Raw genomic sequence first — 72,089 nt, 5'->3', positions numbered from 1 at the left:
ATCTGGCTTTTAAGATTGGAGACGCTAAGTATGATCTGCTTCAAGATCTGGAGTATTAGTTCTATCAGCTGAATTTTGACTTTTAAGCCAACCAAATAATTCAAACATTGACATACAAATGTGCATGTTAGGCAACAGAAGAGGCTTTGCTATTACTTGGCTATAGGAAGAATCTGTGCTATAAGCAAAGTCAACAATTCCTAAGAACATCAATTTCTGTTCAGTACCAGGTAAGTGTCATTAATTGTCATTTCATTTATTGGAATTCTACTCCATCTAATAGAATGGTGATTGGTGATTAGCAGCAACACTAACCATGTGCAGTGTTTTGGCTTTACCAGGAGCACTTGCCACACTATTCTTTCTACTTGGTTATGTCCTGCCTTCTCCTTTTCTGTGCATGTTGCCTTGTCATTTCTTCATGAATTGGGTCACAACCTCCTTCAGAAATTCTATCCAGTATAAGTTCACCCAACTCTTGTGCAGAGAATGTCACTGGTCTTTCCATATGACTCTGAAGGTTTGCTTCCCTGAAGTGCTTTCTGTTTATGTATTTATTCATTTCCCTTAACTTCTTATGCACCAGCCTATATAATAAGTCTTTTAGAGTTATGGATACTAGGGCAGATACAATCGCAGGTAGAGTATTAATTTTGGATAGAATATTAAACATAAATCCCTATCTCCCCTCTATCTTGAAGGAGTATTCTCATACCAGTAAGAGTTAGACTAAGAGCCTGTTTGGTCTGCTCAGTTAATGTTCTGTTTCCTCCTGGCTTCAGAAGCACTTGTCAAAGGGCTTTACACCCTTTGAGATAAAGAGCCTTCTATGCCCCAACTCCTCCAAAAAAATGGCTCAACACTTCCAACCTCTCTCAAAATTTCCAAATCTAGAGACACAAATGTTTTAAAACCTAACCACCCCAAATGCTTAAAAAGTTTTCATCATTTGTACCAAGGTGAAAGATATAGGATGAAGAAGAAACACACAGTGTTTTTCTTCATGCCAAGGCAGTGTATTTTTGTCTCTTCATATTGTATTCCTTTCTATAATGAATATATTTCTTTTTTAAAATTACATTTCAGAGGCACCTGGGTGGCTTAGTGGGTTAAAGCCTCTGCCTTCAGCTCAGGTCATGATTCCAGGATCCTGGGATCGAGCTCCACATTGGGCTCTTTGCTCAGCAGGGAGCCTGCTTCCCCCTTCTCTCTCTGCCTGCCTCTCTGCCTGCTTGTCATCTCTGTCAAATAAATAAATAAAAATTTAAAAAAATAAAATTAAAATTACATTTCAAAAAAAAATAAAATTACATTTCAATTGGTGTTCTTATTTTTTAAAATATTTATTTATTTATTTGAGAGAGAATGTGTGCATGAAGGGGAGGAGTAGTGGGAGAAGGAGAGAGAGCATCTGAATCAGACTCCACACTGAGCATAGAGCTCAACATAGGGCTCAGTCTCACAACCCTGAGATTATGACCTAAACGAAAACCAAGAGTTGTTTGCCCAATCAACTGCACCATACAGGTACCCCTAGTGTTTTTAGATAATGAAACTTTCAATTCATTAATTTAGTTATCACAAGATTTCTTTGAAGAGTTATTATCAATCGCACTTCTGAGATTGTAACTCTGAAATTTATGTTAAATTTATGTTAAATGACTTGCAAAGTCACTTATGTTGCAAAGCTGTTGCAGTGAGGTCAGCCCTTGAAATAAGCCTCCTTTGATATGAAAGCTTTTTCATTGTCTTACTGAGCAGGCTCTAAGTTCTCTCCCCTTAAGCTCTTTTAAAATTTTTGTTATCAAATAAATATAAGAAGTACTGAGTTCACAAAGGTGAACAGGTTTCTTTCTACTTCCAAGAGAGTCATATGGACGTACCTGGAAATGGAAGCACAGCTATTGGGTTTTTGTTGTTGCTGTACTTGTTCTTTTCCTTCACAGATCATTGTGAGCATTGTCTGAGAAATGCTACCCTAGGCTATGAACACACAGTACCTCACTGTGCGCCTTTAAGGGTGCTATGGAAAATCTTCTTTAAGTAATTTGGAGTACTTTCTTTTTTTACATTTTGCTTTTTTCCTTTTTTTAGATTAGATTTATTTGACAGGGAGAGAGATCACAAGTAGGCAGAAAGGCAGGCAGAGAGAGAGGGAGAAGCAGGCTCCCCGCAGAGAAAACAGAGCCTGATGCAGGGCTCAATCCCAGGACCCTGAGACTGTGACCCTAGCTGAAGGCAGAGTCTTAACCACTGAGCCACCCAGGAACCCCTTGAGTACTTTCAATATTCCATAAGGTAAAGTTTCCTCAAGTGCCAAAAATATTTTTTTTTTCCTTTCCATATTTCCTCCAAGCCACAGTTAGTGGTTAGGTAAAATTCTGAGATCGAGAAGCTTGCACTGGATCTCTATTAGGCCTGTTTTAAACAACTTCAGGGTGTGTGGAATCCCCCTGTTGTTCACAACTCACGAACTCTATGCCCCTCTTCTTGCCCATCATCAAGATTTATCATTTCCTTGAAACATTCTGAAATCTGAACCATCTATAACATCTCATAAAGTCCAAATCTTCTTCCAGTTTGTCTCTTAGGGCTTTGTAATGAGTTAGAAGACAAGAGATGTTAATAATAGATTTAATCCATCCTTTAAGGAAAAACAGAAGAGCTTGGTGGAAAAGAACATGGACCCTGGCACAAGACATCCTAGATTTAAATTCTGACGTGACTTCTAAAATCTCTGTGCCACAGTTTCTTCATCTGTAAAATAGGGATAAAAATAGAATTGACTATGCCAAGGGCTTTTGAGGACTTAAGTAAGATAATAGATGTAAGGCACTTAGAAACAACATGCAATCAAGAAAGAAGAGAAGAAGAATCATTATCATCCCTGATCTCCTTGTCTATAGGTAGACTATCTCATCTAGGTATTATAAACGTCTTAACATAATTCAAACATGTATCCTAAGTAATTGTCAGTAGGAAGTCTATTTCATTCCCCTTGAAGAAGTGACAGCAGAGCATTTCAGGAGAGTCATTTTCTGTCTTGCCTTCTAAGTGAGTTGCAGTGTTTTGCTGCTCAGGAATGACTATTGAATATCAGCCTGGGCCCTTTCCCTACTTTTGTTATTGAAACATTCACATTCTTTGACTCTTAGATGACTATGGCTTATTCTCATGTAACCCAAGACTCTACTCCTTTTTTGACCCCCCCAAAAAGAATTTGTGGCCCTCATGTTGGGGAGGGAAGTCAATAGAGTAATATTTTGAACAGATTATTTTGGGAAAAACAATTGCATTTAGTGAAGTGCCTACTATGTTCCAGGGACAATATTAGCATAGTAATATTCCTTACTTAAGTTCATAGATTTGTTTTTCGTGTTCCTCAAAAAATGATTTAGCACTGTGATATTATTGATAGTTTCACCAGAGGATTAAAAGATACTTTCTCAACGGCATGGAGGTTCCTTAAAAAGTTGAAAATAGAACTATCCTATGACCCAGCAATTGCACTACTGGGTATTTACCCTAAAGATACAAATGTAGTGATCCAAAGGGGCACGTGCACCTGAATGTCTATAGCAGCAATGTCCACAATAGCCAAACTATGGAAAGAACCTAGATGTCCATCAACAGATGAATGGATAAAGAAGAGGTGGTATATATACACAATGGAATACTATGCAGCCATCAAAAGAAATGAAATCTTGCCATTTGCAATGATGTGGATGGAACTAGAGGGTATCATGCTTAGTGAAATAAGTCAATCAGAGAAAGACAACTATCATATGATCTCCGTGATATGAGGAAGTGGAGATGCAACATGGGGGGTTTGGGAGGTAGTAAAAGAATAAATGAAACAAGATGGGATAGGGAGAGAGACAAACCATAAATGACTCTTAATCTTACAAAACAAACTAAGGGTTGCTGGGAGGAAAGGGGTCGGGAGAGGGGGGTGGGGTTATGGACATTGGGAAGGGTATGTGCTATGGTGAGTGCTGTGAAGTGTGTAAACCTGGCAATTCACAGACCTCTACCCCGGGGATAAAAATACATTATATGTTCATTAAAAAAAAAAAAAAAGATACTTTCTGATTTTGTGCATGTAACCAGACTCTGACCGTCCTATACCTCATGTAAATCTCTTACACATCTGCAGATTCTCAAGTTACCCTTAGAACTTCACTTTCTCTTAAGGTTCTCTAAATTTCACTTCTCTAAATTTCATTTTTACTCAAGACTGTGAATCTAGAATCTATAAATTAAAAACACCAAATATATGTGGCTATTTAAAGATTTTAAAATGTATACAGCAATGATACCACAAATAAAATCAATTCATAAGAATTTATTTTTTAAAGTACTAGAATTCAGAGGACAGACAGATTAATTTAAGAAGAAAATAGTAACACAATAAGCAATTTACAGAACAAGTTCAAAGGGCCAGTATCCTATGAAAATGTGCTTACATCCATTAGAAGATAAAAAAGGACAAATGCAATAATGACTCATCATGTAACTTTCAGCACATTGGCAGAAACAGGTAATACATATTGCTAGTGGGAATGCAGGAAAAAGGGTACTCCTGTATTGCTACTGAAAATGTGTATTATTATAGTTTCCTGGAAATCAATGTTGTACCATTTATATAAAGTAAAGATTTATAAACTCTTTGATCCATAAAGATCTCTCCTGGGAAATTATGTCATGGAAATAAAACACTGGTGTGTATATGTGTATGTACATTTTTAAATGACAATGTATTTGAGAGTAGCAGGTTTTTTTAATTTTTAAATTTTTTAAATTAACATATAATGTATTATTAGCCCCAAGGGTACAGGTCTGTGAATCACCAGGTTTACACACTTCACAGCACTCACCATAGCACATACCCTCCCCAGTGTCCATAACCCCACCACCCTTTCCCTACCCCCCGCCCCCTGGCAACCCTCAGTTGGTTTTGTGAGATTAAGAGTCTCTTATGGTTTGTCTCCCTCCTGATCCCATCTTCTTTCATTTATTCTTTTCCTACCCTCCAAACCCCCCACATTCCACCTCTACTTCCTAATATCAAGGAGAACATATGATAGTTGTCTTTCTCTGATTGACTTATTTCAGTAGCAATTTTTTTTTTAATCCAGAAAAAAGCTAACAGTTGTCAAAAAGATGATGTAATATTTAGTGATATATCTTCATCACTGAATATTGTATCACTGTTCATATTCATCAGTTGTCTTGGAGGAATATTCTAAAAGTTTTTTTAAGTAAGAAGGGAAGATGCAAAAATAAATTGTGTGTAATATTATCCTATATTCTGGACAAATGACAAAATGTGTGTGTGTGTGTGTGTGTGTGTAATATTATGTAACCACATAGAAAGTTAACTGGGGAGAAGTTAATTAAAGGCTCTATGAATGGAAGAGGGAAACAAAGGAAAAGAGAAAGTGTATACTAATATAAAAATAGTACATGGTGCTTTAGGGAGACAGTACCAGGGATAATGAGAGCTATGATTCAGTCCTTGTCCCTGTTGACTTTCCTCTTGCAAGTCTGGTTTTGTTTAGACAGAGAATAAAGATCCATTTTAATATATACTTCTTTTCCATTTCCACAGAGATCTCTCAAGAAAAATGGTTGCAGGAAATCATTCCACAGCAACAAGTTTTGTGTTAGTGGGTTTAACACAGAAACCAGAGCTCCAGCTGCCTCTCTTCGTCCTGTTCCTGGGAATCTATATAGTGACAGTGGTGGGGAACCTGGGCTTGATTCTCCTGATTGCGGTAATCCCTTTGCTTCACACTCCCATGTACTACTTCCTCAGCAGCTTGTCTTTCATTGATCTCTGCTACTCCTCTGTCATTACCCCCAAAATGCTGGTGAACTTCTTAGGGAAGAAGAATATGATCCTTTATTCTGAATGCATGGCACAGCTCTTTTTCTTTGTGGTTTTTGTAGTGGCTGAGGGTAACCTCCTGACCGTGATGGCATATGATCGCTACGTGGCTATCTGCAGCCCACTGCTTTACAGTGTCACCATGTCCTCTTGGGTCTGCTCACTACTCGTGCTGGTTGCCTTCATCCTGGGCTTTCTCTCTGCCTTGGCCCATACAAGTGCCATGATGAAACTGTCTTTCTGCAGATCCCACATCATCAGCCATTACTTCTGTGATGTGCTTCCTCTCCTCCATCTTTCCTGCTCCAATACACACCTCAATGAGCTTCTGCTTTTTATCATTGCAGGATTTAACACTTTGGTGCCCACCCTAGCTGTCTTCATTTCCTACGCCTTCATCTTCTACAGCATCCTTCGCATCCAATCCTCAGAGGGCTGGTCCAAAGCATTTGGTACTTGCAGCTCTCATCTCATGGCTGTGGGGATCTTCTTTGGCTCTATCACCTTCATGTATTTCAAAACCCCATCTAGTAACTCCCTGGAACAGGAGAAGGTGTCCTCAGTGTTTTACACCGCAGTGATCCCCATGCTGAATCCTTTAATATACAGTCTGAGAAACAAGGATGTAAAGAAAGCATTGAGGAAGGTTTTGGTGAGGAAATGAGCCTCGCTTTTGGAGGCAGGAGAAATGAAGGTTCAACAAACCTTCATTTTTCCTTGTTATTCTCTTGTAATATGCATACTACCTGGACTTTTAAAATATTTCCCTATCACATGGAAGGGATGTCCATTATCACCACTGCTATTCAACATAGTACTAGAAGTCCTAGCCTCAGCAATCAGCAACAAAAAGAAATTAAAGGCATCCAAATCAAAGAAAAAGTCAAACTATCACTCTTTGCAGATGATATGGTACTATATGTGGAAAACCCAAAAGACTCCACTCCAAATATGCTAGAACTTGTACAGGAATTCAGTAAGGTGTCAGGATATAAAATCAATGCACAGAAATCAGTTGCATTTCTCTACACCAACAATAAGACAGAAGAAAGAGAAATTAAGGAGTCAATCCAATTTATAGTTGCACTCAAAACCAGAAGATACCTAGGAATAAACCTAACAAGAGAAGCAAAGAATCCATGCTCAGAAAACTATAAAGTACTCATGAAAGAAATTGAGGAAAACACAAAGAAATGGAAAAATGTTCCATGAACATGGATTGGAAGAACAAATATTGTGAAAATGTCTATACTACCTAAAGCAATCTACACATTTAATGCAATCCCTATCAAAATTTCATCCATTTTTTCTTTTTTTTTTTTCTTAAAGATTTTGTTTATTCATTTGACAGACAGAGATCACAAGTAGGCAGAGAGGCAGAGGAGGAAGCAGGCTCCCTGCCAAGTAGAGAGCCCCATGCAGGGCTCGATCCCAGGATCCTGGGATCATGACCTGAGCTGAAGGCAGAGGCTTTAACCCACTGAGCCACCCAGGCACCCCACCATCCATTTTTTTTTTTTTCAAAGAAATGGAACAAAAAATCCTAAAATTAGTATGGAACCAGAAAAGACCTCAAATAGCCAGAGGAATATTGAAAAAGAAAGCCAAAGCTGGTGGCATCACAATTCCAGACTTAAAGCTCTATTACAAAGCTGTCATCATCAAGAAAATATGGTACTGGCACAAAAACAGACACATAGATCAATGGAATAGAATAGAGAACCCAGAAATAGAACCTCAACTCTATGGTCAACTAATTTTCAACAAAGCAGGAAAGAATGTCCAATGGAATAAAGACAGTCTCTTCAACAAATTGTGTTGGGAAAATTGGACAGACATATGCAGAAAATTGAAACTGGACCATTTCTTTATACCACACATAAAAATAGACTCAAAATGGATGAAGGACCTCAATGTGAGAAAGGAATCCATCAAAATCCTTGAGGAGAACACAGGCAGCAACCTCTTTGACCTCAGTCACAGCAACTTCTTCCTAGGCACATTGCCAAGGCAAGGGAAGCAAAGGCAAAAATAAACTATTGAGATTTCATCAAGATCAAAAGCTTATGCACAGCAAAGGAAACAGTTAACAAAACCAAAAGACAACTGAAAGAATGGGAGAAGATATTTGCTAATGACATATCAGATAAAGGGCTAGTAACCAAAATCTATAAAGAACTTATCAAACTCAACACCCAAAGAACAAATAGTCCAATCAAGAAATGGGCAGAGGACATGAACAGACATTTCTGCAAAGACATCCAAATGGCCAACAGACACATGAAAAAGTGCTCCACATCACTCGGCATCAGGGAAATACAAACCAAAACCACAATGAGATACCACCTCACACCAGTCAGAATGTCTAAAATCAATAAATCTGGAAATGACAGATCTAGCAAGGATACAGAGAAAGGGGAACCCTCCTACACTGTTGGTGGGATTGCAAGCTGGTGCAACCACTCTGGAAAACAGCATCAAGGTTCCTTAAAAAGTTGAAAATAGAGCTACCTTATGACCCAGCAATTGCACTACTGGGCATTTACCCTAAAGATACAAATGTAGAGATCTGAAGGGGCACATGCACTCAAATGTTTATAGCAGCAATGTCCACAATAGCCAAACTATGGAAAGAACCTAAATGTCCATCAACAGATGAATGGATAAAGAAGAGGTGGTATATATATACAACAGAATACTATGCAGCCATCAAAAGAAATGAAATCTTGCCATTTGTGACGACATGGATGGAACTAGAGTGTATTATGTTTACCGAAATAAGTCAATTGGAGAAAGACAACTATCATATGATCTCCCTGATATGAGGAAGTCAAGAAGCAACATCGGGGGTTTGGGGGGTAGGAAAAGAATAAATGAAAGAAGATGGGATCGGGAGGGAGACAAACCATAAGAGACTCTTAATCTCACAAAACCAACTGAGGGTTGCCAGGGGGTGGGGAGTAGGGAAAGGGTGGTGGGGTTATGGACACTGGGGAGGGTATGTGCTATGGTGAGTGCTGTGAAGTGTGTAAACCTGGCGATTCACAGACCTGTACCCCAGGGGCTAATAATACACTACATGTTAATAAAAAATAAAAAAATAACAACAACAACAAAAATACTTCCCTATCTAGGGGCCCCTGGGTGGCTTAGTCATTGGGTGTCTGCCTTCGGCTCAGGTCATGATTCCAGAGTCCTGGGATCAAGCCCCGCATCTGGCTCTCTGCTTAGAAGGAAGCCGTCTTCTTCCTCTCCCACTCCCCCTGTTTGTGTTCCTTCTCTCGCTGTGTCTCTCTCTGTTAAATAAATAAATAAAATCCTTTTAAAAAATAAAAAATAAATAAAATACTTCCCCATCTATAATTGATTCCATTTTTCTCAATGAAATAAATAGATGTTTAGTATAGCAGGTTTTAGTGTTCTTGTTTTCTGGGAAGGAAAACTAAGGTTTAGATGGTTTTTTATTTATTTATTTATTTATTTATTTATTTATTTATTTATTTATTACTGTGATTAGAGTAGTAAGCCATTAACGAACTTCACATTCAGATTAGATTAGAATGGCACGTTTCTTTTAATAAACAGAAGGGGAAGTTAGTTAAAGAGAAAGAAGCACACTATGACCACGACCTTTATTGCTTCTGACTGCTACCCTGTGGCTCTCCATACCTCTTCCCCATGACTTTTCTCAGCACATTCTTTCCATCCTTATCTCTCAAGCTCTAGCTCAAGGGATGCCCCCATAGGTCAGTAAGGACCATGGTGGTGTAGAATATGGGGGCAAACTTCTCCTGAGCCATGTTGCTTCTACTAGAGATTGCTTCAAATGCATAAGTATGATGGAATCATAAAAGTTTCCAGCAGCTGTAAATGAGAAATGTAAGTACTAAAATCTTTGGACCTGCCTGCCCCTGAGGGATTTCAAAGCATGTTGGAGAGGGGCACCTGGTGGCTCAGACAGTTGAGCGCCCAGCTCCTGATTTTAGCTCAGGTCATGAGCTCAGGGTGATGGGATTGAGCCCCTCTTGGGGCTCTGTGCTCAGTGTGGAGTCTTTTTGCCCCTCTCCCTCTGCTCGTGCTCTCTTTTTCTCCCTCTCAAATAAATAAATAATAAAAATCTAAACAAAAATTAAATCTTCTAAAAAAAATTTAAAAAGAATGTTGGAGAGCATGAAGTTGTAAGAGATGATGATGGTAGCTGTTGCCAACAGATTGAATTCACCTAGAGGTATCATGAAGAGCTCGTTTAGGTAGGTTCTGGAGGAGGAGAGCTTCAGGAGAGAAAATATGTCGTAGAGTAATGCTGGATGATAATACCCCACAAGAGGAAAGCCTGATCATGGAGATCATGTGGGTACAGCTCCTAATGCTGCCACCATATAGACACCAGTCATCAACACATTGCATATCTTTTGGGACATGATGGCATTGCAGTAACTATTCTCTCCTTCAGTTTATCTACTGATTGTTTTAATACCATCAGATCTGTTTTAATGCTGCACTTCCTCTTCAGTGTAGTGAAAGTTAAAGAGACGATATATAGTGGTATCCTCTCGCATTTTTCAGTACAACCCATTTCCTGGCTCAACAATCTAGAAAAACACAACAAACAACAGAAACACTTACTGAAAAACAAAACAAAATTTCCTGGCACATTATACAAGGAACAGATGACAGCATTTTATTTTTTCCAGACAAATCCATTGATACCTTTTTTAGAATTGCTTCATTTTTATAAAAGTAATTCATACTTATTTTAATTATTTTTAAGTTAATTATTATTTTAATTTTTTTGTTATATTCAGTTAGCTACTGTATAGTACCTTATTAGTTTCTTCTGTAGTGTTCAATGATTCATTAGTTGCATATAACACCCAATGCTCATCACAACACGTACCCTCCTTATTACCCATCATTCTGCTACCCCATTCCTGACCACACCTTCCCCTTTGAAATCCTCAATTTGTTTCACAGTGTCCATAGTCTCTCATGGTTCATCTCCCTCTCTGATTTCTCCCCCTTCATATTTTTTAAAAGACATTCAAATAAGATAAAAGTAAAATAGAAGGGCAGTAAAAGTTATCTCACATTTTATTACACACACAAGTAAAATATCAGTAAGTAATCATATATACAGGGATAAATAGCTACATAGATATACAGAAGAACAGACCAAAATCATTTTATTGAAATGGTTTTGTGCTTCACAAACTTTTATAAACAAAATATTACATAACTTTTCTTTTTTTAACTTTATTTTATTTTTTCAGTGCTCCAAGATTCATTGTTTATGCATCATAATCATAAAAGAAGCAAAATAAGCAATTTTAAATGGAAGAAATTGCTTAGTCTCTGATCATTATAACCTATATGATATTCCCATGATGTTATGGGAGTTTCATGTCTCTGCTGAACAAGATACCTACTGTCTCCTTAGAAAGAGAAGAGGTGTTCCTGGGTATGTGCAGTAGTCCTTGACAAAAAATGGTCATTTCATCTGTGTTGTTCACTTTTCTTACTTTCCTTCCTTCCTTTATTTTCTCTGGAATGGTTGAAGTTGCCATGTGGTATCTTTTCATTTGCTCATTCCCAATTGTAGATAGTTCTGTATCTCTCCCATATACATAATGTATGAATTCACATGGATTCCTCTTCCAGATCATGTGAGAACTTATTCATTTTCCCCTTTGAGATGTAATTTAAGTAATTTGTTATGTTTTATCCACTTTTCTTTAACATGGGAGCAGGGGGCAGAATGGAGAGAGAATTTTGTGTGTGCTTCATATTTGATAAGCAGAATTTTGTGCTTTTTCCTGAGATTTTGTTTCATGTGTTGAGTCAGAATTTACTCCACCTACTCAGAGGAGGAGGTTATGCCCATTGGGATAGTCTTAGAATTTAGCTTATTGTTAAGTTTGAGTATGGAGCTCTGGAGAATTTGCTTCCATTAGAAAGGCACTTCTTAAATTGGAGCTTATGGGTCTGAACACTTGGATAGGAATTTTATTTGAACTAATCTCTAATTTAAAATTTAACATTACCTTCAAGTCAAAATCTTAGTAACCGATCATGTTAAAATATATAATTATATATGACTTTGTTATCAACAGAATCACACTTACTTTCCCATCGCATCAAGTTGTACATATGTCTAAGGGGTTCTTAGGATGAAATGGAGTACTGATCATGAACATTTACAACCATCACTGCTTCAAATTATAGTAATTATTAGATCTGCTACCAGATCCTGTGATTTAATTGTCTAATAAAGAAAACACAAATTTATTTTAAATATTTTGATGTCAGTAGTTTAGTTTATTATAATGTTTAATCATATGTATGTTATATAGTTAGAAATGCTATTCTAAGAATCTAATTCTTCATCTGGCCACCTAAATTATCTCTGATCCAAAAAAGGATTAGGAAACTCTACATTCAAGAGACTCTGGATGGGTTGTATGTTGCATCTCTTCTTAATCTCTTCCACATATGTAATATCTCTTACTAATGGTGATTTGTAGTCTCAGTCATAAGAGGAGGAGGAATATAGATTTGTCCTCAGAATCAGTCTATTCATCTGTAAAATGATGACATTAGTAAAAGTTTTGTGAAAACAGCAATTTCTGTTACTACCATATTTTGATGTTCATTTCATAGATTTTTTTTAAAAGGAAGCTTTTCTATATTTTACTTATATTTTTATTTCATTTTATTTATATTTATATTTAGATCAGTAATTCTGTAATTTGTGTTTACCGTCCTTACTGGCAAGTGAAGTTCACTTTTTGTTTCTTTCTTTCAATATTAGGTAAATGGACACTGGGGAATTTAAATTGTCCTCATTCTTACATGTGGGGTTGGAAGGGATGTGGAGACCTATGAGAGAGTGAGTATACAGAGTCGGAGAAACATAAACTGAGAAGAAGGGAAGATGGAGGGGACAGAAGAACCTTTCTGAGTCTCAGGTTTTATCACTAAGAAAATGATAAGTTGAATTAGATATGCTTCACTACCACTAGATATCTGCATTATTTTTCTGGAATTTTCTGCATATCAAGCTTATTTAATAAGCTAAGTAGGAAATTCTGAAGCGTCTAGTTAGGCATAGAGTAGGAACCTAGAAAACATCATCTCCTTTATCTTCATATAATCTAAATGAGGAAAATAACTTTATAAGAATTCCTTCAGTTCTTGGGGAGCCTGGGTGGCTCAGTGGGTTAAGCCTCTGCCTTCGGCTCAGGTCATGATCCCAGGCCCCTGGGATCAAGCCCCACATTGGTCTCTCTGCTCAGCGGGGAGCCTGCTTCCTCCTCTCTCTCTGCCTGCCTCTCTGCTTACTTGTGATCTCTGTCAAATAAATAAATAAAATCTTTTTAAAAATGTACATACATGCATATATATACACATATATACATGCAAGTGACATTATAAAAAGAAAAAACAACTCCTTCAGTTCTTTACTAATACAGAAATGACCAAGACTACATAGAATTACTGTTGGTGATTCTTATATAATTCAATTATTAGTATGGTCATTGCAATATTATAAGTTCCTAATTATATAATTTCTTATAAATTTACTCATTGATATTGCTTTGTGAAGAGCTTTCCCTTTTCTACTATGTTCTATTTTATAGTCATTATTATTTTTATATCAGTAAGGACCTATAGATTTTCATAAGCCATTTTGATGTTCAAATTGTCCTAAATTTGTCCAGAAGAAGCTCTTTCCTTTTAACACATTTCCCTAAATTGGGGCACTTATTTATCCTATGGAATACTAATATATTCTAGGCTCATCTTCAATTTTAGGCCCCACCTTGGAATTTACCATTTCTTCATGAAGTCCTGGTTTCTCTCAGTGGAGTGTGATAGTTAGAAATTGAATAATAGGCATAAAGTTTGTTACTTGAATTTCATTGTTTCTAGGCCCATCCAGTTAAAAGTATAAGAATAATCTATTATTATCTAATTATCTAATAATTATCTACTAATCAGATCAGGTCATTCTTCTGTTCAAACCCTATTCAACGGGAGAAAATGTTCCCATCGAAAGATAGAAATTTTGTTTGTCTGGCTCATAGCTGCCCAGCAAATATTATTGATTGATGGACTAAATGAATAAATTTTAATGATGTATTGAGGTTCAGGGATTATTTTGAATGGTGGGAGAATTATAGTGGATAATTAAGAGAGTCATCCATAGGGAAGTCATCTTGAGATTCAACAGAAAGGAGTCAAAGTATGCAGTAAATTGGAAAGAAAACATGTAAATTAAAATCATAGTGAAAACTAAAAATGAGAAATCATTTTGTCCCATTCTGCCATCCCCCCACCCAGCCTTCACCCCATTTGACACCTCCACAAAACAGATCTTATTTTCAGTGGTTCTAACAACAGCTAGAAGTCTTATGAAAATATTATTTCTTCTTGTTTACTAGCAACTGGATTCCCTTCAAATTCTACTAAGAAATATCTGTTGCTTCTGTACCCTCTTGTGTGTTAATATACAAACTCCTGAGGGCATTTACACATTCAGCCATTATTAGACATTACAACTTTAAAATACAACGAACTGAACATAATAATAATAAAAATAATAAATAAATAATAATAAAATGGATTTGATTAGGAAATTTCAGTTTAACAAGGACAAATTATAGAAAGAGGGTTTCTGATATATATGTATTTAAACTGGGTAAGAGTGTAGGCGAGGAAGTCTGTTTCCTGAGTGTCTGGGCTAGACATAGTAAAAGGATACTGGGTGTTGGGAGTAAGGGAACTAAAGAGGAAGGGATGATCATCCCCCCCCCCAAAAAAAATCATTCAGACCTTTTAATTTAAGATGGTCCTTGATTTGAAACTAATTTATTACTCTTAAAAATAAGAAGAAATCTTTAGATAAGATCTATGTTCAAAGCTGCTGGGTCTTTTAAAAAGTGCTATTTTCTATGTTGACCAAGAAAGTAACCCACCATTTAGAACTTTTTTAAGGGATTCTTTGACATCCTTATTCCTAAGGCTGTAGATAAGGGGGTTAAGCATGGGAATCACTGTCGTATAAAACACAGAAGCCACCTTCTCCTGTGTTATGTCATTGGTAGATGGTTTAAAATACATGAAGATGATTGAGCCGTAGAAGACCCCAACAGCTGCAAGGTGGGAGCTGCAGGTACTGAAAGCTTTGGACCTGCCTTCAGCTGAGTGGATGCGTAAGATGCTGGAAAGAATGAAGGCATATGAGATAAAGATGGCTAAAGCACATGCAAATACATTGAATCCAACCAAAATCATCACTAAGAGTTCCTTGGTGTAGTCTCTTGAGCAAGATATATTCAGAAGGGGAAGGATGTCACAGAAGTAATGGTGGATGATATTAGTTCCACAGAAGGATCGACTGGATATGTAGCTGGTGTGGACCAAGGCTCCAAAGGCGCCCACTGTATACACACTAGTGACTAGTAGAAAACAGATTCTGTGGGACATGGTGACATTATAGAGCAAGGGGTTGCAGATGGCAACATAACGATCATACGCCATTGCTGTCAGCATGTAGGAGTCATCAATGCCAAAGAAGCAGAAGAAAAAGAGCTGAGTCATGCACTCAGAGAAGGAGATGAGATTCTTCTCTGAGACAAAGTTCACCAAGAGCTTGGGAATTATGACAGTGGAGTAGCAGAGATCTATGAAGGACAAATTACTGAGAAAATAATACATGGGTGTGTGAAGCTGAGAACTAATTCTGATTAAAAAGATCAAGCCCAAATTTCCCACCATGCAAACCGTATATATCAATAGAAACAGGAAGAAGAGGGGAAGCTGGAGTCCTGGCTGGTCTGTTAACCCCTCAAGGATAAACTCAGTTACCAAAGAATGATTTTCTGGGTCCATCCTTCCACTTGTCAAAGGCTGAGGGGTTCAGGGAAGAGGTTCTTATTAGAGACACGTCATCTGACAGCATTTGGTGATCCAAGATCTGATGAATGATGTGATTTCTAACTGACACAGAATTTCCAGAAACTGAGAGACTAAAACCGACTTTCAGTTGAAGCTTTTATCAAGAGGTTGATGGTTCATTTGGCTTCAGTGTTTATTACTCCTATGTGACATTTGGAAGTAAAACTCATTTTGTCTCCACAAATTGAATTTCAGACTCTGTTAGCAATGAAAAATAACCCTTGTGTTATTCAGTCACCTTTAGAGAAACTATACAGAGCTGCTGCCAGGTTTTGCTGGTTTTCAATGCACAGTAACCTGTGTTCTCCTCTGATGTCTCAGAACTTAACCTCTCCCTCACTGGCATCCCATGATTTTCTCCTTGTGGCTTTGGTGTCTTCAACTTGCTCATTCAGTCCCAGACCCAGTCTCACAGAGCATTGGTTTCTTCAAACATTTCCATCTCTGCTCTGAGTTGCTGGTTTTGACTTTGTTTCTTCTACCCATGTTATTACCCAGATAGGAGAGGAATGAAGGCATTCTGGAGATGGCGGGAACAGGGCAGTGCTAGAAGGGAAGCTGTTGTCATGGGCTGCAGGAAGAGGAGAACAAGGAACAGTTAAGAGTAAATGCAACTTGCATTGCATTTACTGAGCTTGCATTTACTGAGCTCCTATCATGTGGTAGCCACAATATTAAGAACTTTTTATTTACAATCTCATTTATGCTATATAACAACCCCATGAAATAGATACTGTTATTTTTTTTAAGGTTTTATTTATTTATTTGTCAAAAAGAGAAAGAGAGGTATTGAGAGCAAGTACAAGCAAGGGAAGTGACGGAGGGATGGGGAGAAGGCTCCCCATTCAGCAGGGAGCCCAATGCAGGCTTGATCCCAGGACACTGGGATCATGACCTAAGCCAAAGACAGACAAATAACTGACTCAGCTATCCAGGCATCCCTAGATGCTGTTATTATATCCATTTTGTAGATCAGTTGAGAGGCAAAGAGATTAAGTAAACCCATGCCCTAAGTCACCAAACATGAAAACAGAGCTTTTCTGTATTTTACAAATGAGTTTATGTAAATATTCCAAGCTTACACAACTAGTAAGTGTTGGAGTCAGAACTCATATATTTGCCTGTTTTATTACAAATAAAACAATGTCCCCTGTGAACCAACTTTTTTTTTTTCTGAACTGAGTACATTATTATAACCTCTGTAGAGCTTTAATTATTATGCTACTTTTATTATTATTACTGTTCAATCCCTTTCTCTGATGATTTCTTCCTGTTGTTAATAAGAGAATATTAGAGTAGTGTAGCTTTTGTATTAGTATATTGTAGCGCTCGGTAAGCACTTAAAGTAGTCCATCCTCCTGCGTAAGTGAGATGGTTATGTTCTTTCAATAGCTTTAAGGTAGAAAACAGCAAAGATTTGTATGTGCAAACTTATACACACATACACACACACACATACACGTTATTCTGTACTAAAGTGATTCCCAATATCCAATTCCAAAAAGTATAAACTTCTTAGATAACAACTACAACAAACCATGTGACCATGCAAATTCTTCCATTTAGCTTTTTAATTTTGAGATATTGAAATAGGAATATTACCTTTTTGAAGAGAATATGAAAAATAGTAAGAAAATAAGCCTCCAGTCACAAAGACTGGAATGAACCAGGGTCAAGGATACCAAGACCAAAACAAAAAGCAAAGGGGAAAAAAACCAGAGAGGTAGATAAATCGAGAAATGGAGAGAACAAACTGACAGTTACCAGTGGGGAGGTGGATAGGGATTTGGATGAAATTGGTGATGGGGATTAAGGAGGGCCTTGTCATGATGAGCACTTGGTGTTACATGGAATTGTTTGATTACTATATTCTACACCCAAAACTAATATAACACTGTAGGTTAATATACTGGAATCAAAATTAAATTAAATTAAAAATAAAATAAAGATATATTTGGTCTTATCAACTGATGGATTTTAAAATTTTATTGTCATATGATTCATTGAACCTCATTTTTAGAAACACCTGAGTGGCTCAGTCGGTTAAGTATCTACCTTTGGCTCAGGTCATGACCCCAGGGTCCTGGGATCAAGTTCCCACATCAGGCTCCCTGCTTGACTGGGAGCTTGCTTCTCTCTCCCCCTCTGCCTGCCTTTTCCCCTGCTTGTGCTCTCTTTCTCTCTCTCAAAATAAATAAGTACAAATTTTTAAAAAATAAAATAAATAAATAAAAATAAAACTGATTTTAAAAAATAAGCCTCTTTTTATTGGTTAAAAAAGTATCATCCTCCACGAAACGTTTTCTGATTCCCTGTTACTACTATTACTCTGACATTTTCTTTCTCCCCAAAGGCACCCTGTGACTCAGAGAATATAATGTAATTTATTTTTTAATTTATTTTATTTTATTTATTTGACAGAGAGACCAACGAGCAGGGAGCCCAATGCAGGACTTGATCCCAAGACCCTGGGATCATGACCTGAGCTGAAGGCAGATGCTTAACAACTAAGCCAGGACCCCATATAATGTAATTTCTTATAATATAGTTGTGTTTTAGTCATTGGGAGGTGATGAAGGGCTGGGTTTATTACAACGTATTAAATTTGATTCATTTTTAGGCATGATCATATCCTAGCTTTGTGACCCCAAGTTATTTCTCCCGCATAAACTCCAGTTTCTTCATCCATAAAACAGAGATAATAATTCCTACTACATATATTTTTTTCAAACAGTTTATACTTCTCTCACCCAACAGTGATCCATTGAGAGTCTTCTGTGTTCTGAAGATACTTATTGAATGAACAAAATTCCTGCTGTCATAAAGCTTACATTGTAATGGGGGAGGTCAATAAGCCCATAAAGAAATAGTTGCAGTGAAGTGTTGAGAAATACCATGAAAAAAATAAAGCAATGTTAGAGCAAAGGCTGGTAATTAGAGAGGTATTCAAGGGAGGAATCTCTGAAGCAGTGACGTTTTTTAAGCTGAGTCCTGAATGAACTGAGAGTCTGTTAGAGGAGGTCTTTGAGAGGATGGGACTGCTGGCTGACATACAAGCTGACCCATGTAATCAGTGGCTCCTGACCCCCTTCCCTGTCCTCAGAATGTATGCTGTGCCCACCACCCCCACAGTGGAAGCCATTTTTAAGGATGTAGCCTTTAGAATAACACGTTGTGACCATCTGGACAGTAAATGTGACTGAACCCAGTTAAGGTTTCTATATAACTTATGATTCTGGCAAGTGAGTGCAGAGATCTAGTGTCCTGGGGCTGCCTAAAACAAGGCTCATAAGTAAGCTCCTTTGTTTATTAAATGGCCATCTACCTATTTGGAGTCATTTACCTCTTTCTACAATCTCTCCATGCCCTCTGTGTATGGGGCCAGTCTGCGAACCAACTGACAAGCAGTCCTGTCAGTGTCTGCATAGAAGCTTCTTTCTAGGCAAAATGGGTGAAGATAGTCAAAAGGTACAAACTTCCAGTTTTAACACACGTAAATTCTGAGCATGTAATGTACAGCACATTGGACCCTAGCTAAAAATAGTGTATCACAGATTTGAGAGTTGTTAAGAATAGGTAAAATTTCTTACCACACACAATTTTGTAACTATGTGATTTGATGTGTACTACTTCAAATTTACACTTCAGATAAATACTAAAATTTTTTACATTTTTTGTAATTTTAAAATTAAAATTATACTTGTGTGGAGTGTGCCTGGGCTACTTGGTTGGTTAAGTGGCTGACTCTTGATTTCTGCTCGGGTCATATCTCAGGGTTGTGAGATCAAGCCCTGAGTTGGGCTCTGTGCTGAGCATGGGGTCTGCTTGGATTCTCTCTCTCCCTCTGCCCCTCCCCCCTTGCACACGCACTCTCTCTATATACATACAAACAAACAACAAAAATCCAAACATATACTTTTGAGGACTGTGACATTAAGGGAGATAATTTGATCTCTCTTTCTGTGACAAAATGTTATACACACACACACACACCAGAAATACTGAGTACAAACTGGTGGTTACCAGAAGGGAGAGGGTAGAGGAATGGGCAAAATAGGTGAAGGGGATTAAGAAGCCAATACAAAGATTCTTCAAACGCCTAACACAATAGGAACTCTGAGTGATGGAGTCTCTAAGGAGTATGGGCACTTGAATAAGTTTGAGGATTGGCAGGTTTAAGCCTCAAAAAAAATGTTAATATTTTTTATTTGAAACATGTAATTTAAGTAAAGTTCTAGGATAGATTTCTTATCCTAGGATTGTAACAAGGGGAGAAAAAAATAGGCAGAATGAATAAATAAAAGTGTCAGAGACAATGCCAGGAGTCTCTTCCTTTCATTTTTAAGGTTAGCTTTGGGGACTCTGTGATCCACTGTTAGAAAAGCATAAAGTGGGAAAGGACACAATTTTTGACCCAGAGTATAGTACTTTATGAGGTGGGCTAGGAGTCAGAAACTAGGGGTTTTATTCATAGGTTAACCAAGTGCTAGCTCTTAGATATGGGATAGTAAGTAAGTTAATATGTCAGTGTCCTTTTAGTACAGGAGAAATTCCTCATTGAGCCTTGTAAAATTACATTATTAATGCATGTGCAAATGCTCTGTAAACCTCAAAATTCAATATAAATGAGAGATATCAAAACGACTGGGCTTGTCTTGGGGAAGAAAAGCAAGAGTTTGCAGTCAGAAGAGCAGGCAAACAACCAGCAGAAGGAGAAAGAGTCTCCAGGCATTACACTCTTCATGCCCAGCTGTCATGAAGAAGACACTGCCTACCTGTGCAGTCTTGTCCAAAGACCATGGGTCATGAGAATTTTTAACTGCCTTCCAAAATTCAATTTCAACTACCATATCTTATCAAAGGTAGATGGAGCTTTATGACTTACCTGACTATTGCCACCAGGTTAAGTGATGCTGGCATTTGCTACTTCTTCTGTTTGGTCTCATGTAATGCATGCATGTGCACATACACATTGATGAGACAACTGTATCATCAAATGTTAGTGGCTCAGAATCTCTCTGATTCTGGCAAAATCATAGAGTTGATTCCACATAAGAATTTAAGGAGTATTGATGAAGAGTAACAGTTTAAGTCCGACTAAGCACAGCAAGAAAAGTAATTCTACTGACTCTCAGTTCTCTATTATTGAAGGAAACTTTTATTTGGATCTATTTGGATCTGAAGGAGATGATTTGAAATGAAAGTTCCCATTGGGGTTTATCATCCCTGTGGTTGGACTCTATAGGGAAGAAACAATTACAAAGGACATATTTCATATCTGTTGGAAATATAGTAGGCATTCCTATTGATCCCTGGGGTGTTTAAAATAAACAGCAAACTTTTCCCCTAAATGTTAAGATTAATAATGATTCTATGGTTCATTTTTTCAAAGAAATGGAACAAATAATTCTAAAATTTATATGGAACCAGAAAAGACCTCGAATAGCCAAAGGGATATTGAAAAAGAAAGTCAAAGTTGGTGGCATCACAATTCCGGACTTCAAGCTCTATTACAAAGCTGTCATAATTATGACAGCATGGTACTGGCACAAAAACAGACACATAGATCAATGGAACAGAATAGAGAGCCCAGAAATAGACCCTCAACTCTATGGTCAACTAATCTTCAACAAAGCAGGAAAGAATGTCCAATGGAAAAAAGACAGCCTCTTCAATAAATGGTGTTGAGAAAATTGGACAGCCACATGCAGAAAAATGAAATTGGACCATTTCCTTACACCACACACAAAAATAGACTCAAAATGGATGAAGGACCTCAATGTGCGAAAGGAATCCATCAAAATCCTTGAGGAGAACACAGGCAGCAACCTCTTCGACCTCAGCCACAGCAACATCTTCCTAGGAACATCACCAAAGTCAAGGGAAGCAAGGGCAAAAATGAACTATTGGGATTTCATCAAGATCAAAAGCTTTTGCACAGCAAAGGAAACAGTTAACAAAATCAAAAGACAACTGACAGAATGGGAGAAGATATTTGCAAACGACATATCAGATAAAGGACTAGTGTCTAAAATCTATAAAGAACTTAGCAAACTCAACACCCAAAGAACAAATAATCCAATCAAGAAATGGGCAGAGGACATGAACAGACATTTCTGCAAAGAAGACATCCAGATGGCCAACAGACACATGAAAAAGTGCTCCATATCACTCGGCATCAGGGAAATACAAATCAAAACCACAATGAGATATCACCTCACACCAGTCAGAATGGCTAAAATCAACAAGTCAGGAAATGACAGATGCTGGCGAGGATGCGGAGAAAGGGGAACCCTCCTACACTGTTGGTGGGAATGCAAGCTGGTGCAGCCACTCTGGAAAACAGCATGGAGGTTCCTCAAATTGTTGAAAATAGAACTGCCCTATGACCCAGCAATTGCACTATTGGGTATTTACCCTAAAGATACAAACGTAGTGATCCAAAGGGGCACGTGCACCTGAATGTTTATAGCAGCAATGTCCACAATAGCCAAACTATGGAAAGAACCTAGATGTCCATCAACAGATGAATGGATCAAGAAGAGGTGGTATATATACACAATGGAATACTATGCAGTCATCAAAAGAAATGAAATCTTGCCATTTGCGACAACATGGATGGAACTAGAGCTATCATGCTTAGCGAAATAAGTCAAGCAGAGAAAGACAACTATCATATGATCTCCCTGATATGAGGAAGTGGTGATGCAACATGGGGGCTTAAGTGGGTAGGAGAAGAATCAATGAAACAAGATGGGATTGGGGGGGGGAGACAAACCATAAGTGACTCTTAATCACACAAAACAAACTGAGGGTTGCTGGGGGGAGGGGGGCTGGGAGAAGGGGGGTGGGATTATGGACATTGGGGAGGGTATGTGCTTTGGTGAGTGCTGTGAAGTGTGTAAACCTGGCAATTCACAGACCTGTACCCCTGGGGATAAAAATATATGTTTATAAAAAATTAAAATAAAATAAAATAAATAAAAATGAATTTCCAAAAATATAATGATTCTATGGCAAATATCAAACTTTTGACACTGTGTTGAAAATTAAATTGCCTTGTCAAACCACAAAATTTTATTAAATTTTTTCTTAGCATTTTTTTTATTAGCATAGAATGTATTATTTGTTTCAGGGGTACAGGTCTGTGATTCAGCAGTATTACACAATTCATAGCACTTGCCTTAGCGTTTTTGATATTCTATAATCCAGCCAAACCCATTTCATCATCCACCAACATAGAAGAACTTTTTATTTGTAATTCATCTAACCATTTTAGAGAACTATACAAGGAGAAAACGAATAAGCAACCTGTTTCCATTCTGTGATTTCCAAAAGGTGTGGAAAGCACATACCCACGCAGTTTTCCAGGTCAGTCTTAATTTCAAATATGTGATATTTTTGCCAATCTAAATGGTCATGAATTGACTTTTCATTTCTTTATCAAAAATTTCACAGCTTTATTGAGGTATGACTGACATACAATCAATTGCACATCTTTAAAGTGTACAACTAGGTAAATTTGGCATATTTAACCATGAAACCATCACCAAAATTAAGGAAATGAACATATTCACCCCTTAGTAATCCTTCCCTCTCAACCTTCCTCCACCCATCCCCAAGGCAACCAGGAATCTATTTTCTGTTTCTCTAGCTTGCCCTTTCAAGACTATTATACTTACAGAACCATACTATATAAACTCCTTGCTTGACTTCGTTTGTTCAGCATAATTATTTTGAGATTCACTCATGGTCTTATGTGGATCAATGGTTTCTTTATTTTTCTTTTCCTTTTCTTTCTTTCTTTCTTTTTTTTTTTTTTTTTGGCATGAGAATGTCTAATTTTTTGAGCACTGTCAGATTGCCTTGGCAAATGGTTTTCTTGAGATCAATTGACCATCTATGTGTAGATATAATTTTTTTATTCTACTCCATTTATCTGTCATCTATCTTGATGCCTATATCACACTGTCTTGTTAGTTGTAGCATCAGAATACGATTTGAAGATTATAATGTAGACCTTGCAGCATTGTTCTTCTTTATAAAGGGTTTTGTTTTGTTTTCCATTCTAGACTTTTTGTACTTCCTTATGAATTTTAGAAACTGTTCATCAATCTTTGCAAAATGGCTACTGGGCTTTTGAATAGGATTATATTCATATTAAATCTATGAATAAATTTGAGGAAAACTAGCATCATGATAATGCGTCTGCTGATGCAGGAATACGGTATATTCAGGTTTTCTTTAATTTCTCTCAACAAGGTTTTCCTTCTAAAGATTTATATAAAAGTAAGTCAGATTTATCACTAAGGATTTCATTTGTTTGGTACTTTTTGAAAATGGTATCTTAAATTTTAGTTTCCTTTTGTTCATTGGTAATTATTGAAAAGGATGGATTTTTATATAATTGTTTTGTATTTTAAAATTTTATTTAAAATCAATTAATATATGGTATACTGTTGGTTTCAAAGACAGAATTTAGTGATTCTCAGCTGCATATACACCCAGTGCTCATTACCTCATGTGCCCTCCTTAATGCCCATCACCTATTTACCTAATCCCCCCCACCCTACCTTCAGCAACCCTCACTTTGTTTCCTATAGTTAAGAGTCTTGTATGGTTAGCCTCCCTCTCTGATTTCAACAGATGAATGGATAAAGAAGATATGGTATACATATACAATGGAATACTATGCAGCCATCAAACCCACGAAATCTTGCCATTTGCAATGATGTGGATGGAACTAGAGGGTATTATGCTAAGCGAAATAAGTCAATCAGGCAAAGACAAATATCATATAATCTCTCTGATATAAGTAATTTGAGAGGAAGGGCAGGGGTATCATGGGGGAAAGGGAGGGAAAACTGAAACAAGATGGAACTGGGGAGGGAGACAAACAATTAGGAGATTCTTAATCTCAGGAAAATGCACATACATTTCTGCATGCAACTTTACAATCTATTTAGGAATAGTAATATTATCCACATCCATGGATCACTCACTAATGGACCCACAAAGGGCATCTTTCTTTTTAAATGGTCAGAGAAAAGGAATACATATTTCTCACGTTGAGGATAGTGAGCTATTTGAGGCAGGCTTGGGGAAGCTTCACGTTAAAAAAAAAAAAAAAAATTAACAGGGCTCATTTTCTTGAAGACCTAACTGCTTAAAAATGTGATGGTGAAGTCAGAATGGCTAAAATCAACAAGTCAGGAAATGACAGATGCTGGCGAGGATGCGGAGAAAGGGGAACCCTCCTACACTGTTGGTGGGAATGCAAGCTGGTGCAGCCACTCTGGAAAACAGCATGGAGGTTCCTCAAATTGTTGAATATAGAACTGCCCTATGACCCAGCAATTGCACTATTGGGTATTTACCCTAAAGATACAAATGTAGTGATCCAAAGGGGCACATGCACCCGAATGTTTATAGCAGCAATGTCCACAATAGCCAAACTATGGAAAGAACCTAGATGTCCATCAACAGATGAATGGATCAAGAAGATGTGGTATATATACACAATGGAATACTATGCAGCCATCAAAAGAAATGAAATCTTGCCATTTGCAACAACATGGATGGAACTAGAGCGTATCATGCTTAGCGAAATAAGTCAAGCAGAGAAAGACAACTATCATATGATCTCCCTGATATGAGGAAGTGGTGATACAACATGGAGGCTTAAGTGGGTAGAAGAAGAATAAATGAAACAAGATGGGATTGGGAGGGAGACAAACCATAAGTGACTCTTAATCTCACAAAACAAACTGAGGGTTGCCGGGGGGAGGGGGTTTGGGAGAAGGGGGTGGGATTATGGACATTGGGGAGGGTATGTGATTTGGTGAGTGCTGTGAAGTGTGTAAACCTAGTGATTCACAGACCTGTACCCCTGGGGATAAAAATATATGTTTATAAAAAATAAAAAATTAAAAAAAAAAAAAAAAGAAGAAGCTACGTAAAAAAAAAAAAAAAAAAAAAAAATGTGATGGTGAAAAAGACCTAAAATTTTTATATTAAAAATTGCAGATCTAGTAAGAAATTGAATATGAGTTTTTAAAAATGGCAGCACACTTAAACTACCTCCCTCTCTCCTCGTGCCCTGTCCCTAGTATTCTCTTATCTGCCAACAGAGTTACTTAGTGGAAGCTTTTAAGGATTATCTTAAGAGCACAGAACCCAGACTTAGGAAACTTGAAATCTGCCTCCACCAGAAAATGCCTTAGCCTTTGTCTGCCACAGTTCTAGCAGTAGAATTGTGTAGACATTCAGTTACATAGATAAAGTGCGTCACTAGGAGAAGTCTGACAGGCTGTCCCAAGAGGCTGTGCAGAAAGATAGTCATGATCCTGGCGTGTTCCTCATGGTCTAAAATCCGCCTTCAACTCTGCAAGCTCAGAAACCTGATTTTGTCTGCAGGCAGACAGGAAATCGTTCTTTTGAGAATGGATGTCACAGTAACCAAACTCAGCAATGCGATGGGAACGAGCAGACTGCTTCCTTTGTTTTTTAGCTGCAATGGACTCAGGACACCTGGAGATATTATCAGTCTTCTGACACAGTCCTGCTACCTGGGAGATCAATCCATTACCTGAAGGCCAGTGTATTAATTTAGATGGAGAATTCTGTTACAGGAACTTGCATAATGCAATATGTGTGACTCATTCTTTCTCCATGGAGAGATCTGAGCGTGAAGCCAAATTAGTACAAAGGCTTAGGGGTTACATCACTGGTTCACTTAACATTTAAGAGAAACTAACGGTAAAAAGTAGAACACATAAATATTCAGGTAAGGAGAAAGGATTTGTCACATTGCATAAAATAAGTTACAACTCTGCATTGTCTGCAGGAGACATGTTCTAGAACCAAGACACAAATGACTTGAAAGTAAAGCATTGTACACATGGAAGAGATGTCATGGCTCATTAATATCTAATGAAATCCACTTCAGAATCAGGAAGAAAGAGGGCATTGTTTAGGAATAAAGGGGTCAATCCTCCAAGATCTAAAAATGTAAATGTGTGTGCACCTGATAGAACATCAAAATATAGGGGCACCTAGTTGGCTCAGTTGGTTAAGCAGCTGCCTTCTGCTCAGGTCATGATCCCAGCATCCTGGAATCGAGTCCCACATCCGGCTCCTTGCTCCAAGGGATGCCTGCTTCTCCCTCTGCCACTCTGCCTGCCTGTACTCTCTCTATCTCTCTGACAAATAAATAAATAAAATCTTTTTTTTTTTTTTTTAAAGAATATCAAAATATAAATCTGGTAGAGATAAAAAGAGAAATATACAAATCCACAGTTAAAATTGGCACATGACCCTCTCCTCAGGGCACTTTCAAACTATGAGTCAAATAAGAAATACAAAGTAAACATTATACATCCTTTTCTTAAAACAGACAAGATCACTACAATTTTTACTCTAAAGTTAGATATTAATTTTTGTGAGGAACAACACTGGATGGCTGAAAGAGGACCTCATTTTTATTTTTGCACTTTTTCTGGCTTTGCATGTTATTTTATAAAGACCATTTAGCCTCCCTGTGTCTCAAACAATTCCTTTGAGAGGCAGGGGGGCTGTTTTACCTGATAGTTACGTTCTATCCACCTCTTATTTTCTAGGAGGATATGAAAAATCATTTCTATTTTCATGCAGATGACGTATTTCCCACTGATTTTATAGGATTTTACAATATTTTATTTAAGTGGATATTTCATATGCCTATTATTAAAACATGGCTCTCTTTCCCACAGTTCTGTGCGAGCGTGTATATATGTGTGCTTGAGTTCGTGTGTGGTTTTGTCATTGCTGTTGTTCCAGATAATAGTTATAAGGGTAGAACATTTTTTTTAAATATCCCTTAGACTTTTTAAATCATTAAACACATAATATGTACCTTTTGGAAATATGGAATGTAATTTAAAATAACTGTAATGTTTTTGTCTACTAATTCTACTTTTCTAGGTCTTTGAATATTGACCTTTTAAATCCTAATTATGGGCCTTGTGTTTCTGTTTCTCTATATGTCTGGAAAATTTTTTTAATTTTAATTTTAATTTTTAAATTCCAGTATGGTTAGCATACAATGTTGTATTTCTTTCAGGTGTACAATATAGTGATTCAACAATTTTATACATTACTCAGTGCTCAACATGATAAGTGTTTTATGTCTGGTAATTTTTGATTCTATAATGTGTTTAAGTTATGTGGAAAAATAACCACACACCTAAACTGTGACCTTTTTGGATCTCCACTAACTGTCCCATATCTTCTTTACTTGTGATGTGGGAAACAGACAGAAGAAAAATTATTAAATTTCCTTACCCACTAACAAGCCCTTAAAACAGGCAGAGTGACATTCCTCTAGGGACTCAACTTCTCCCACCTTAAGGCTTTGCTAAGTCAAAGGGCAACTCCTACCCCCAACCAGGAGCCTGTAAGTCTACTTTAACAATTCTTTTGGAAACTTTATCTCTAAACCCTCCAAGATAATGTTGACAATCATTCCCAAGCATATGGCCCACTGATATACATCTAAAGGGTCTCACTGAAAAGGTTTTATTAATGGTAATGAATAGCCTTTTCCCCAACAATAGCTAGACCCTCAAGGTCCTGGAAACCTTGCTTAGAAAATTCCTTAGAGATTTAAGCCATCCCTGACCCTATCCCAACTTGCAAGTATATAATGGAACACTCCTCACAACTCCGGGGCAGCAGTTCTTTCTGCCCACGGGTCCTGTCCCTGTGCTTTAACAAACCACCATTTTACACCAAAGACGTCTCAAGAATTCTTTCTTGTCCATTGGCTCCAAACTCTACATCATTGAACCTTATCTATATTCTAAGACTTCATCACTTGGGAAGGTCAGAACTTGAATGATTTCTAGCTCTAAGCAAGTACTTGAAATATTTTTACTTATAGCCCCTACTTGTTATAATTGTTTCAGAACTTTTCTTTGCCTAGCTTTGTGGAATCCTACCCTACACATTTACAAATTAGGTTTAGCCATTCACTCAAGAGGATCCCATGTTGGGGCACCTGGGTGGCTCAGTCGGTTGAGCATCTGACTTGGACTCAGATCATGATTTCGGGTTCTGGGATGAGCCCCGAATAGAGTCCCTTGCTGCCACACACACACACACACACACACACACACACACACCCCATAGGATCCTGGCAAGAGAACCAAACTTCATCTGTTCAGCAATTTTGTACTGTCAGTCCCTAACTGACTCTTTGTCCTTAACCTCACTGAACCTACTTTACTTTTACTCTTGGAAAATGCTTTGCCAAAACTTATTCTAGCATAATGAATTGATGAGTTTGTAAAGTCTGATTCAAAACATAGAGAAGTGGGAGCCTGATGTGCCTAGGGTGAAGAAAGTTTCACATAAAAAACTGTATTTCAACTAGCTGTTTGATGATAAGAATGAATTTGTCTGGCTGAAGACTCTGGAGGGAGCATGTGTGGTAGAAAAAATAAAGGCACAGAAAAAAACAGAGAAGCAACAAGAAAAATGTTCTCCCTTTCAAAAACATACATCATCTCATCACCCTTACATGAGGCCCCAGTGTTGTGGCTGGTTCAGTCTAGCAGAATCCCTGAATGAACTCTGATTCTGGAAAGAAAGAGGAAAGAAGACTTGCCTTTGCTTCTGCCCCTACTTCCTTCCCATCATCCTCTTCCATTTCCCTCACCCCCTTCTTTTTCCCATCACCCCTTCCTTTCCATTACCCCCTTTCTTCCCATCATCCTCTTCCATTTCCCTCACCCCCTTCTTTTTCCCATCACCCCTTCCTTTCCATTACCCCCTTTCTTCCCATCAACCTCTTCCATTGCTATCATCCCTTTTCCTTCCCATCACCCCCTCCCAACCCATCACCCTCTTGCGTTGCCATTACCCTTTTACCTTCTCATCTTGCCCTCTTCCCTTGTCCCACTTCCCTTCTCTTCCCATAACCTCCTTCTCATTTCCTTTCTTTTCTTCAAATTATTGTTTGTATTGGAAGGCACATCCCTCATACTAAGCTCATTAGGCAAAAGAACAAAGAAATGTTAAGGAAGAGCACTCAAGTCACAGCCTTTCGCTAAGCCGAGAATCCAACGCCATAGAGCGTAGAGCAGTAGTAGTAGACTTTGTATTGCCCCCCTGGCTGTGCTGAGGAGCTCAAAGGCAAACTCAGATTTGTAGTACTGAAAAAGAATAGAATCAATCACCCTTAAGCAGTTTATGCCTGTTTAGTCTCCACATTCTCTTTTATCCACTGCCTTAACTCCCAGGCATGGACTGTTGCTAGGTCCAAGACCAACAGACAGACTTTGTGGTTGATCTCTAATTCACCCATTAGAAGCCTGCCTCAGGTCTCATCCAGAAGCTCTTTTCTTTGATACAGCTTCTTTACATTCCACTAGTCACAGAACACCACCTGGGGCCCTGTGGTGCAAACCCATATTTTTCAACAACTCCTAGACCACGAAATGGTGACTTATCTGATGCAAGCATTCAAGAGTGTAATTAGATAATAATGCCAGCCAAAATGAAGAAGGGCTAGAGTAAGGGGAAAGAAGCAGAGAATGTGGTAGGAGGAAAATAGGAGAAGAAAACAGAGTGAGGAAAAGAAGGACTAGTCTCTCTTGCGAACTGGGAAGATATCATCCTTCCTGGGCAGGATAATTTATTAGTTATGTGAACTTAATTCACTTTATGACTTCAAATCTTAGCTTCTTTATCTGCAAAAGGGGCATTGACAATATCTGTGCTCTACATCACACAAAAGGAAGTATCTTTGCAAGCAGTGTGATGCTGGTAAAGTATAGCTACCAATCTCTATCAGTTCCCAGGAAGGAAGGCTACTTGCTGTAGCACATTCCTCAGAGATGATTTGACCTCCTTGTTCCTGAGGCTGTAGATCAAGGGGTTCAGCATGGGGGTGACCAGGTTATTCAGGATCTGGACAGTTGCATTGAGCCAAGGATTGGGGGTGGGCTGCAGGTAGATGAGGACAACTGGCATAAAGGAGAGGAGGATGGCAGTAAGGTGGGCACTGCAGGTGGAAAATGCCCGGCGTCTGCCTTCAGTAGATCGAATCTGCAGGATGGAGCAGACAATGCAGCTGTAGGATGTGAGGATAAGAAGGAAGCAGCTGAGGGGCATGAGGCCCACACTGATGAACCCCACCATCTCCAGGGCTGAGGTATCAGCACAAGCCAGCTTCAGCATCACCGGGATATCACAGAAGAAATAGTCCACCTCATTGGCGCCACAGTAGGGCAACTGGAAGGTGAGAGCGGTTAGAAAGGTGGCCTGAATGCAGCCAAAAAAGGAGGTCCCCACGGCCAGGCTGGCGCACGCTCTGTGGCTCATGATCACCGTGTAGCGCAGAGGGTAGCAGATGGCGACAAAGCGGTCATAGGCCATCACCGTGTACAGGAAGCACTCGGTACAGCCCAGGAAGTGGTAGAAGAAGAGCTGGGGTGCGCAGCCTGCATAGGAGATGACCCGGCTGTTCCCTGAGAGGTAGAAGAGCATCTTGGGGGAGCTCACAGAAGGGAAAAATATGTCACACACAGACAGTTGACACAAGAAGAAGTACATGGGGGTGTGGAGCCGAGTGGAGGAGATAATGGCGAGGAGGATGAGCAGGTTCCCCAGAAGAGTGAAGATGTAGAAGCCCAAAAACAGCACAAAGAGCATGCTCTCCAGGTCCTCCGTGTGGGGGATGCCCAGCAGGATAAATTCAGTCACTATTGAGAGATTCCTCATCTCTGTCAGATGTTGGACTTCACAAAAGAACAAAGGTATCCAATGTGTGAACACTGATGTAAAACTGAGTCCTCTGATGGATGGGATGGTTTCATGTTTAACAAACAATAATCAACCTTATGTAAAGGAATTTCTACATAAAAAGATAAAGAATAAAAATTCTTGACTATATTCTGAAAACTTTGGCTTTGATCAAGTTAGGTTAAGTTCACTATATTTTCTTACCCACAGATTATAATTAAAAACTCTGGAAGTGGGGCACCTGGGTGGCTCAGCTGGTTAAGCAGCTGTCTCTTGATTTCAGTTCATGTCATGATCTCAGGGTCCTGGGATTGAGCTCTGCATCAGGCTCTGTGCTTAGTGGGGAGTCTGCTTGAGAATTCTCTCTTCCCCTCCTCATGTCCCTACCCCTGCTTGTTCTCTCTCTCCCTCTCTTTCTCAAATAAATAATTAATCTTTAAAAAATTAAAATCAAAATAAAAACTCTGGCAGGGCACCTGTCTGGCTCCGTTGGAAGGCCATGCAACTCTTGATCTCAGGGTTGTGAGTTCAAGCCTCATGTTGGGTATAGAGATTACTTAAATAAATAAAACTTCGGGGAAAAAAATCGCCCTGGATAAAATACAAAATGCATTTACTTAAAAACCCTGGAAAGTAAACAGAAGGATTGTGAAAGGGAGACAAATCCTGGAGAAGCCCACACAGATATGTTTCTACTTTTTCCTCTTTTCTCTTGTGCTTTTGAGCTGAGAGAGGGGGTGGGTGGTTACAATTACAGAATTGTATGGTGGCTGCTCCAGATGCAGAAATTCCAATAGATAACCAAGTATATCCAATTGATAATTCCATCTTTTTGACCTGAGAACCTGATAAAAGGTGTTTCCATGATCAAAGAGTGTGAGGGAATCCCTGGTTCCCCCACTTCTCTTTTTTCTTCTAGTTCTGCCCCAAGGCAATTCTATAATTTATGCGGAAGCAGTATGAACAATAAGAATCTGGAGACGAATTCCAACTTCTGGACAGAGGAGTCTCACATTGAAGAACGAGAGGAAGAGAATATTTGTGTAAAAATAAACATACTGGACTATATATTTATGATGTATTTTGAATGTTTGTTATACTTTAATAAAGCTGTTAAGTTAAGGAAGGGAAGAGATAGAAAGAAAATAACCCCAAACCAACATGTAGTTGCAATGCTAGATGCAGAGAAAAATGAAGACTCCAAAGAAAGGGTCAGTGACATACTTGGGGGGAAAAAAAAAGTCATCTGTGTTTACCAGCAGCTTGTTTCTTGTTACTCACTTTAGACATACTAGAAGAGTCTCTGTATGAACTTCTGACTTAACCGGACTCTGTCCTTGAAGAACTTTCATCACAGCCTCACCCTGGAAACCTTCTTCCTTTGGTCAGTGAAGACTCAGAGTTCTTTGATCCTTGACTGTGACTAGGCACAATGATTAATTTGCCCTTCCAGGTGCTATCTCTAAGACAATGAGTCCATGATCCTCTTGATTTCTAGTCCTTTCCAAGTATGAGTCATCTTCAAGAACTAAAAATCTAGCAGCTCCCAATAATTGGAACCCAACACTTCAGTGGATAAGAATCAAATGGTGTCAGTGACAGGCGAGAAAAAAAATCTAAACATTCATAGTATTCACAGGGAACATGGTGGAATTTTCTGCAGTATGATAACAAGATAACCCAAATCATGTTCTCAGGTACCCAGAAGAACACAGCGTATCACAGCCACAGGAGCTGAAATTACGTGTTTATAAAAGAAAGTGCCAAGAGTATATACCATCAAGACTTGAACACACTCATACCCTCTGGATCTGTCTTTCAGATCCCTTTGGGCATTTCTCATGATCCCATCAGTGGTAGCTCTGAGGGGGCAATTAGATAAAAGTTCATCACATTTACCCCAAAACAAAATAATAATAGATGTGAAATGAAAAATATCTCCATCCCTTCTAAGTCTGCTGGCCTGGAAAATGGACTCCAATACTGAATTCAAGGCTTCAGGCTAAGTACTTGTTTTTTGCCTCCCATATTTGCCTGTCTTTGCCTGTGGTAATATGGCAACACCCTATTTCATAGTATGTAAACATTTCTAGGACTATGTAGATATTTAAAATAAGTATCACGGTTGCAGATAGGTTGTAATAAATAATAAGCAATTATTTAATTATTATATTACATGTTTCTTCTAGAATTTCACCTAACAAAAGAGCGTTAATAAAATAAGTACATTTAAAGAAAGATTATAAATTGGTAGTGTGTTTAAACCATCCCAAATGAAAATGGTTTGTTTTGTTCTGTTGGTTTTGTTTGTTTGTTTGTTTGTTTAATAACAGTAATATGGTTTGAGCATTTGCCAGGTACTATGCTAGTTTGTTCTTTTGTTCTTATATGTTTAAATTTAAGCTTCAAAACAACCTTATAAGTAGGAGAGGAATAAAAGCACCAAGAAATTTAGAACTTGATCACATAGCTAGAAAAAGACTGTGTGGAGATTAAATCGGAGGTCTGATTCCAGGCCAAAGCCTTAAATTCCCCCATTGTGAAACCTCCTGAGATATTTGCATTAGAAAAGAAGAAATGTGGCACTTGCTTTCAAATTCTTGAGGAGGTGCTATACTGAATTTTTATGTACTTTTTCATGGTGAATAACCAGTAAAAAAGAATGGAACTAAAAAAAAGTTAGGTTTCATTTCAGTATAGAAAAAAAATTAATGGGATAAGATGCCTTGTGAAGGATTGAGTTTTTAATCACTATAAGAGTTTAAGTATGAGTAAGATGACATTCCTGCGGAGAGGTAATGACTTTGTATCACTAATTTGAATGCAAGATTACCCTGTACATCCTTAATGTCCTTTACAATTTTGAGATTCTTTGATTTTATTATATTGTTCATCTTTCAATATATCTGAGAAGACACAATAAAGTTTAACAAATGGTTCTTCTATTGAAGAAGGATGAGACCCCTAAAGAAGGCCTCTAAGCATAATTGGTCTGGGCTCAAATGCAAAATTCAGTAGATATGAAGATAGCAGTGTTTGTCTCATAACACTAAGTGTATCTGGCTTACCAAGCCTTTAATGGTAATGGTAAGACTGGAATTCTCAATATTTGGGTGCCAAACATATGGAATAAATTCATACTTGTTTTCTTTTTTTAAAGATTTTATTTATTTGACACAGAGAGAGAGAGTACAAGCAAGGGGAGTGACAGGGAGAGGGAGAAGGAGGCTCCTGCTGAGCAGAGAACCCAAGAAAGGGCTCCATCCCAGAGTTCTGGGATCATGATTGAGCCAAAGGCAGATGCTTAACTGATTTAATCACTCAGATGCCCCAATTCATACTTGTTTTCTAGAATATACTGTAGCTAAACATCAAAAATAAAACAACTCCAAGATAACCTAAGTATCATATATCCTTAACAAAAAAGGAATATTAAATATGACCTAAAACTGAAGGGAATTCAGGATATCACTAAATCTGGATAATGAATTATAGTAGGTCAAAAGATTTTTATTTGTTATAGATTCCATTTAGGAAACCCCAGTAAGGGAAATGAGCACAAATCATGGTTTATAATGTTCTCTGACTACACTTTTACCCCATGAATTGACACTTAAGATACCTTATCCCAATTCACTTTTATGCCCCCTTTTTATTTTTTTTTAAAGATTTTATTTATTTATTGGACAGAGAGAGAGATCACAAGTAGGCAGAGAGGCAGGCAGAGAGAGAGGAGGAAGCAGGCTCCCTGCTGAGCAGAGAGCCCGATGCGGGGCTCGATCCCAGCATCCTGGGATCATGACCTGAGCCGAAGGCAGAGGCTTAACCCACTGAGCCACCCAGGCGTTCCCCCCCCCCACTTTTAAATAGTTCCCAAAAAATGATGTGGCTGACAGAATGGTTAAGAATTCCATTGTGGGATTGTGTGGAGGAGGAAGAGATAGACAAAGAGAAGGTTTGAGCAGAGAAGTAAAGGGCAACTTTCCCCAAGGTCATGTAGTGGAGTCTGAGCAGAAGACTCTCAAAATGAGCATTTATATTTGGTTGTTTGGATGTCACCTTATAGATTTTACTTACATTGGGATGGAACACAAAAAGAAGTGGCTGCATAGATAGCAAAGCACTAGGTGGAGAATGTTGGTGGTTGAAGGAAGCTCAGTGATAATGATCACTTGAGTCTGTGAACAGATGACTTTAGGATTCTCAGTGTTTCACTGATCACGAGCCCAGTGGTGTTGTGGTTTATGTGCAAGAGTGTCATTCACATCCAGCTAACCCTGAGGTTACCCATCCGATAAGATAAAATGTCTCTGAATCTCTTTTCTCCAGGATTTTTTCAGATTCTCCCAGGGATTGTTGGAGGAGGTTCTCTATTTCTCCTGAAACTTACCTCTTTACCTCTTTCACTTTCTAGCTTGTATATAGACTAGCATGCAAAGGACTTATGCATTTAACCTTAGAAAATTAAAGAACTCTAGAGGCATAGCCATTAGCATGGTAGTAAATAGCAAAAGAAAACATAATCCTGAATGAGCAAAAAAATAGATTGTTATAACAGAAAGAATAAATGTAGAGAAACCAGAAATCTTATGATTTTTTCCTAACTTTCCCATGTTTGTTATTTGAGCTTAGAAAATAAAAGAGAGGGGTGCCTGGGTAGCTCAGTTGTTTGGGCATCTGACCCTTGGTTTTGGATCATGAGGTCATGACCTTAGGGTCCCGAGATCAAGTCTTGCATTGGGCAGCACCCTCAGCAGGGAGTTGCTTCCCAATACTATTCTACCATGTGATTTGCCACATCAACCCATTAAATTTCAAATCTACTTAATTTTGTTTAGTCTCTAAAGCATACATGAATTCAAGATACCTGAATATCTTGTTTCAGGTACTTCTTGACTATTAACAGGACTTAATGACTTCAAAAAAATCAGATATTAACAAGTTACCATATCTGTGTTGTGATTTATAATAGAACAAACTCAGGACTAGTATTTCTTAATCCTTGTATAGGAACAACAAAGGATGCTACCAGTTATCTTAAAGATCCTCAAAGAATTCTCCAAAGTTACACTTAATTGAACTAAAACCAGGAAGCCATGTGTATCACTTAAAGTTTAATGGGTGAAGACCACATTGGCTAAGTGCTGGTTTTCATATAAATATTTTATAGAGGGAAAGCAATCACCAAGAAAATTATCAAGGACCTATGAGGTAGTAAGCATTCTGCTATTTGGAGATATGGCTGTGAATCATATGTGCAGGGGTATCCCTTAATGGAGCTTACAGTCTAGTGTGAATTTGCACAATAAACAGACCATTACGAGCTGGGATAATAGATACCAGAACAGGAGGATATTGGATCGGGCACAATAACAACAAATTCATGGGTCTGTAATTCAGATTTTCGAGTTCTGATTAAGTTTCTAAGGTTTGAAATAGAGGAAATAGTTCAGAAAAAGAATGTATGGGGTAGGATACGGTGGGAAAAAGGCTTTCCCAGATTAGAGATGCAAAAGCTAAAAATAGAGGTCCAAAAGCTGAAGATTACATGATCATATTGCTACAATTTTCATTGTCTTTACACAGGAAAAAGGAAATTTTGAACCACTGCTAGAAGATACCTTCATTACGGCTGAGAACTGAGTTTTTATCAGTTGTACAAAGGAAAAGGGGTGGGGGTGATGGTAACAGCATTAGTGAGTGCGTCCCTATATCCAGATCATTCTTAGTACTTCCAGTCTGTGTCTCAGAGATACTCAGAAGAGAAAAATCGAGAGAGCAGTGACATCAAAAGGCCATAGGATTAAGAAATAATGTCAATAGAATCCCACTAAATGAGGCTGTATATTGGCAAATGGGCTAAAGTTAAACATATCAATTCATACAACATTGAAACAACAAGAGACAATGGCTTAGGCTAATAAAAGATCCTCACGTTATTTCTGATCACAAGAATATTCTTTTCTCTAACACTTTCTTCAGGGCAACATTGACATCCTTATTCCGCAAGCTATAGATCAGGGGGTTCAGCATGGGCACAATGATGGTATAAAACACGGAGGACACTTTCCCTTGGTCCATGGGTCCCACAGATGATGGCTGCAGGTACATGAAGGCAGCAGATCCATAGAAGACAGCCACAGCTGAGATGTGGGAGCTGCAGGTGCTGAAGGCTTTGGACCTGCCCTCAGTGGAGCGGATGCGGAGGATGCTGGAGAGGATGAAGGTGTAGGAGCTAAGTATCATCAGGCTGGGGGCAAGGATATTAATTGCACTGAAGACTAGAATCAGTAACTCATTGACATGGGTATTAGAACAGGAGAGTTTTAAAAGGGAAAGAAGATCACAGAAATAATGGTTGATCACCTCAAATTTGCAGAAATGAACCCTAAACATGCAGCCTGTATGAACAGATGCACAAACCAGGGCTATAACATATACTCCCCAAATCAGGGAGAAACAAGCCTGATGGGACATGATGATATTATAAAGCAATGGGCTACAGATGGCAACATAGCGGTCATATGCCATTGCTGCTAACATGTAACACTCTGCAATAGCAAAAACAAGGAAGAAATAGAGCTGAGTCATGCATTCAGGGTAGGAGATGACATTCATCTCTGTCACAAAGTTCACCAGCATTTTGGGGGTAATGACAGTGGAATGGCAGAGATCAATGAAGGACAAGCTACTGAGGAGGTAGTACATGGGAGTGTGCAAGTGAGCACTGAGCCGTATCAGCGTGATCATGCCCAGGTTCCCCACCATCGTGACCACATAGATTCCTAGGAAGAGGAATAAAAGGGGCAGCTGGAGTTCTGGTTTCTCTGTTAGCCCAGCGAGAATGAACTTGGTCACTGTGGAATGATTTCCTGCTGCCATTTTCTTCTGAGTAGTTTCTGAAGGGGAGAGAAAAAAACCATAGTTGTTGCAAAAAACTTCATTATCTTTCTCTATTTAGAGTAGGGTACCCCATGTAGATGAGTCATGGTTTAGATATCCTCTTTGTCTGTAAGATCATTTAACTCTGAGTCAATTTATGTAAGTAGAATTCATTGTGGTTTAATGTTTATTAAGCCTCATTTCCAAAAATAATAAATGTATTTCATATAAAGATAGTTATGTTTTGGGGTTGAGTCGGTTAAGCAGCTGCCTTCAGCTCAGGTCAAGATCCTGAGGTTCTATGATCGAGCCCCAAGTCACACTCCCTACTTTGCTGGGAGCCTGCTTCTCCTTCTCCCTCTGCTGCTCCCCCTGCTTGTGCTCTCTCTCTCTCTCTCTCTCTCTATCAAATAAATAAATGAAATCTCTTTTTAAAAAATAGCTATATTTCTTGTTACTGAAAACTCAGTAAGTGTTTGTTTTCCAGTGTTGAATATTTCAATGATCATCAAGCCAATATTTCTAAGTGGAGACTTAGAAACTTAAATATTTAGAGAAGCCAATGTAAATGAGTCACACTGACTTCATGACAACTTGGGAGCACACGATACCAAGGGGAATAGCCTGCAATTAACTTCTGGTAGGAGTGGACACAGGCCTTATTATTTTCAGACCTTTCAGTTTTAAAAATAATTATCAGGAAATCTGAATATCTACATAAAATCTTCGGATGTTTCAATATTATTAGGAAGATGAAACAACACCTACAACCATTGCTGTGGGACAGTTTGGGCCACCAGGACTGATCCACCATTAGTGGGTTCATGGTCCTGGAGCAGGTACTTCTGCCTTTGCTTGAAAAAGCAGTATGAGTAGTGGTTAAAGGGTGGGCCTTAAATTCAGATTTAGAGACTATCATGCAGTTTCTAGCTTATACAGTTTTGACTTTGACGAGTCGAACGATCTCTTTGAATCTTGGCTTCTAAATCTGTATAAGAGAAATAACAGTATTACCAACCTTCTAACAAGCTGGGAGAGATTTACCAATCAGAGAGTGAACATCCTCAGTTATTGTGCTTACCTATTAACAGTTCATCAGTTGCAAAATAAGTTATCAACTACTCACTTCAAGTTACAGAAAGAAATTTTCTTTTGAAGCAGAAATGTTAATATCTCAATCCTTCTTTCTCTGCCCTTCATCTTTTCTACGAAGCAGAAGCATAAAATTAGAAAAGACAGAATTACAAATGTCCTCCCCTACTCAGTTCAATGACAAACAGGTGGTTTTACCATTATATGTGCCCAAGAGCGCTCATGCTCTCTCTTGCTCGCCCTGAAATAAATAAATAATATTTTTTTTTTAAAAAAAAGGAATAAATCACAAATGCCTGCAAGAAGACACATCTCCAAAACACTGTGTTTTTTGAAATAAATTGCACAAAATTTGCCTTTAAAGTTTGGAGGTATTCATCCAGGTAGTTAACTAGAATAGTGGTTTTCTTTGTGTGAGAATTTTTAGCAAGGGACTGGATTTATTTAATAGATATCACTGATTTTATCTTTCTTCTTAGTTTTCCTAAATTGAAATTTCATTGTGTTCATCCACTTTGAAGATGATCCAGTGTTTTGTGTTAAGTGTTTCATGATGATTTCTTTAACACTAAAAAGTATTTTGGGGGCTGCCTGGCTGGCTCAGTTGGTTAAGGGTTCTACTTTTGATTTCGGCACAGGTCGTAATCTCAGGGTCTCATATGGGGCTCCATGGAGAGGTTCTCTCTCTCCCCCCCAGTGCTCCATGCAATAGGCGCCCTCCACAATACCCACCACCAGGCTCACCCATCCCTCCACCCCCTTTCCTTCCAAAACCCTCAGTTTGTTTCTCATAGTCCATAGTGTCTTCATTATGATTTCCTATTCTTTTCCTAACTTCTCGAAATGGACAGTATCTTCAGCTTTTATTTTTCTTCTGGTATGTACATATAAATTATACATTTCTCTCGAAGCCCCATTTTAGCTTCATCTCACAAGCTTTGCTATAACAAATTTAAAGTATCATTTCTGCTTCACTTTTTCATTGTCCCATGGATTATGTGGAAGTGAATTCTTAACTTTCCAAAAGTTAGGTTTTGGGGTTTTTTTATTTGTTGGTTTGTTTTTAACTAGTCCTATTTTTAAATGTTTGTCTTAATTTCATTCTGGTCAATGAACAGACTGTGAATTACCTAAATCATTGCAAATCGCTTAGAATTCTTTATATTGAAGCATAAGGTCAAGTACTTTTTTTAAAGATTTATTTATTTTAGAGAGAGAGAGCAGGTGAACAGGGGCAGGGGGAGAGGGAGAGGGGGAGAATCTCAAGCAGATTCAGTGCTGAGCATGAAGCCCAACACAGGGCTTGATCTCACGACCCTGAGATCATGACCTGAACCAAAATCAGGAATTAGATGCTTAACTGACTGAGCTACCCAGGTGCCCCATAAAATCAGTTTTTATAAGTATTCCCAATGGATCTTAAAATATGTTGTTTGTTTTTGAGAGGCCTGTGATGCATATCATTTCAATTATGTCCACTTTACTAACAATGTTGTTTAGACTTTGCATATGCATAGTGATTTTTTTGTCTGTTATTCTAATAGTTGTTCAGGTAAGTGTGTCAGTGTCTCCTACCAAAGTTTCTGGTTTGTCTATTTATTACTTCAAGCCTTAAATTAAAACCTGTATTGTTATGGAATGGCCCCCTTTATATTTAGTAATGTGTCCTGGTTACAGTCTCCATTGTCTGATATTAATACATTATCATGACATTTATTTTTGGCTAGTGTTTGCAGAGCATATAATTTTCCACCTATTTATTATTTCCGTGTATTTTTTTGAAAGAGGCAACAAAGGAAACAATTATTTTAAAATAGCATCACATAAAATAGCAACAGCTAACTATCAATACTTAACATCAAATCTAACAAAATGTGTGCAATGTTTATACACGTAATCTTTTAAATTATTTTGAAAGAAATGACAGAAAGCCTTAATAAGGACAGAAATTTACCATATGCATGGATTAGAAGACTAAGTTGTATATAGATATCTCTCCCAAATATAGGGATACATCAACATATTTTATTTCCCAGGTAATTACTTCTAAACAGATAATCAATATGTTAAGACATCAATAGGCTCCTAATGGGATCATTTTAGCTACTTCTGGTCATCTTACAGATTTATAGAAAATATCAGCTTAGTCTGATATTGAAAGAGAATTAAGATATTGATTCTCAATAGGTTACAAGATTGCACTCTAGAAACTCAAGCACCTTTTAACGTGCTAGCTTTCATCCTCTGTACTCCTTTCTCCTATTTCAGAGGAATTTTGTGGCAAGGTCCATATTTCAGTTGTTCAGTGTGAACATGATACAGACTCAAGCATACCTTGTAACCTCATATAGGCAAGTGGCACAGCTGAAAATAGTAACAAGATGTGGGTAACACAGAGTACAGTGGGCTGGTTTCTCTACAGCCAGATGTAGAAGAACATATTTGAACCCAGAGTGTTCAGAGATTTCTCAATATGGTTGATCAGAGCTACTTAGGGAGATTACAGTACTTACAAAAAATGTTGAATGTAAACATGATTATGATGAAAAACAAAAGTTCCTGAATTACCCTCCCTGTGCTGTTAGTCCTGTTTCTGAGAGATGACCTAATTTCTGCAGGATAGCTCTGATAACGTTTTTTTCTTTCTTTCTTTTCTTGTTTTAAAAAGATTTTATTCATTTATTTGAGAGAGAGAGAGAGGTAGTTCGAGAGAAAGGCAGAAAGAGAGAACCAATGTGGGGGGCAACAGAGGAAGAAGGACATGCAGACTCCCCACTGAGCAGGGAGCAAGAGAGACTCCATCCCAGGACCCTGGGATCACGATGTAAGCTGAAAACAGATCCTAACAGACTGAGCCACCCAGGTACCCTGATAAGATTTTTTCTAACGGTTACATCCACAGCTCTAAATAATTTGTTCATGTTGCTATTTCTAGAATTATCAACTTTGAACATTAAACAAACTTCCCATATTAGAGGTGGAATTCCTTTTTATTTAAAAGGTAAAGAGGTGACTACCACCTTCTACCTCATTCCTATATCTGGTAGCTGGATTCTATTTTTGATGTTTTCTTAATCACTTTTGGATCTTTAAAAATATTCTCAAAACTCTTTATTCATAACTTCCAAAATTCTCTCACTTCATCTGAAGAGATTTTGTTTGTTTGTTTAATACAGAATTTCTACTCTTATCCTAGACCTTGTGAATCGGAATTTCTGAGGGTAAGAAAATTTACAGAACTGAACTTTCTAAAAATAAAGCTAGAAGAAAACAAACAAAACTATCAAAGTAATTCTGGTGATTGTTCAGAAATCATTGGGTTAAGAAATTAAAGTCAGCTTAGTGGTTCAAATGGAGAGCTTCAGGACTTTCTATTTTTTTATTTAATTAAGCAATCATTACTGGGAGACAGCAAAATGCTACACACTGAGCTAAAGGATCACCAGGACAATGAATCCAGACACTGAAAATAGTCCAAATAAACAAGTTAAAATATGGTGGAGAAAATAATTGTTAACTTCTAATGTCAGTTTAAAAAAAATTATTCAGATACAAGATATGGGGTATGAAGGTGACTCCTATGAAAACATAAAATAAGCATATTTCTTATTAAATCAATATAGTCCATAGAATAGGGGATGATACAAAAGGTGATGGGAGGGGTGCCTGGGTGGCTCAGTCAGTTAAGTGTATGCTTTCAGCTTGAGTCATGATCCTGGGGTCCTGGGATCAAATCTGGCCTCAGGCTCCCTGCTCAGTGGGAAGTCTGCTTTCCCTCTCCCTTTGCCCTGCTCCCTGCCCCACCCCCTTGCTCACGCTTGCGCTCTCTCTCTCTCTTTCTCTCTCTCTAGTAAATAAATAAAATTATTTTTTTAAAGGCAATGGGAGATTTTTACTTCATTTATAAAAATGCTAGATAATGATAATGAATAAGACCTATATAATAGACCACATAAGACCTATATCATAGCCTCCCCACCCCTAACTCAAGCGCTACAGAATTGGAATGTCATGAAATGATCACAGTGGTGCTAAGGTATGGGTTTTAGCCACTAGTTGGGGTAGTGTGGATAGCCTCTGAGCTAGTCACCAACAGCCACAAACTGTTTCATCCACTTAACCCATTATGCCATATCAATATTAAATATTCAGCATGTGGCATGAGGCTAGGAAGCTCTGTGCTCCACTTTTATCTATAGCTCTGTATTAGTTGTGAGTGTCCTTTTTTGAGAAGGGACATTGACAAGATAAAGGGCATTCAGTAGCTGTCAAGAGTTTGGGAGATACTTGAGAGAAACGGGATCACTTACAGGCATCTTTATATAACCTAAGAAAAGCAAATGGGAGAAGAGTTTCCTGTGTGTAAATGTTCGAAATATTGTAAGAATATACCCTTTAACCAATGTAAGGAAAAATATTCTAACATTTGAGTTATTAGAAATGGAATGAGCTATTTGTTACTAATGATAAATTACACTCAACCATAAACCAGATGATGGCACTGGAGGCACTGGAGAAAAGATTTCCTTAACTGAATTTGTAATAAAGTACAAAAATCCACCCTTTTGCCTCTCTCCACCCTTAGTTCTTGTATCCTCTTCCTCTGCCACAAACGACTTGGCTTCTTTTAGTTCCTGGAATATGTCATATCTTCTCAGCGGTTGACCTTCTTATTTGCTATTTTTTCACATGAAATGGCTCCACCAAACCTTTGTCTCTCTGTTGTCTGTTAAATATTGTTTTTCTTTTCAAATCTCATTTAAATTGAAGTAATTATGGAAAATTTCTCCAATTATTTATAATTGATTGGACCTTTCAATGAAATTATCAGAAAACTGCCATTTCCAAACAGCACATTTTCAGACTTGCACTACACTGTAAGTCCGATGATGGACCATATCAAACGTATTCTCCTTTGTGTCCCAAGTCAAGAGCACAATGTTTGGCACATTATAAAAGGGTTGAAATAGCATTTTATGAACTGGTCAATCCATACATGTATTGAGGAATTTTTGCCTAAATTTCAAAGTAATTACTTCTAGACTTTAGTAGGTCTCAGGTCACAGGCTGAGATGAGCACACTCACCTTTCTTCTTCCTAGAAACCTCAATGCCAAGAGGAGAATGCACTCATTCTTGGTGCTGGGAGTCTGCTCCAAGTGCTCTCTTGGAGAACTGAAAGAACTGCTGCTGCTTTCAGTGTTGAGAGGGCAGGCACAGCCACTGGTCTCAGAGCCCCCTTCAAACCTGGCTTGTGTCACCAGCCAGCATCTCTAACTGTAGGTCTCCAATCTGTGTTTCTCCAGCTTCAGGATAGCAAACTCCTCCCCTCCTCTGAACGATTCAGATTGCTGTGCTCTGAAGGTTGGTCTCAGATGTAGGCATACCAGGCACCAAATGACCTGGAGACAAATACTCTGGAGGATTTCCATGTCTCAGGGAACAAGCTCTTGAGAAAAGAAGCAGTTGCAATTGTCATTTTCCAGTTATGTTAACTTGTCCTTCCAGAGGGACTCTGGTCAATTCTGAATTTGTCAATTAGCGCTAAAGATTTGTCCATAGGATCACCTGAGGATTTTTTCTTTTAAATGTAGATTCTGATCCAGCAGGTCTGAGTGGGATTTCAGCTTATGTATTTCTTACAAACTCCTAGCCTGGGCTTTTGGTTCATAGTCCCCACTGTGAATAGCAGGATTTAGAGAATCTAAAGATAAGATACTGACAAGGTATCTTATGCCGAATAGGGTTACAAATTTTAAAATAATGAATTAAATCATTAATTCCTTGCACAAAATATGTTTATTTTATGCTTAAGTAGGTCATATGCTTACTTGATTCAAAAGTCTAATCTATGTACAATTGAATTTTGAGGTTAGGGGACAAGAATTCAGAATATTGATATAATATTTGCTTTTTTGGTGGTCTTTGTTATTAATAATCTCACTTGCTAACTTGTGCATTTAAAGAAAGTATTTTATTATTAAGCATCTCTGTTTCATATTGCTTTTTCTTTCTTATATGTTTTCACACAGTTTTTTCACAAACAGGAATATTTGAAAACATATCAATATGAATCAAGGTAAATTGGATGCTCACAAGAGAAGGGAAATTCTTAAAATATGGCTAAATATATCAGGTTTAATTCTCTTTAAAGGAGTTTAAGGTTGGGTTACATTAGATGCACATTTTAGATGTACATTTCAAAACATCAAAAGTTTTATTTTTAATCTCAATACCTAGGGTGCACTCCATATCAATTACATCAAAATTTTAAAGTCTGATGTCAGATATCAATATTTGCTAAAAGATTCTCAAACTTTAATGTGTACAGGAATAACCCAGGGAACTTACTCAAATGCAGATTCTGAAATAGTAAATATAGTGTATGGCTTAAGATTATGCATTTTTAACCAAGTCTCAGGCTGGACTATGGACCACCTTAGGAACTAAGTGATAGATGATCTCGTATTGCAAATCCCTCCCACTATAATTGTTTCAGATGCAAGCAAGATCCCACATGTCCACGCATCACAAATCTTCTTTTAGCTTTGGAACAGCAGTGGCTGCAGGATTCTGGGATTTTTATGGGAGAATATTATGGGCTGAGAAAGCCACCTTACAGATGAGCAGACTTAGACTGTTTCCTTAGTGTGCTGAATAAAGGTAGTGGGAAGAGAGCTGGAACTGGGTTAAAGTCAGACATGGGAAGGGTATGAACAGATCTTTCTATAAAGGATTGTACAATAATGAAAATTATTGAGATTCATAGAAGCTCATTTTCCATTCTGGGAGGATATATGTACTGATTCAGGAGAGAATACATATATAAAGAAAGAGAAATGAGGAGACAGGAAGTTGGGATGTTACCAAGGCTTACATGTCCCAGTTGTGTTGCTGTGAATTGTTACCTAGGGTTAGTGAGCACCATCTTGAGAGTTCTACTATCCTCCTATCTAGTAATCCAAATGAGAATTGTGTGTTCACCCTCATACTCTCCTGTACCTTCGACTCACCTTGATTCAACCATGTCTGAACAATCTACTTTTCAAAAATCTCTTGAAAGACTCCTTCCTTCTAGCTCCATTGTCACTGCATACAGTTTCTTTCTTAGAACAATCAAATGGCTGCTGATGAGTCTTGATTCAGCCTTAATGTCTCCCTACCCATCTTTCACAACACCTTAAGTGTGATACTACTAACATGTAAAACTAATTGCTTCACTCCCTGCTTTAAAAACGTTTAGAAGGGGTGCCTGGGTAGCTCAGTGGCTTAAAGCCTCTTCCTTTGGCTCAGGTCATGATCTCAGTGTCCTGGGATCCAGCCCCGCATCAGGCTCTCTGCTCAGTAGGGAGCCTGCTTCTCTCTCTCTCTCTGCCGGCCTCTCTGCCTACTTGTGATCTCTGTTAAATAAATAAAATATTTAAAATAAAATAAAATTAAATTAAAACATTTAGCAGCTCCCATCACTAAAATAAGAAGTGATGGGGGATCCTGAGTGGCTCAGTTGGTTAAGCTTCTGACTTCAGCTCAGGTCATTATCCCTGAGTCCTGAAATGGAGCCCCACATCAAGCTCCCTGCTCAGTGGGGAGTCTGCTTCTTCCTTTCGCTTTGCCCATCACCTCACACCACTTGTGCTCTCTCTCTCTCTGATATAAATAAATAAAAATCTTTTAAAAATTTTTTATAAAAGAGTGTTGTCTTGTAGTGATCCAGAGGTGATTCATGAGATGTCCTCTGTCTACTTCTCTCTTTTAGTAGCTTTACATATTACCCAAAATATGACATGACCTTCTGGTCTGTAGAGGTTTTCCCCCTCTTTCTTGAAGAGATCATTACCTTTCATTTAATCTGTATTTTATATAAGAGCTGTCGCTCCAGTAATTCAAGGGTCTACCCACCAGGACTCTTTTTGTTTGTCCTGTGTGAGCCCAGTTGTGTCTGTTGGGCAGAGCACTGGACTTGGACTCATGCCTAAGACAGGAGCTGCAACTGAAGCCATTTTAGTGATTTTCCCTTCCACTTTTTTTTTTTTTTTTTTTTGACTGATGAAAAAGTCAAATAAAAACTGTGAGGACTTTTTGAAAACGAATGCTTGACATCACTGAATGAACAGATAATGGAATACAAAGATGGTAAAGATATATCTTTCTGTCCTAGATTTTGAAAGTATAGGTAAACACTGCAACTTGTTCTATCAGCACACAGGCCATTGACCTGACAACAATGAGGTGGAGGGTTTGACCTGGGAAGAGACAAAGGACAACTGAGTGTTCCAGAATATTATGTAAATCCATCCCTACAAGATGTTCAAGGCCCAAAAACAGAAGAACAAAATATGGAAGGACAGAAGAGATGTTTCAAAGAAAAAGCTGACATGAAATGGCAACTCTTTCTCAATTATTGGGTGAAAGAGCAGGAACTGCCTGAATATGACACAACTGAGCAAGATATTTGGCTTCTGTAGCATTTACTTCATACTCAGCTGCAGCATCACTGGTATAAAGATAAGACAAAGTTGTTTGCACTGCTTTTATAAAAAAAAATGTTGTCCTCAAGTGTAATAACTTGAAACTCTATGATGAGAATGAGACTCTAGAATGAGTCTCCATATTTGCTATTTTCTGGCTTTGATCAGTACAGGTTTGAAAGATTTTGATTGTTTTCATTGTAGTAAATGAAATAAAAGTGAAAATAGCATTGAAATTCTAGGAAAATATCAGTCACATAGGGAACTGGGAATGATGTATGTATAGAAGGAAATTCTCAGGATGTCTTAGACCTATCTACAGGCACCTAGGACCAAAGTACTACTCTGAATAAAATTGTGCGTCCTGGAGTCAATTTTTTCAGGCTGATTATTTATTATGTTTGGGACCAGGGCAATTAACCAAACTAAATAAACTTCTATTTCCTCATTTTTCAAAGAGAAATAATACTAGGGCCTTCCCTGAGGGAATACTGTAAATATTAAATAAGGTTATTCACTTAAAGGGCTGGGCACACTTGTTGATATTTCATAAACTCTCAGTAACAATTACAATTATTATCTTCATTATCATCATCATCATTCTTATTATTTGTGTTATCATTCATTAAAAATAAAACTAAGGTTCCTTTCATACTCGAGTCTTTGATTTTATTCTTAGTATTTCTCCACTCATAATCACTCCAATAAGCCTCAAAGGAGTGGTCTGGAGCAGAATTTAGGAGATGTGTTATATGGGAGAGTGTCATTGAATTTCCCAACATTTGAACAATAAACTTAACATGTTACATATATTAGCAAATTAAAAAACTGTTTCTAACATGACATCATGATATTGATTCTATTCCTGAACACTTTCTACTCTCCAGAATTTTCTTCAGGGCAAATTTGACATCCTTATTCCGCAGGCTATAGATCAGGGGGTTCAGCATGGGCACAATGGTGGTATAAAACACGGAGGACACTTTCCCTTGGTCCATGGATCCCACAGATGATGGCTGCAGGTACATGAAGGCAGCAGATCCATAGAAAACAGCCACAGCTGTGATGTGCGAGCTGCAGGTGCTGAAGGCTTTGGACCTGCCCTCAGTGGAGCGGATGCGGAGGATGCTGGAGAGGATGAAGACGTAGGAGGCAAGGATTGTTAAGGCAGGAGTCAAGATGTTAAATGCACTCAAGACTAGGACCAGTAATTCATTGACGTAGATGTTGGAACAGGACAGCTTCAAGAGTGGGAAGAGATCACAGAAATAATGGTTAACCACATTGCTCTTGCAGAAAAGGAGTCTCATCATGAAGCCCGTGTGGATTGTAGATCCAATGATGCCCAAACTATAAACTCCTACTGTGAGCCAGAAGCAGAAGTGGGAAGACATGATGACATTGTAAAGCAGGGGATTACAGATGGCAGCATAGCGGTCATAAGCCATTACAGCCAGCATGTGACACTCTGCAATAGCAAAAACAAGGAAGAAATAGAGCTGAGTCATGCATTCAGGGTAGGAGATGACATTCACTTCTGTCACAAAGTTCACCAACATTTTGGGGGTAATGACAGTGGAATGGCAGAGATCAATGAAAGACAAGCTACTGAGGAAGTAGTACATGGGGGTGTGCAAGTGGGCACTGAGCCATATCAGCATGATCATGCCCAAGTTCCCCACCACCGTGACCACATAGATTCCTAGGAAGAGGAAGAAAAGGGGCAGCTGGAGTTCTGGTTTCTCTGTTAGCCCAGCAAGGATGAAGTCAGTCACTGTAGAGTGATTTCCAGGGTCCATTATCTCCATAACAGATCCTAAGTTTAAAAGAGAGAAAATGAAATTCTGTGTAGATGTGTGTGTATTTGAGTGTGTACACAGGTGTTTGTGTGAGTATATGTGAGGAAAATAATTTCGTGGAGATCATGATTTTGTTCCTGACTAGAGGAGATTCATAAAGCAGGAATATCTTGAGTCTTTACTGCTCATCAGTGACTCTGGTTGAACGGCAGAAGGAATTATAGACTTCAAGAACCTCATAATTAAGATATTTCCTAACTTGTTAAGAGAAAACACCAATTTCTATATTTTTTAAGTCAATCAGAAGGGACATTACTACTTTTATTTCTGAGGACTCTTTCTTCTCCTATGTTCTATATGTATATTATATTAATGTCATGCTTGTCAAATGACAGTTTCAACTTATTCAGAATAGCATATGTTTTCTATACTGAGTAAATATACGATTCATAAGTATGCAAAAACTCATTATGCTACTCTGAGGTATTTTTCTTACTAGTACCACAACTCAAAATAACTGAAGGACTGAACAGCTCCTGATATCTTTCCACTAGAGACTCTCTCCTCTATATGTCCCAGCTCTCTTCCTCTAGGCCTATCACCCCATGAGCAGAAACATAACTGCTTGACAGACATCGTGCTGCTATTTCAACAGCTTTTCCCAGAACAAGGAACCATTCCCCCTTCTAATTTAGTCGTCCCAATGTGTAATGTAATGGCTTAAAGGGAGGCCATGTATTCATTCCACCTATGTGACCAGGGGTACAGTGGTCTATGACTGGTCTAAGCAATTTGGATTTCATGGTTGAAGTGGTGGAGGTCAGAAAATTATTCATATTCTCAAAATGTAAGAAGGGTTTTTTAAAACAAACTCTAGGTGTTACTTATGCTGGTCTTCTCTTAAGTCACGTATTTTGCCTGTGTTCTCTATAGAATTCCAAGGTGGTGAAGATGTGGATTACTAGTACGTGTGCAAATACACTTAGAAATTTTAGGTTATTCAGCCTATACTAATCTAGAATATGACATGTTTTTGTTTTTTTTTTTAAAAAGATTAATGTCACTTTAGTTTAGATTTGAAAAGAAAATGAGTAGATTCAGGGAAACTGACTGGCTCAGCTTAACAGCTGAGTGTCTGCCTTTTGCTCAGATCCTGATCCCCCGGGGTCCTGGGGTCAAGCCCTGCATCGGGCTTCCTGCATGGCAGCAGTCTGCTTCTCCCTTTCCCTCTGTGCCTACCCCCTGCCCTGCTCCTGCTCTCTCTCACTTGCTCTTTCTCAAGTAAATAAATAACATCTTTTTTTTTAAAAAAAAGAAAGAAAAAGGAAAATGGAACAGTCTAGAAAATGTAAATTCTTAATCTTACGTATCTTTCAAGCAACAGTTGGAGTCGTGTTTTTAGTTGTTTATACTTTATGTGATAGTAGAAAAATTGGCAAACTGCAGAAAGAATGATCTAGAAATTTTTCATTTTAATAATGGCTCAAATAACAAGATATTTTGCTAGCAAAACAGATTCATGTGGCACATGGCAGGTTCCTCAATCTTCAACAGATTGCTTTAGTTAGGAAGCACCATACTTAACTGCCCATGTCTCCAAAAGAATGAAATAAAACTGCTTGAAACTCTGGAGAGAAATTTTTGGTTTCACAACAAAGATAACAGTCTCTGAAATACCTTGAGCTTATCATCAGAAATGTTTGAACGTAGCCTAAATAACCACTTTCCAAGCTGATTTTGTTTAAGGACTCAAGCGCCTGATGGGTGATTGGATTAAACCATCCTATCACCTCTTCCAGTTCTACTGTTTTTCTAATTCGAGTAGGTCTTGACTATTAAGTTACACAAGATGGATTGTAATCTCCACTCAACCCCAAATTTGCTATACCACTTTGGGATAATTATATCCACTCTACGACCCTCTGAAAAACAAAAATGCTATTATCTGTCTCCAGTGAAAACTAACTTAAATGATGCCTACAAGATGCTGAGCACAGTTCCTGGCTCCTGGTAAGAACTTAAGAATTTCAATGTTATTTTAATTTTAATCTTTAGAGTTTTGCTCTGTCTTATCTTTTATTTGACCAACATTTTCATCCTTTAATGAGGACCAAACTTAATTTTTTTTTCCCCCTCAGGACATCTTGTTGCTCCTTCTGGCATTAAGACATACAAAAATAAAGAGATTTTAAAATTTTCACTCAATATTGACTTCCTAAAATCACCAATATTTTTTTATAGTTTTAAAATAAAGTCCAAGCCAATTTCCTTGTCATTCAAAGATTTATATCATCTGGCAACAAAAAGAAAAGTTTTCTTATTTATTTCCCAGCAAGTATCACATGATTTAGTTGTTTCACAAAAAAGAATTAGTAGACTCCCATCATATTGTTTTAGCTCTTTTTTTTTTTTTTTTTTTTTTTTTTTTTTCATTTATTCTCTGTGTCCTGTGAAATCTGTTTACTGGTTAGGGCCCTTTAGTTAAGGGCTCCAATAGTGAAAGCTCCAGTGCACTGGGAGGGAGCTAGAGGAGAGAATTCTAAAATTTTAAGTTACAGACCAAGACATGTTTAGACATATCCCTCTTCCTCCCCATGTATAATTTTCTCTTTCATCCCTCTGAAGGGAAAATATCTCTAATGATGCTGGCAGATAGTTCTGAGTACTAACCTTGCAAGACTTCATGGTGCCGAGGGGGCCTTGGATTAAAAGCCTTCATGGCAATAATTTGGGGCAATAATTTGATCCTCATCTCTACTGAAGCCAATTCCCTTCTACACAGGTTAGTTCATACGTTGATTTTTTTATACTAGGTAGGGATGCCAAGAGTCCAATTAGGAACAAGTTATGATTATCGTCTCCCACTAGTGCCTCATCCCATGAGTATCAACCTTTGGGAAAAGAAACAATCAGAATTTTTCTTTTTCCCTATTGGTTTTCAAGTGTTTGCTAGTGCCACATAAGTGAGATTTATTGTTCTTGTTAAATTATGGATTAAAAACAATAAAGTATTAGATTTTGTTAGTGTTTCAGTGGATTTCACTCCAAGCTATTTAAAAGTTTAAAAATTCATGGAACTTTATAAACATACCCTAAAGGAATTTTCTGAACTGATGTCCCAAAAAGGATAACAGAAATATGATGGGTGCCACATATATGAGCCATATATATAATTGTAAGCTTACTAATAGATCATTAAAAAAGTTAAAAAGAAAAAAAAAGTTAAAAAGAGGTGACATTATTTCAATGACATATTTTATTTAATTCAATGTACCTAAAATATTATCATTTCTATATGTAATCAATATGATTTCACTCATATGTGGAATTGAAGAAGCAAAACAGATAAAATAGGGGAAGGGAAGGAAAAATCAAACAAGACGAAATCAGAGAGGGAGGTAAACCATAAGAGACTCTCAATCATAGGAAATAAATCGAGTGGCTGGAGGGGAGGTAGGTGGGGGGATGGGGTAAGTGGGTGATGGGCATTAATGAGGGCACATGATGTGATGAGCACTGGGCGTGGTTATAGGCAATATAAATCACTAAATTCTACCCCTGAAACTAGTTATACACTATCTGTTAACAAAACTGAATTTACATAAAAAATTAAAGAAAAAAAAAGGATAAATAGAAAATTAGGGAAAACAGTCACAGATGTAAGATTTAAAAGTTTTATTTTCATTGACTTCTACTAACTAGATTTCATGTTTTTCTCATAAAACAGCATTACTTGGGATACTTTAACTTGGGACTGGATAAAAACACCTGCTAGATATTGCCATAACTCCATGAGAAGTTCCTAACAAGTCTAACAAAGGAAGATCATGATCGATTTTCCTCTAAAATTAAGAGAGAAGTATTGAGGAACAATAATAGCTACATTAGCCCTGAGACAATCCATATGTCTTCCCAGAATTTCAGCATTTGACCATTTTGAAACTTGCATAAAACAAGACACAGTGTACTTTCCATTTTCCTACTATGAATCCTTTAGGGACGATTCAAACTTACAGGGTCAGCTTACTTCTGGCCCCAACTATTCTCTGATTGTTCTTGCTACTAAATGAGCCCTGTATATAACATTTAAACTGAGATAACCAATATCTTAAGGCAAAATAGAGTAACTACTGGTGGGATCATTTGGCTGTATTGAGTGTTCTCTTAGAATTTTTGGAAAATATCAACTCAGCTACAAGGTCTATCCTGGAGAGTATGATTCTCAAGAGCTCATAATAGTGGAATCTGAAAACTCAAGATACATATTTTAATGTGCTGTCCGTCATGCGCTATACTCCTTTCTCTTAGCATCTGTGTCCATTTAAAATCTACTTATAGGATCGGGAAACATGATTCTTTCTGGAATCCAACCTGTCTCAACTCAGAGAAATTTTTTGTGTATGTGAAATTTTGGTTTATTCTTTTTTTTTTATTATGTTCAGTTAGCCAACATATAACACATCATTAGTTTTTGAGATAGTGTTCAACGATTCATTAGTCACATAGAACACCCAGTGCTCACCAGAGAAGTTTTTACATCAAGCCCAATATTTCCGTTTCTCCCCATAAACACAGTACAGAGCTAGTTCATCATTTCATACAGGTGAGAGGCATAAGCTCTCATTATGTGCTTGTGAGATAGAAGTCTGTGGGTTGTTGCTTTACAGTCAGACTTAGAACATATTTGAGTGTTTATTTATCCAGGATTTCCCCACATGTTTGATCATCAAGTCATTGAGGGAGCTTACAGTATTTATAAAACTTATGACTGTAAAAATCTAAGCATGATTATAATGACAAAGCCATACTTCCTGAATCATCCTCCCTACACTCAGTCTTTTCCTTAAGGGACAATTTAATCTCTGCATAGCTCTGATAAACAGATTCTCTTTCATGTCTTCTTCTGAAGGTTACCTCCACAGCTCTAAATAATTCACACATCTTCTATTTCCAGATGATCGATTTCTAGTGTTATCTCCACTATTCTATGACATATGCCATCACTTTACTTAAATCATGATCACTGTCTCCCCTCTATCCTCATATCTGATGTTTTTTTTTTAAATTCTTTTCTTAGTGGCTCCTAAATCTTTAGAAAGTATTCTCAAACCTTTTTATTCATCAACTGCCCAAAATCTCTCAATTCATCCGGAGAGATTTTTATTAGAGATTTCTTATTCTATCACAGGAGTTAGTGAATCATAGTCTTTGAGGTCATAAGTCAGTGCCTCCAACTGTAGGTCTTCAGTTTGCATTTCTCTGGCTTCAGGGTAGCAAACTCCTCTTCCGCCACGGGCCCCTGAGTGGTTCTCATCACTGAGCTCTGAAGGTTGCTCCTAGTTTCAGGAGCAAGGCACCAAGCCAGGCACCAAGCAACATGGGGATAAATCCTCTTGAGGATTTCCATGTCTCAGGGTACAAGCTTTTGAGAAAAGAAGTACTTATCTTTAGCATTCCCCCGTTTGTTCTAGAGATTCTTCATCAATTCTGGTTTTATCAATTAATGATAAAGATTTTTCATAGGATCACCTGAGGATTTTTTTTTAAAGATTTTATTTATTTGTTTGACAGACAGAGATCACAAGCAGGCAGAGAGGCAGGCAGCTAGAGAGGGAGGCAGGATGCCTGCTGAGCAGAGAGCCTGATGTGGGGCTCCATCCCAGGACCTTGGGACCATGACCTGAGCAGAAGGCAGACACTTTAATCCACTGAGCCACCTAGGCGCCCCAGGATTTTTTTTTTTTTTTAAATGTAGATCATGCCCAGCAGGCCCCAGTGGGGTTTGAGATTCTGCATTTCTTACAAGCTCCCAGTCAGTGCAGTTGGTTCACAGCCCACATTGTGAATAGCTCCTTTTAGAGGATCAAGGCAAACCCTGACCAGGTATCTTTCTGTTAATGGGGACAGAATTTTAAAGTAGTGAACTGAACCATTTTTCTTACATAAGAAAATCTTATTTTATGCATAACTAGGTAATATACTTACTTGATTCAAAAGTCAGAGCTATATAAAACTGGATATTAAATGTGTAGGGTAAGAATTCAGAATTTTGACGTAATGTTTGCTTTTGTGACGTCCTCACAAAAATAATCCCACCTGCTAAATGGAATATTTAAAGAATATATTTTATTACAGGCTCCAGTGTTCCACACTAATTAATTCTCCTTTCTTATATATTTTTAATTTTTTCCCTAAAGCTGTAATAATTGGAAGCAGATTTATTACAGTATGAGTTAAGGTAAATGAGACACTCACATCAGGGGAGCTCTTATAATATATCATTAAATATATTAAGTTCAATTCTTTTTTTATTAATTAATTTATTTTCAGAAAAACAATATTCATTATTTTACACCACACCCAGTGCTCCATGAAATCCGTGCCCTCTATAATACCCACAACCTGGTACCCCAACCTCCCACACCCTGCCACTTCAAACACCTCAGGTTGTTTTTCAGAGTCCATAGGCTCTCATGATTCACCTCCCCTTCCAATTTATCCCAACTCCCTTCTCCTCCCTAACACCCCTTGTCCTCCATGATATTTGTTATGCTCCACAAATAAGTGAAACCATCTGATCATTGACTCTCTCTGCTTGACTTATTTCACTCAGCATAATCTCTTCCAGTCCCGTCCATGTTGCTACAAAAGTTGGGTATTCATCCTTTCTGATGGAGGCATAATACTCCATAGTGTATATGGACCACATCTTCCTTATCCATTCATCTGTTGAAGGGCATCTTGGTTCTTTCCATAGTTTGGCGACCGTGGCCATTGCTGCTATAAACATTGGGGTACAGATGGCCCTTCTTTTCACTACATCTGTATCGTTGGGGTAAATACCCAGGAGTGCAATTGCAGGGTCATAGGGAAGCTCTATTTTTAATTTCTTGAGGAATCTCCACACTGTTCTCCAAAGTGGCTGCACCAACTTGCATTCCCACCGACAACATGTGTTGGAGAGGATGTGGAGAAAGGGTTCCCTTTCTCCACATCCTCTCCAACACATGTTGTTTCCTGTTTTGTTAATTTTAGCCATTCTAACTGGTGTAAGGTGATATCTCAATGTGGTTTTAATTTGAATCTCCCTGAGGGCTAGTGATGATGAACATTTTTTCATGTGTCTGATAGTCATTTGTATGTCTTCATTGGAGAAGTGTCTGTTCATATCTTCTTCCCATTTTTTGATATGTTTGCCTGTTCTGTGTGTGTTGAGTTTGAGGAGTTCATTATAGATCCTGGATATCAACCTTTTGTCTGTACTGTCATTTGCAAATATCTTCTCCCATTCCATGGGTTGCCTCTTTATTTTATTGACTGTTTCCTTTGCTGTGCAGAAGCTTTTGATTTTGATGAAGTCCCAAAAGTTTATTTTCGCTTTTGTTTCCTTTGCCTTTGGAGACATATCTTGAAAGAAGTTGCTGTGGCTGATATCAAAGAGATTACTGCCTATGTTCTCCTCTAGGATTCTGATGGATTCCTGTCTCACATTGAGGTCTTTTATCCATTTTGAGTTTATCTTTGTGTACGGTGTAAGAGAATGGTCGAGTTTCATTCTTCTACATATAGCTGTCCAGTTTTCACACCACCATTTATTGAAGAAACTTCTTTCCACTGTATATTTTTTCCTGTTTTGTAGAAGATTAATTGACCATAGAGTAGAGGGTCCATATCTGGGCTCTCTACTCTGTTCCACTGGTCTAGGTGTCTGTTTTTATGCCAGTACCATGTTGTATTGGTGATCACAGCTTTGTAATAAAGTTTGAAATCAGGTAACGTGATGCCCCCAGCTTTATTTTTGTTTTTCAACATTTCCTTAGCGATTCCGGGTCTCTTCTGATTCCATACAAATTTTTGGACTATTTGCTCCAGCTCTTTGAAGAATACCAGTGGAATATTGATCAGAATGGCATTAAAAGTATAGATTGCTTTAGGCAGTATAGACATTTTAACAATATTTATTCTTCCGATCCAAAAGCATGATGTGTTCTTCCATCTTTTTGTGTCTTCTTCAATTTCCTTCATGAGTGTTCTGTAGTTCCTTGAGTACAGACCTTTACCCCTTTGGTTAGGTTTACTCCCAGGTATCTTATGGTTCTTGGTGCTATAGTAAATGGAATAGATTCTCTAATTTCCCTTTCTGTATTTTCATTGTTAGTGTATAAGAAAGCCACTGATTTCTGCACATTGACTTTGTATCCTGCCACATTGCTGAATTGCTGTATGAGTTCTAGTAGTTTGGGGGTGGAGTCTTTTGGGCTTTCCATATAAAGAATCCTGTCATCTGCGAAGAGAGAGAGTTTGACTTCTTCATTGCCAATTTGGATACCTTTTATTTCTCTTTGTTGTCTGATTGCTGTTGCTAGAAATTCTAATACTATGTTGAACAAGAGTGGTGAGAGTGGGCATCCTTGTCTTGTTCCTGTTCTCAACGGGAAGGCTGCAAGCGTTTTCCCATTGAGGATGATATTTGCTGTGGGTCTTTCATAGATAGATTTGATGAAGTTCAGGAATGTTCCCTCTATCCCTGTACTTTAAAGCGTTTTAAACAGGAACGGATGCTGGATTTTGTCAAATGCTTTTTCTGCATCAATTGAGAGGACTATGTGGTTCTTCTCTCTTCTCATATTAATTTGTTGTATCACATTGATTTGTGAATGTTGAACCATCCTTGTAGCCCAGGGATGAATCCCACCTGGTCATGGTGGATAATCTTTTTAATGTGCTGTTGGATCCTGTTGGCTAGGATCTTGTTGAGAATCTTAGCATCCATATTCATCAGTGATATTGGTCTAAAATTCTCCTTTTTGGTAGGGTCTTTGCCTGGCTTGGAGATCAGGGTAATGCTGGCTTCATAGAAAGAGTCTGGAAGTTTTCCTTCTGCTTCAATTTTTTGAAACAGCTTCAGGAGAATAGGTGTTATTTCTTCTTTGAAAGTTTGGTAGAATTCCCCAGGGAATCCATCAGGTCCTGGGCTCTTGTTTTTTGGGAGGTTTTGATCACTGCTTCAATCTCGTTATTGGATATCAGTCTATTCAGGTTGTAGATTTCTTCCTGGTTCAATTTTGATAGTTTTCCAGGAATGCATGCATTTCATCTAGGTTGCTAAGCTTATTGGCATATAACTTGATAATAACCTCTGATGATTGTTTCTACTTCCTTGGTGTTCGTTGTGATCTCTCCCTTTTCATTCACAATTTTGTGAATTTGGGCTTTCTCTCTTTTCTTTTGGATTAGTGTGGCCAATGGTTTATTGATCTTATTGATTCTTTCAAAAAACCAACTTCTAGTTTCATTGATACATTCTACTGTATCTCTGGTTTCTACCTCATCGATCTCAGCTCTAATCTTGATGATTTCCCTTCTTATGTGTGGAGTTGGTTTGATTTGTTGTTGATTCTCCAGTTCTTTAAGGTGTAGAGAGAGCTGCTGTGTTCTGGATTTTTCAATTTTTTTGAGGGAGGCTTGGATGGCTCTGTATTTCCCCCTTAGGACCACCTTTGCTGTATCCCATAGGTTTTGGACCGAAGTGTCTTCATTCTCATTGGTTCCATGAATTGTTTCAGTTCTTTTTTGATCTCCTAGTTGATCCAAGCCTTCTTAAGCAAGGTGGTCTTTAGCTTCCAGGTGTTTGCGTTCCTTCTGAACTTTTCCTTCTGATTGAGCTCCAGTTTCATAGCATTGTGATCTGAGAATGTGCAGGGAATAATCTCAGTCTTTTGGTATTGGTTGAGTCCTGATTTGTGACCCAGTATATGGTCTATTCTGGAGAAGGTTCCATGTGCACTTGAGAAGAATGAGTATTCTGTTGTTTTAGGGTGGAATGTTCTTTATGTATCTATGAGGTCCATCTGGTCCAATGTGTCATTCAATGCTCTTGTTTCTTTATTGATTTTCTGCTTCGATGATCTATTTCTGAGAGAGGCGTGATAAGATCTCCTACGATTAGTGTATTCATATCAATATGACTCTTTATCTTGATTAACAGTTTTCTTAGGTAATTGGCTACTCCCATATTGGGAGCATAGATATTTACAATTGTTAGATCATCTCGGTGGATAGTTCCTTCAAGGATTATGTAGTGTCCTTCTGTATCTCTGACTACAGTCTTTAGTTTAAAGTCTAATTTATCTGATATGAGAATCGCTACCCCAGCCTTCTTTTGAGTCCCATTGGCATGAAAGATGCTTCTCCATCCCTTCACTTTCAGTCTTGGTGTATCTTTAGGTTTAAAATGGGTCCCTTGTAGACAACATATGGATGGGTCCTGTCGTTTTATCCAATCTGTAACCCTGTGCAGTTTTATGGGCGCCTTTAGGCCATTCATATTGAGAGTGATTATTGATAGATACGTTTTTATTGACTTTGAGTTACCTTTGAAGTCTTTCTTTCTGTAGACAGTCTCTATATTTCTGCTATTCTTAAGATTTTTCCTCTTTTATAGAATCCTCCTTAATATTTCCTGCAGTGTCGGCTTGGTGGTTGCATGGTCTTTTAAGCCTTGCTGGTCTTGGAAACTCTTTATCTCTCCATCCATTTTGAATGTCAGTCTTGCTGGATAAAGTATTCTTGGCTGCATGTTCTTCTCATTTAGTGCCCTGAATATATCTTCCGAGCCTTTTCTGCCTTGCCAGGTCTCTGTGGACAGGTCTGACGTTATTCTGATGGGCTTCCCTCTCTAAGTAAGGAGCCTCTTTGCCTTGGCGGCTTTCAAGAGATTATACCTACAATTATAATTCCTCAATTTGACTATCAGATGTCGTGATGTTTTTTTTTGGAATGTATAATCTTGGGTGGAGACCGTTCAGCCTCTAGTACCTGAACGCTGGTTCCATTCACGAGATTGGGAAAATTTTCATGAAGGACTTGTTCCACTATATCTTCTAGACTTCTTTCTTTCACCTCTTCTTCAGGGATCCAATAATTCTGACATTGGAACGCTTCATGGCATCATTTATTTCCCTGATTCTGTTTTCGTGGTTTCTAAGCTGTTTGTTCCAGGCTTCCTCCTGATCCTTTCTCTCTATCTGTTTGTCTTCCAGATCACTAATTCTATCTTCTTTCTCAGTTACCCTAGCTTTGAGAAAGTTTAGATTAGATTGGAACTCATTAAGGACATTGTGAACCTCCTCCCTGGTAGCTTTAAGCTCTGCCCTAACATTTGAACATCCTGTCTGGTCGCTTTCAGTTCGGCCCTAATCAATTCCATTTGGTCATCCATGGCTTTCTCCAACCTAGCTATTGCCTGGATAATTGTTAGCCTGAATTCGCTTTCCGACATATTGTCTATTTTGATAGCCGTTAGCTCTGTTGCAGAAGGTCCATCCTCTGTATTTTTCTTCTGTTGGGCATTCCTCTTCCTAGTCATTTTGGTGGAGATGACTGGACAGATGTAGCTGGATGTATCAACTGTGGTGCAGTCAAGGTGCACCCTGGAACACTTCTGAGCAATCAGGATTCCCCACCCAAACGAGAGACAAAAGAAAAGAAAAAGAAAAAAAAAATGAGAGAGAGAGACAGGAAAGAAAGAGAAGATGAAAGACAAGGTTCAGCCCAGATGTGCCCCAAGGTAAGATTTATGAAGTAGACAAAAAAAAAGAGACAAAAAGACTCATACAAGTATATGACAAGAGAAAAAATATATGTATGCAAATAAAGGAAGAACCTCGTCAAAAAGAACCCCAAGTGTAAGATTTATATGCTATCAGGACAAACAGATAAACACAGAAACACTGGTGGAAGATGGGAGAGTTCTTATAAATTCTCAGTGTGTGTGAGGAAGGTTGTTTTGATTCTTCCTGGATGTATCTTGATACCTTTGTTAAAGGACTCAGCTTTCCTAAGATAAGGGGGATTAAAAATTGGCTTACCTATAGGGGTAGTATTGATTGGGGAAAGGGGATTACTTTGAAGTTTAACTCCATATGAATATTAGAGGATAAAAATAAAAAGGAATAAACTAGACTAAACTAAACTAAAATTTTAAAAAAGGAATTCAAAAAATAAAAATGCTAAAGAAACACATAGGTGTATGTATCAAAAAGTTCAGGTTAGAAGGGTATTATGGAATTTGATGTATTGTACAGCTCGCTGTGATGGTAAATAGGTTAAAAAAAATTACCTATGTGTAAAAAAAAAAAAGACCCGGAATAGTGGGAACGAGTGAACAATACAAGTTTTCCTATGAAGTAGTGTTTGTTCTCTTGTAGTCCTTTTTTTTTTTCCTTCTTCCTTTGTTTTCTGGGGGAGGGGCCTGCCACGTGAGTTGTCAGTCAATGATGTTTCCTGAGTTGAGTCCTCCCGCCCCCCTCAAGGGGATGGGCTCTGAGGAAACTGTTTTTTTTCAGGCTTTTGTTCTCTGGTGGTTTTTATGTTTGTTCACGATTTTTTATCTCACCTTGACTGCCTTTGATGGTTTTTGTAGTTTTAGAGGAAAACAAACCGCACCCTGATCTCCCTCTCAGAGAGAAGCCTCAGCCTGGGTGCAGAGCCTAAATAAGTTCCCCCTTGGCCGCTGGCAGAGCAGGTTCCAAGTTGCAGACCCTGGGGGTGCAGGATCTTTTGCTTGTACCCAAAGCCAGGGCAGTGGCGGCTGTCTGGGAGCTCCTGACCGCCAGAGAGGTTCCAAGCATCTATCACACACTGGGATTTTGCCTCTGGCCAGGGCTGGGAGTGCCTGGTCTTGCTGGGTCTCAGAGTGCCCAGCTTGCATGCGCCTCTTTCAGGGGCAGCTATGGGTCGCGCGCGCGTCTCAGGCACTGAGAACAGGGCGCAGGTCCGAAAGCACCAGGCTGGGCTTTTGTGCACCTCTGTCAGGGAAGAGTTTGGGGCACCCGGCTTTGGCTTTGAAACAATGGCTCAGGTCAAAGAGCTCCAGCCGGGCCTTTGTAACTCTCTCAGGGGAGCATGAGGGACGTGCGCGCGTATCTCAGGCTTTGTAGCAGAGCTCCTGCATTCTGCCAACTGGTGTGGCTCCCATCCCCTCACAGGAGCTAGAACCTAGGCATTCTCGGGCACGCTGGCGGCTTAGGGACCAAGAGCTGGTTTCTCCGCCGCACTTTCTCTGCCTCAGCGCCAGGGGAGGCTGTCCTGGGACTGGGGACTTAAGCCCCTGTCCCTAGCTGCCCTGATTCCCACAATTCCCCCCCCCCCCCCCCCGTGATCCTTTGCTCTTTTGGAATGCTTTCAACCAGTCTCTAAGTTAATGCTGGTCCCCAGAAGCTGGTCCCCAGGGCACTCTCGCTCCTATTGGGGTATTACTTTCCAACCAGTTGCCTCTGGTGGCTCCCTCCCCCTTTTGTTTATCTTCTGATATCAGTCCCTTGTTCCCACTCCACTTTACCTGCCCACTGGTGGCTTCTGCCCCTGTAGAGATCCAGACATGTATAATTTTGATCTCAGGCTGATTTCATGGGTGAATGAAGTTCTTTGATAGGTAATCAGCTCACTTTGGGGTACCAGCTGAAAAGGCACCTCCTCTTATTCCCCCGCCATCTTGTCCCCCCCCCCCAAGTTCAATTCTTTTGAAAGAAGTTTACTTTTATGTTAGTGTTGGGTTACATTAGTGTGTCTCACTTATAACAGCACATTTAAAATAATCAAGGGAGGTTTTTAAAATCTCTATATCCACCTGGAACCCCGTATCAATTAAACCACAGTTTGGGGGGATGAGTTCTTATAATAATATGTTTTCTAAAACCTGTCAAACTTTTTCCCAAAAAGATTTATTTATTTATTTTTGGCAAGGGGAGAGCATGGGCACACATGCATGCACAAAGCAGGGAAGGAGCAGAGGGAGAGAATCTTCAACTAGACTTCCCACTGAGCACAGAGCCTGACATGGGACTTGATCTCACAACCCTGAGATCATGACCTGAGCTGAAATCTGGAGTTGGATACCCAGCCAACTGAGCCACCCAGGTACTCCCAAACTTGTCAAACGTCAGTGTGCACAGGAATCACCTGGGATTCTTGTTCAAAAGCAGGTCCTTGACTTAGGAAAGCCAGTGTATGGCTTGAGATAATGCATTTTAACACACTCTTAGATTTTACCCATCCTGGTGGTCTGTGGACTCCCCTCAAGGAACAACGCATCAAATGATCTCTTGTTCTGAGTCCCTTTCACTATCTATAATTCATGCAGATTCAAGCAAGGTTTTGTATGCTCACACATCACAAAGCTTCTTTCAGCTTTGGAATAGCTGTGGTTGCCAGGTTCCAGGGTGTTTATGGGAGAAACTACGTGTCCGAAATGCCACTTTGCAAGTGAGCAGACTAGATCTGCCTGTTTTCTCAGTGTGCTGAATAAAAGGAGCAGGAGCAGAGTTGGAGGAAGGGAGTTGGAGGTTAAGACAGAAACGGGAAGGGTATAAAACGACCCTTCCATAAATGATTACACAATAATGAAAATAATTGAGATTCATGGAAACCATAGTTTTCATTCTGTCAGGGTATATGTACTGATTCAGAAAATTAAATATATATGTGTGTCTATATATAATATGTGTACATATAATGTGTATATGTATACATATTTTAGAGAGAGAGAGAAACAAACAGAGAGAGTTGAGTTTTACAGGACTTATGTGACCCAATTGCCTTGCTGCCTTCAGCTCCATCCTGAGAGTTCTGTCATCATGGTCCTTCTATATAATAATTCAGACTCAAAATTTGCATTCATCCTTGCACTTTTCTGTACCTCAACGCACCTCCGTTCAGCTCTGTCTGAATGATCCATTTTTCAAAAACCTCTTGAGCGTCGCCTTCCTTTCTAGCTCCGCTGCCATTGCATGCAGTGTCTTGCTTAGAACAATCAAATGGCTGCTGACCAGTCTCGATTCAGCCTTAATGTCTTTCCATCCATCTTCCTCACCACCTTAAGTATGATACTGCTAGCATGCAAAGCTAATTGTTTCACTTGCTTAAAAAACATTCAGCAGCTCCCATCACTAAGATAGTCATGTCTTGTAGTGATCCAGATGTGATTCATGAACTGTCCTCTGTCTACTTTTCTCTTTTAGTAGCTTTACATATTACCCAAAATATGACATGATTTTCTGAGTCTGCAGAGACTTTGCCTCCCTTTTTATTGAAGAGACCATTACCTTTCATTTAATCTGTATTTTATATAGGGCCTGAAGCTGCAGTGATTCAAGGGTCTACCCACCAGCACTCTGTCCTGCACAAGTCCATTTGTGTCTACTGGACAGAGCACTGGGCTAGGAATCATGCCCAAGACAGGAGTCATAATTGTAGCTATTTTCCCTTCCTTTTCTTGGACTGATGAAAATTAAGTCACATAAAAACTATGGGGACTTTTTGAAAATGAATGTTTGACATGAATAAGCAGATAGTGGAATATAAGAGTAGTGAGATAAATATTCCTGTCCTGTATTGGATACTCAATGTAAACACTGCAACTTTTTGTATCAGGTGAATAACATAAACACAGTAACCTAAGAACACCGTTGTGACAACAATAAGGTGTATGGTTTGAATTGAGAAGAGACAGAAAACAGTTAAATATTTAGAGTATCATACAAATCCACAGTAACAAGATGTTAAAAGCCCAGAAGCAGAAAAGCAAAATATGAAAGGAAAGGCAAGATGTTTTAAAGATGAAATTGGCATGCTATGGCAATTATTTGTAAATTATGGGGAAAAGAGGATGAACCACATATAAATGGTATGACTTAGCAGGATTTTTGGCTTTCATAGGGGTTACTTCATAAAGAGCTACAGCATCACTGGTATAGAGACAAAATAATGTTGGTTGGGCTGCTTTTATATAAATCATTGCTATCAAGAATGATAACTTGAGCTTCTGTAAGGAGAGTCTACCATGTGTGAAAGATTTTGATCCTATCAAATGAAATAAAAGTGAAAATAATATTGAAGGTATCTGTAGGAAAACAGCACTCTTACATAAGAAACTGGAGATGTCATCTGTTTTTGGAAGGAAAATCTTGAGGATGTTCTAGACCTATCCACAGTTACATGAGACCAAAGCATCATTTGAGTAAAATCGTGGGTCCTGGAGCCAAACTTTCTAGGATCAATCATTTATGTTTGGGACATAGGGCATTTACTCAAAGGAATTAAGGTTCTATTTCATCTTTGAAAGAGAAGTAATACAAGGGCTTTTCCTGAGAGAAAACTAAAAACATTTGGCAAGTAAATATTATAAATAAAGTCATTCATTTAAAGTGCTGAACATAGTGCTTGATATTTCACAAAATCTTAATAATCTACAAACTACTATTATCTTCAAAAATCATCATCATCATCATCATCGTTCTTATTATTTCTGTTATCATTAAAAATAAAACCAGGGCTCCTTTCATACTCGAGAGCCTTTGATTTTATTCTTAGTATTTCTCTACTCATAATCACTCCAATAAGCTTCCAAGGAATGGCCTGGAGAAGAATGTAGGAAATGTGTTATGTGGGAGAGTATCATTGAATTTCCAAACATTTGAACAATAAACTTAACATGTTACATATATTAACAAATTAAAAACTGTTTCTGACATGACATCATATTGATTCTATTCTTGAACACTTTCTACTCTCCAGAATTTTCTTCAGGGCAAATTTGACATCCTTATTCCGCAGGCTATAGATCAGGGGGTTCAGCATGGGCACAATGGTGGTATAAAACACGGAGGACACTTTCCCTTGGTCCATGGAGCTCACAGATGATGGCTGCAGGTACATGAAGGCAGCAGATCCATAGAAGACAGCCACAGCTGAGATGTGGGAGCTGCAGGTGCTGAAGGCTTTGGACCTGCCCTCAGTGGAGCGGATGCGGAGGATGCTGGAGAGGATGAAGACGTAGGAGACAAGGATTGTTAAGGCAGGAGTCAGGATGTTAAATGCACTCAAGACTAGGACCAGTAATTCATTGACGTAGATGTTGGAACAGGACAGCTCCAAGAGTGGGAAGAGATCACAGAAATAATGGTTAACCACATTGCTCTTGCAGAAAAGGAGTCTCATCATGAAGCCCGTGTGGATTGTAGATCCAATGATGCCCAAACTATAAACTCCTACTGTGAGCCAGAAGCAGAAGTGGGAAGACATGATGACATTGTAAAGCAGGGGATTACAGATGGCAGCATAGCGGTCATAAGCCATTACAGCCAGCATGTGACACTCTGCAATACCAAAAACAAGGAAGAAATACAGCTGAGTCATGCATTCATAGTAGGGAGTGACGTTCTTTTGTGTCACAAAGTTCACCAGCATTTTGGGAGTGATGACAGTGGAATGGCAGAGATCAATGAAGGACAAATTGCTGAGGAGGTAGTACATGGGGGTGTGCAAGTGAGCACTGAGCCCTTTCAGCGTGATCATGCCCAGGTTCCCCACCATCGTGACCACATAGATTCCTAGGAAGAGGAAGAAAAGGGGCAGCTGGAGTTCTGGTTTCTCTGTTAGCCCAGCAAGGATGAAGTCAGTCACTGTAGAGTGATTTCCAGGGTCCATTATCCTCTCAAAGTGTTCTAAGCTTAAAAAACAGAAAATAAGTGTACTTGTGTGGGGTGTGTGAATGTGTATATTCATATGTATGTGTGTATGTGTGTGAGGGAGAGAATAATTTTATGGAGATCATTATTTTATCCCACATCAAAGGACATTCCTAATGCAGGTATCTCTTGAATCTCCTCTATCACTCTGGGACAACCAATGATTCCAGCTGACCAGAGGAAAATTCAAGAAACTTCTAACTAAGATATTTCCAATTTTAATAGAAAACTCCAAGTTTACATGCTTTGAGTCAGTTAGTAGGGAAGTTACTACTGTTATGTAATTTTTTTTTTTTTAGCTTTTTATTCAAATTCCAGTTAGTTTACATACAGTGTAATATTAGTTTCAGGTTACAGTATGGTGATGCCAGTGCTGTTATTTCTAATGACTCTTTCCTATATATATATAATCATCCTATATCCCATGGGATATCCTATATGTCTATATTAATGCCATGGCATATTAATCAAATGTCATAATGATTAAATTGTCATTCAGTTGAAAATAAGAAAGAGTAATATGTTTTCTACAAGTAATAAACACAGGATTCATAAGTCTGTGAAAAGTTGTTAATTTGGTCTGAATCATTTTCCTTACTAGAATTTCTGCACAAAATACCTGAAGGACTGGGCAGCTAGCAATATCATTCCACCTGGAATTCTGCTTCTCTGCTTGTCCTAGTTTCCTCCACCCAGACCTACTACCTCACAAGGTAAGAACATAACATAATTATACCTCAACAACTTTCCAAGAGTGAAAACTGTCTTTCTTCCTTTATAATTTAAATAATCCCAGGGGAGTGATCTAATGGCTGATATTTAGATCATTTATTCTACCTCTGTGGCCAGAGAAGCAGAAGACTATGAATGGTTTATGTTAATTGGACATCATGGTGGTAGTGGAGGTCAGAAAGTTACTCTTATTCCCAAAATATGAGAAAGGTTTTAGAAGAAAAACATTAGGTGTCTTCTTGCCATGTATTTTGCATGTACTCTCTACAGAATTTTAGGATGGTAGAGACATGGATTATTAGAACACATGCAAAATACAATTAGAAATATTAGTTTTAATTCACTACTAGTCAACAATGTGATATTTTTAAAAAAGACTAATAGATATTCCATTTACACTGCAAAGAAAACTAGATTCTAGAAAATGGAAATTCGTTTTCTTAATACTCAAGCCATAGTTGGAATAGTGTTCTTAATTTGAGATAGAATACTATACGTGATTTAGAAAAAACTGGACAATTTCAGAAAAATTATTTAGAAATCTTGTCTTTAGATGAATGGCTAAAATAACTGAGGGTATTTAATTACCAAAAAAGCCCCAAAAATTCATGTTGCACATGACAGTTATTGCCAAATGTTCAATATATTGTTGCATTTAAAAGGTGTTGGACTCATTTTATATTTCTCCAAGAAAATAAGGTAAAATGACCTGCTTGAAACTATAGGGAGGACTATCCGGTTTTACATCAAAGAAGCCTGACAATAATCACATACACCTTGATCTTACAACCAGAACTGTTAGAGCACAGCCTAAAGGGCCATTTTGTGGCTATTGTTTATGGATATAAGCTCTAGGTGGGTGGTTGGATTAAGTAATCCTTAATATCTCTTTCAATTCCAGTATTTCATGATTGTGTATCAGGACCAATAGGTCCTGATATTAAGGTAGATAGTCATGGATGCAAATAATTTTGTCTTACACTTCCACTAATCATTTGAAAAATGGAAATGCTAATTTCCATTTTCCATTAACTTATTCCATTTCTCATGTGAAAATTAAATTAAATGATACCTACAAAGTGCCTAGCACAGTTCCTGACTCTTGATAAGAACTTAATAAATATCAGTGTTGTTTTAATTGTAATTTATTGAGTATCTCTCCACTATATCTTTCATTTGCCCAACAATTGTCACTCCCATAATGAAAACCAGATGTGAAAACCCATAATGAAAATTTCTTTCCTCAACATATCTTCTTCTTGTTTCTGTGAATACACACAGTGGGGATCCTGGGTGGCTCAGCCAGTTAAGCATGCAACTCTTGATTTAAGCTCACGTCATGATCTCAGGGTCATGAGAGAGAAAATAAAGGAAGATGTGCTCCTTAGAGAGTGAATAATGGGATGAGGACAGGTGAGGACATATACATAATAATGTGTGTCTGTATGTGCACTGGAAAGGGAGCTTGAGTGGAAGACTAAGATTTTAAAAGCCAAGGACTGAGATTCAGACCTACCCTTCTTCTTCCCAGAGAGTTCAATGCTGTGTATTTTTCTTCTTCATTGTTCTAGAGGAGAAAATGACATGATGATGCTGGTGGATAGTTCTGAGTACTAACCTTGCAAGACTCCTTGGTGCTGAGAGGGTCATGGTCTAAGAGGTTTTTTTGGCAATTGTTTTTAGTCACTGATCTTGATTGATGGTGAAGTTGATGCCCAAGGCCATCTGTCCCCCTCAAAGGCTGTTTGATAGGATGAGAGGATTTTATACTCTGAGTATAGATAATAAATGTCTGATTAACAAACCATGATAATGACCTCCCACTAGAATCTTATCCCACAAGGATCCACTCTTGGGAAAAGAAACAGTTAGAACTTCCCTTTCACCATTTGTTCTTAAGTGCTTAATAGTGCCACATAGGTGTGATTCATTGTTCTTGATAGGTTACATATTAGTATTTAGGATGTGAGAGATGTTGTAAGGACATCAGTGAATTTCATGACAAGCCATTTTAAAATGTAAAATTTCAGGAAATTTTTAAGACATACACTAAAGAAGTTTTCTAAAGTTCTTTCCCACAAAGGCAAAGTAGAAAACCTGAAAGTTTTTATTTTCATTGACCTCTGTTAACTGTATGTAGATTTCATAATATACTCAGAAAACAGTGACACTTGGAATGTTTTAATTTGTGGCCTAAATGAAAGCATCCGACAAATATTGCATATTCCTCTGAGGAGTTCCTAACAAGAGGAAGGAGATATGATGACTTTATTTTTTCCAAAAATTAAAAGAGAAATAATGAGAAGCAACAATAACATATGTGCTATAGAGATTATTTCAGTTCTATATAAAGGCTACATCATTTTATTGGAAATAAAAATCGTATTTAACATTTTATTTAAAGTACTTATTAAATGTGATATACCTTTTGACAATAATCACAATAAATTTTCCTAATCAAATTTACTCAGAAATGCTTTAAATTATTGTTAGAAATGGACGTCAACCTTCTTTGTAAAGGTGTTTTTGCCAATCGCTATGAAAAGAGCAAAAATTTAGAACAGAATATTCATAAACCCTATGGAAAATGTTACTTATTAATAATCAAACCTTAGAACAAGAAATATGGTTTGTTCTTCGGAATTTGACAACTTTGATAGAGATAATATCCATGAGCACACATTAATAGTAAACAATGAGCATATAAGATGAACCAAAAGTATGTCTGCTAATAGCCTGGAGTGGTCAAAATGCATGGAGAATTAAAACTTCTGTTTGTCATTGAAAGGTATATAAAACTTGGAAAGGGAAAATGAAGTCAAGAACTCATTTCAGAGGATATTATGCTAATTGAAATAAGTCAGACAGAAAAAGAAAAATACCATGTGATTTCACTCATATTTGGAATCTAAAAAACAAAACAGGTGAATAAACAAAAAAAATCAGAATCAGACCTATAAATACAGAGAACAAACTGACGGTTGCCAAAGGGAAGGATGGGGGCAGGGGCGGTGAGCAAAATGGATGAAGAGGAGCAGGAGAGACTGGCTTCCGGTTATGGAATGAATATGGAATGAATAAGTCACAGGAATAAAAGGCACAGCATAAGGAATATAGTCAATGATATTGTAATAATGTTTTATGGTAATAGATGGTAGCTACATTTGTGGTGAGCCTAACAATCTATAGAGAAGTTGAGTCACTATGTTATAGACCTGAAACCAATGTAACATTGTGTGTCAGCTCTACTCAAATTTTTAAAAAACCAAGCTTTTCACAATGAAGGAAACCATCATAAGACAAAAAGGCAACCTACTGAATGGGAGAAAATATTTGCAAATGATCTATCTAACAAGGGGTTAATATTCAAAATATATGAAGAACATAAAGAATTTATACAACTGAACACCAAAAAATGCAAACAATCTTATTAAAAAATGGACAGAGGAGCTTCTTTTCCAGAAACTATATATGGCTGAAAGAATATATATGGCTGACTTTGGAAAACAGTGTGGAGATTCCTTAAGAAATTAAAAATAGATCTACCCTATGACCCTGAAGTTGCACTACTGGGTATTTACCCCCAAGATAATGATGTAATGAAAAGAAAGGCCATCTGTACCCCAATGTTCATAGCAGCAATGGCCACGGTTGCCAAACAGTGGAGAGAACCAAGGTGCCCTTCAACAGACAAATGGATAAAGAAGATATGGTCCATATACACTATGGAGTATTGTGCCTCCATCAGAAAGAATGAATACCCAATTTCTGTATCAACATGGACGGGAGTGGAGGAGATTATGCTGAGTGAAATAAGTCAAGCAGAGAGAGTCAATTATCATATGGTTTCACTTACTTGTGGAGCGTAAGGAATAACATGGATGGCATGGGGAGATGGAGAGAAGTGAGTTGGGGGAAATTGGAGGGGGAGATGAACCATGAGAGACTGTGGACTCTGA

General features: G+C 38.2%; 6 protein-coding genes across 6 annotated transcripts; 1 reads left to right on the top strand and 5 right to left on the bottom strand.

Annotated features, from left to right (window-relative positions):
- The first annotated feature begins 5,627 nt into the window (after positions 1-5,627).
- On the top strand, positions 5,628-6,554 carry LOC131820519 (olfactory receptor 8D1). Its single transcript, XM_059156206.1, has one exon. It carries the CDS (start codon positions 5,628-5,630, stop codon positions 6,552-6,554), a length of 927 nt encoding a protein of 308 aa, XP_059012189.1.
- An 8,285-nt stretch (positions 6,555-14,839) lies between these two features.
- Positions 14,840-15,781, bottom strand: LOC131830006 (olfactory receptor 8D1-like). Its single transcript, XM_059172431.1, has one exon. It carries the CDS (start codon positions 15,779-15,781, stop codon positions 14,840-14,842), a length of 942 nt encoding a protein of 313 aa, XP_059028414.1.
- A 14,895-nt stretch (positions 15,782-30,676) lies between these two features.
- Positions 30,677-31,609, bottom strand: LOC131829959 (olfactory receptor 10D1B-like). The gene has a single exon (XM_059172339.1). The coding sequence runs from the start codon at positions 31,607-31,609 to the stop codon at positions 30,677-30,679; it is 933 nt and encodes a 310-aa protein (XP_059028322.1).
- A 5,967-nt stretch (positions 31,610-37,576) lies between these two features.
- LOC131820513 (olfactory receptor 8G5-like) lies at positions 37,577-38,542 on the bottom strand. Its single transcript, XM_059156193.1, has one exon. It carries the CDS (start codon positions 38,510-38,512, stop codon positions 37,577-37,579), a length of 936 nt encoding a protein of 311 aa, XP_059012176.1. The 5' UTR covers positions 38,513-38,542.
- Positions 38,543-48,916: 10,374 nt separating this feature from the next.
- Positions 48,917-49,879, bottom strand: LOC131829907 (putative olfactory receptor 8G3). Its single transcript, XM_059172211.1, has one exon. The coding sequence runs from the start codon at positions 49,877-49,879 to the stop codon at positions 48,917-48,919; it is 963 nt and encodes a 320-aa protein (XP_059028194.1).
- Positions 49,880-66,406: 16,527 nt separating this feature from the next.
- On the bottom strand, positions 66,407-67,357 carry LOC131829854 (putative olfactory receptor 8G3). Its single transcript, XM_059172085.1, has one exon. The coding sequence runs from the start codon at positions 67,355-67,357 to the stop codon at positions 66,407-66,409; it is 951 nt and encodes a 316-aa protein (XP_059028068.1).
- Positions 67,358-72,089: the final 4,732 nt, after the last annotated feature.

The sequence above is a fragment of the Mustela lutreola genome, chromosome 1 (genome assembly GCF_030435805.1).
Source record: "Mustela lutreola isolate mMusLut2 chromosome 1, mMusLut2.pri, whole genome shotgun sequence".
Taxonomy (NCBI): Eukaryota; Metazoa; Chordata; class Mammalia; order Carnivora; family Mustelidae; genus Mustela; species Mustela lutreola.
This window is presented reverse-complemented; position numbering and strand designations above follow the sequence as displayed.

Excerpts from the sequence above, each read along its gene's own strand:
- LOC131820519 (XM_059156206.1), top strand. The coding sequence starts at position 5,628 with ATGGTTGCAGGAAATCATTCCACAGCAACAAGTTTTGTGTTAGTGGGT.
- LOC131830006 (XM_059172431.1), bottom strand. The coding sequence starts at position 15,781 with ATGGACCCAGAAAATCATTCTTTGGTAACTGAGTTTATCCTTGAGGGG.
- LOC131829959 (XM_059172339.1), bottom strand. The coding sequence starts at position 31,609 with ATGAGGAATCTCTCAATAGTGACTGAATTTATCCTGCTGGGCATCCCC.
- LOC131820513 (XM_059156193.1), bottom strand. The coding sequence starts at position 38,512 with ATGGCAGCAGGAAATCATTCCACAGTGACCAAGTTCATTCTCGCTGGG.
- LOC131829907 (XM_059172211.1), bottom strand. The coding sequence starts at position 49,879 with ATGGAGATAATGGACCCTGGAAATCACTCTACAGTGACTGACTTCATC.
- LOC131829854 (XM_059172085.1), bottom strand. The coding sequence starts at position 67,357 with ATGGACCCTGGAAATCACTCTACAGTGACTGACTTCATCCTTGCTGGG.